Source organism: Rutilus rutilus, assembly GCF_951802725.1.
Source record: "Rutilus rutilus genome assembly, chromosome: 20".
NCBI lineage: Eukaryota > Metazoa > Chordata > Actinopteri > Cypriniformes > Leuciscidae > Rutilus > Rutilus rutilus.
In genome coordinates this window covers 30,632,062-30,685,778 of record NC_140225.1, presented here as the reverse complement: position 1 = coordinate 30,685,778, position 53,717 = coordinate 30,632,062, and the positions used below count along the sequence as shown (strand labels likewise).

The 53,717-nt window shown below is 39.0% G+C and overlaps 3 protein-coding genes and 1 long non-coding RNA gene across 11 annotated transcripts; 3 read left to right on the top strand and 1 right to left on the bottom strand.

The window, feature by feature from the left end:
- Nucleotides 1-6,056: 6,056 nt before the first annotated feature.
- On the top strand, nucleotides 6,057-10,822 carry LOC311280113 (uncharacterized protein). The gene is made up of 11 exons (XM_084392032.1): nucleotides 6,057-6,664; nucleotides 6,771-6,890; nucleotides 6,985-7,320; nucleotides 7,736-7,921; nucleotides 8,104-8,196; nucleotides 8,374-8,424; nucleotides 8,645-9,304; nucleotides 9,495-9,572; nucleotides 9,682-9,778; nucleotides 9,961-10,110; nucleotides 10,556-10,822. The coding sequence occupies exons 1-4, from the start codon at nucleotides 6,499-6,501 to the stop codon at nucleotides 7,873-7,875; spliced, it is 762 nt and encodes a 253-aa protein (XP_084248158.1). The 5' UTR covers nucleotides 6,057-6,498; the 3' UTR covers nucleotides 7,876-7,921; nucleotides 8,104-8,196; nucleotides 8,374-8,424; nucleotides 8,645-9,304; nucleotides 9,495-9,572; nucleotides 9,682-9,778; nucleotides 9,961-10,110; nucleotides 10,556-10,822.
- Nucleotides 10,823-19,231: 8,409 nt separating this feature from the next.
- On the bottom strand, nucleotides 19,232-20,485 carry LOC311279966. The gene is made up of 2 exons (XR_014625602.1): nucleotides 20,194-20,485; nucleotides 19,232-19,699 (listed from the first exon to the last, which is right to left on the bottom strand). It is a non-coding gene; the product is annotated as an uncharacterized lncRNA (long non-coding RNA).
- A 2,123-nt stretch (nucleotides 20,486-22,608) lies between these two features.
- On the top strand, nucleotides 22,609-29,281 carry LOC311280036 (serine/threonine-protein kinase pim-2-like). Of its 3 annotated transcripts, XM_084391917.1 has the most exons (13): nucleotides 22,609-22,980; nucleotides 23,085-23,204; nucleotides 23,299-23,634; nucleotides 24,058-24,243; nucleotides 24,426-24,518; nucleotides 24,692-24,742; nucleotides 24,927-25,308; nucleotides 25,410-25,581; nucleotides 27,280-27,424; nucleotides 27,615-27,690; nucleotides 27,800-27,896; nucleotides 28,075-28,224; nucleotides 28,658-29,281. In XM_084391917.1, the coding sequence occupies exons 1-5, from the start codon at nucleotides 22,815-22,817 to the stop codon at nucleotides 24,443-24,445; spliced, it is 828 nt and encodes a 275-aa protein (XP_084248043.1). In that variant the 5' UTR covers nucleotides 22,609-22,814; the 3' UTR covers nucleotides 24,446-24,518; nucleotides 24,692-24,742; nucleotides 24,927-25,308; nucleotides 25,410-25,581; nucleotides 27,280-27,424; nucleotides 27,615-27,690; nucleotides 27,800-27,896; nucleotides 28,075-28,224; nucleotides 28,658-29,281. The 3 variants fall into 3 exon arrangements, with proteins under 3 accessions (XP_084248043.1, XP_084248044.1, XP_084248045.1); XM_084391918.1 differs by having other exon boundaries at nucleotides 22,695-22,980; nucleotides 27,800-28,224; nucleotides 28,658-29,273; XM_084391919.1 differs by lacking the exons at nucleotides 22,609-22,980; nucleotides 23,085-23,204; nucleotides 23,299-23,634 and having other exon boundaries at nucleotides 24,080-24,243.
- An 11,748-nt stretch (nucleotides 29,282-41,029) lies between these two features.
- LOC311279880 (serine/threonine-protein kinase pim-2-like) lies at nucleotides 41,030-46,371 on the top strand. Of its 6 annotated transcripts, XM_084391664.1 has the most exons (10): nucleotides 42,157-42,471; nucleotides 42,654-42,746; nucleotides 42,920-42,970; nucleotides 43,155-43,536; nucleotides 43,639-43,810; nucleotides 44,359-44,503; nucleotides 44,695-44,772; nucleotides 44,882-44,978; nucleotides 45,160-45,309; nucleotides 45,747-46,367. In XM_084391664.1, the coding sequence occupies exons 1-6, from the start codon at nucleotides 42,469-42,471 to the stop codon at nucleotides 44,366-44,368; spliced, it is 711 nt and encodes a 236-aa protein (XP_084247790.1). In that variant the 5' UTR covers nucleotides 42,157-42,468; the 3' UTR covers nucleotides 44,369-44,503; nucleotides 44,695-44,772; nucleotides 44,882-44,978; nucleotides 45,160-45,309; nucleotides 45,747-46,367. The 6 variants fall into 6 exon arrangements, 5 of the variants coding, with proteins under 5 accessions (XP_084247787.1, XP_084247790.1, XP_084247791.1 ...); XM_084391665.1 differs by having other exon boundaries at nucleotides 44,882-45,237; nucleotides 45,747-46,371; XM_084391662.1 differs by having other exon boundaries at nucleotides 44,882-45,309; nucleotides 45,747-46,368.
- The last annotated feature ends 7,346 nt before the right edge of the window (nucleotides 46,372-53,717 follow it).

The following is a 53,717-nucleotide window of genomic DNA, read 5'->3' as shown; positions in this document are numbered from 1 at the left end:
CAGACAGTGTGACAGGTATAACACCAAAATGTAGAAAATTCACTATTTTCAATTTAATAAATTATTCAAATGTAAAATAACACTGCATTAATTACTAAATTAAACAGATTAATCTTCATTAAAGTTACAAAAGTTATTCAGTCAAGAGCAGTGAGTGATTTTTTTTTTTTTTTTTTTTTGTGGTCCTTTGTTGTTTGAGGATTATTAGGCTGCTGTCACTTTAAGACCTAATGCACTGATCCAATATAGCCTACTTATACTGTACATGTGTGTTTTCTTTCTCAGCTGTTTAACTGACTATGATGACCTGACCTGATGTACTCGTAACATCATGAGAAGAATGGCATCTACGCTAATGTTAGTCTTTCTGTTTATTCCGAGGTTTACTGCAGTCAGCCAGATCCGGGCCGTATCCAGATCAGATGGTGGACCTGCGCCTAGACATGACCACAACGCCTTCCTCAAGGGTCAGCCTCATCAGCCCTGTGAAGGCCTCATCGACACGACAGCCATCGGCACCGATCCTCAACAAACTCGTCTCCATATTGGCGTGACTCCGATCTTCAACCAGATGGAACTGGAAAATATTCCCAATGTTCTGATCCAATCTGACTTCTGACCAGTAATGCTGCCTGAATCATAATCATACACTGTTTGTTCATTGGCCAGAGAAGAACAGTATTCGCGCGCTGTCTGAGTCACAGCTTTCTGGGCACGCGCTTTTGCGCACAGAAACTTCCCACACCACTTGCGAATAACAAATTGAGGTCAAACTTTTGCTTCTTGCGCTTGCATGTTTAAATTGGCACGCCTTAAACTTTCGATGCAGCGCTGGTCCATCAATCCGAGCGTCGGTCATGTTTGCTCTCATGTTCTCACAACATTGCATTGTTAGAAATCATAAAAATATTACTGGCCAACTGGTGATTGACACCGTTTCATATACTTGCCAACGTTGATTTTTACTTGTGTTAATTTAGTGTTAATTTTAGGCTGTATTAATCATTCAGCTTAATTTTTTTTTTTTAAATGTCTTGAACATTATAAGTGGATCTTAGTGGGCTTATAAAAAATGATGACATGGTCCCTTTAAATAAATGTTTGTGGTTATGTAAAAAAAAAAAAAAAAAAAAAAAACGTGCATGCAGAGTCAGTCTCTTTTCTCATTTCCTTTCTTGTATTATTGCAAAGATTCAGGGAAATCTTGAAACTTGAAGGAACAGTTACCCAAAAACAAATTCAATAATCAAAAAAATTCTGTCATCATTATTTACTCACCCTCAAGTTGGGTATTGGGGTATTTAAAAATACGATGTGACCCCTTTAAATAAATGCTTTCAAAGAATAGAAAAGAATAAATGCTTTTAAACATTCCTGATCTATGACAAAACTTAGAAGTGAAAATGCAAGGGCCTACTTGTAAAGTTAAAGGAAGACGAGGATGAAGGTATACAAGGTTTATTAGATAAATATTTCAAGGATAATAGCCAACTTGCCATACATAACAATACAGGAGCAAGAACTGAACTCAAGCACGAACTTAAATACACAAAGATAATTAACTAAAAGAGAACAAAGGAACACATGTGACGAGAGAAAACCAAAACAAACTGAACATGACGGTGACACTATGTCAGGGACCAAGCAGTTAAGCAAGAGGAGTCACAAGGGAAGTTCAAAAGTAAGGATTTTTATTTCCCAACAATCATGGCAACAAAATAAAGCTAAAGTTTTGGGCCCCAAAAAAAGGTCAAATAAACAGACGGTAACTAAAGCTCTGAACATAAAAGACTCAAAAATACATCTGACTTCCTACAAAAGAAACAACGGGTACTTATATATTGGCTGATCAGACCAATTTTGACACACAGGGGAAGACTAACAACAACACTACTACATAAGCTACAAATAACAGCAACCATTAATGCCTGTGTTGTAAATTATCTGTTTTATATGCTGATTTTGTACATTTTACATTCCTGGACATATGTATTGTGATGATTTATGTGGTGTATATGTAATATTGTATGTTATTTTATTTGTTTACCTGCCCAGGGACAGCAGATGAAAACTAGCTATTAGCTAACTCTGGTGCAATTACTTTTAATTGTGCATTGTCCCTGTAAAAATAAACAATAAAATGAAATGAAAATGAAAAAAACTTATTCCAAAAGGAATGTACTTTTACTTAACCTTAACTCAACAAAAGTACTCAATATAATATAAATCTAAACCCCAAAATATCTAAGGAGAGAATGAGCTCCACAGGATGTCGTTCCTCCTTAGGTCCCTGTAGAAGCACCGCCCCCACACCCCTCTCAGAGGCATCAGTCTGTAATATAAACAGTTTCTCAAAGTAAGATGAGTTTTGGTCGATCGGATCACAAGTGGACGACGCTAAATACAGGTGTAAACGGAGTCTAAAATTTTTGAGCTTGTCCACTTTTAAAGCAACACTAAGGAACTTTTCCTCTTCGGTCGCCCTACAGGTTGGAAGGGGAATTGTCCATTACCGCTGTCGTAAGTAATTTCGCCGTCCGCAGCCTACTGTCGCACGCACACTCGCTGTTTATCTAGCACCGGCTTTGGAATGAACAATGTCCAAGGACAAGGTAGAGTATGATGCATGATTTCATGAAAGTATGATGTATTGCGACATCAGAAACGGAGAAAAACGGAATAATGACTATTGTAACGCTTGACGTAAAGCAAGTCAAACTTGTAGTTTTCCTATGTCTCATTCGGACTACAGAAACACGACCCGGTTTGGCAAACTTGCATAGTGTGGTTATAGCAGATATAGGGCTGCAAAGCGAATCCAGAAGTGCCTTTCACCCTGTTACGACTTGATGAGCCACTGATACGATTTTGGAAACATTATTTTAAGGTAAAAAATTTTCCCTAGTGTTGCTTTAACCACTTCCAGAGGAAGAAAACACATTCAACCAGATTGTTTTCGTAGTGTAAACGCTCGTGTGATCAAATGTGTTCAAACAGCCACAAAAGACCGTCTACTCTGCGCCTACTGACCTAATGCGTGAACATTATGGGAAGCGCACTAGCCAGACGGGATTCAAACTTTGTCGGCTGAAGACCCAAGTTTGGTTTGAAGATGAAAAATGTATCAAGCACAATGTTCTCTCACCATCATCGTTATTTGTTCATAAATATATGGGAATATACAGCAAATTATAATGCGCTATATTACATAACGTTATGAATTCTCTTGAATAAAGACCCTGACCTTGGTCCAAATCTTTCAGCAGATCAGCCTGATATGTTGCAACACAGCCATTGAGCGCAAGGCATCACCAGCCAGACCATCAACATAAGCGTAGTTTGCTCAAACAAACAAAACAGTCCCTGAAGACGAAAAGAGGATCACATGTTCTCTAGGCGCCCCTTTTATACTTCCGGGTTGGACTAGTAGTGACGTCATAGGCTGTCGCCGGTCAATAACGATTGCCGTGATTGGATAAGCTTTCAGACACCGGTTCACGTGGAGGAGGGTGTTCCCCATAGCGTCATCGACACAGTGCGAGTTCCCTTTTGAAAGGGAACTACAGGGTTCAACATTAACGCTCGTCTAGGACAAGTGGAATTTTACTCGGCCGACCGGATAAGTAGCCTGATTAAAACTTCAGTGACAAATCATAACTAGGGAGGCATCGAAACGCGAGAATGATTCTGATTTTATTACATTCAGTGTAAACAAAGATTGATAATGGATCGTGTAGGCTATCTCCGGTAACAAGGTGGCGCTGTTGAGGCTCGCTGAGACACTGCTTTCCAATAATGTATAACAAACATGCATATAATTTGCGGCCGTCAGAGAGCCTCTATCAATATGCAGGAGACTCCCGGACCTGAAAGATGTCCTGAAACCTCTCGTTGTAGTCCCTGGTTGAGTCCGAAATCGCTCCCTATACCCTCAAATAGGGCGTTATTTGAGAGGACAGACATTTGTAGTGTCCGAAACCATAGTGGACATTATTGAGTGCACTTATTCAATCCCACATTGCACTGCAACAACGAGTGTAAAACCGATGTACTATCAATGGCTGTCCAATATACTCCGTTATGAGCTTTGATCGACAGTTTGACCCTGTCCCAAATGGCGCACTTCATGTGGACTTTCGGTCTCGTGGACTTAAATTGCGCGTGCTCGCTGAGGCTACGAGTCCGTAGGCCGTCCCATTCAGCATTTTAACGCTCTGAAGTGTGCTCAGCAGCGCCCCCTTTGTACCCTTGAAGCGGTCTTCCGCGAAGCCCGCATAGATGCAGGCTCCGCACACTTTAACTACCCAGGAATCCTTGCGAAAGGCCAATCAGACAACGGATGGGAGGAGATTTCACTCACGGACAATTGTTGACATGGCTGAGAAGAAAATATTATGTTTTTTATGACCTAGATGAACATTTTACCAGTTGTTACCTACAGTTTATACAAACATTATGGTCATCGACCAGTGGTTGATGTCTCAAACATAATAATAGTGCGTTGAATAATACGATCGCATTATGATTCATTAAATAAATAGAAATGAATGGCAGGGCTTTACTGAGTCATATCATATGTAAACATAGTATGAATATTGAAACCTGTAAATTCATCTGAAACTCATGCACATTTTCATTATGTGTTAAAATTGTAATCTTAGTTCAAATCTTTACCTCTCTCTTATTTTTGTGGCTTATTTTATCTGTAAAAGAAAACTTGCCTAATAATTATGCACACCTGAATACAAGGCGTTTTTTATTTCCAGCTTTCATGAAAAATTATATATCACTTATAAATTATTCAATACAAAATGAATAGTAGTTATTGAGATTAATGTGGTTTGGAACTGGTCAAATGTGCCTGAAAAAAAAAAATATATGATCAGAAAATCAACGTGCCTAATTATTCTTAAGCTGTAATTGGTTTGTTTCAGATTGGCCTTGTGCCAGACCCTCCCACTTTTGATTTCAGCGAATCAAAGTTGTTGTTTTTATATTTTGGCCTTGTGTGATTGGACCGTTCTCGACTTTCAAGGTAAAGCCAGCCGCAATATCTCTTTCAAGATGAATTTAAAATCGGTTTTATCTTTACAAAATCCTTTCTCATGGCGTTCAAACGAAGAAAAAATAAGGATGATGGAGTTTGGACTGAGCTGGCTAGCTGGATGCGATGTAAGTCATCATGCCTTTTATTGTTTTAGCTGTTTCAAGTCCTGTCACGTAAGCGTTGTGGGCAATGACACAGAAGGTAAATGAAACAATGCAGTTTAACTTGAGGCGATCGTCGGTGTTCAAGCACAATGGCTTGTGTTGATGATATTTAGTTATACAATGGACATGTCTCTTTTCAAATAAAATATGAGTTTTTAAGTGTCTCTTTATGGAAGTATTAATATATGTACTATATAAAAGTAGACAGTTAATATAGTGCCTCTTCTTCAATTGGACATCAATTCTGTCATGTCTGCAACTTGACAAATATGTTGTCAATATCATAAAATAAAATAAAAAAATCATGGTCTGTAAGTTTTTGCAAACTCATTATTGGGCTTTATTCAACTTTATGAAACTATAATGAATTGATATGCTATTTTAACTACAAGTTAATGAACAATTTTCATAGTTTTTTAACTTGCTATTCTGTGGTTCCCTCTGGTGGACAACATTAGTATTCGTCTCTGAATCGCATTGACATAAATGTCATACTACTTTTTTGAACGATTACAATTTTTATATATATATATATATATATATATATATATATATATATATATATTAGGCCTACTGATATATATTACTTTATATTACTGATATATTATATATTACTACTATATATATTTATTACTGATAATATACACTAATCAGACTCAAATTCACTGATTCATGGTATCTTATTTCATGCTTTAAGTTAACATATTACATTTTTAGCTAAGCAGTTATGATACATTATTATATCACTTGTTAAATGGTTATTTAACAATAACATTCAGTCCTGATTCAGTTTGTTTCCAGATGCGATGTGCGCTCACGCGCTCTGCTCACGCGCGACTTCAGCCATTTCGAATAATGCTGTAACTGTAATGCTTCGAATTTTTGTTGCTAAAGCACATTATTGTTATGTTATGAATTCGTTCGTGTTATGAATTCTGTCTGCAAATATCAACAGGCTAAATCGCTTTCTGCTTGTTGAGACGAGGCGATTCAGAGACTTGCTGAATATTTTCTGTGCTGATCTTGCGCTTTTGAAGCTGTTTGGAGGATTTCAGAGAGACTTTTATTCTAGAAGGAGATCGGAGGATATAATCATTTACATAGTTTATTTATAGTTTTATCATATTATTTCTGTGGACACTTCTACTCGATTGTTCTTTTCTCATTTTAGAGGGAGTTTGGAGTTTTATTTAATTATTTGTTTTATTTTATTGGGAGGGGGTTTTCTGAGGAGAATTTTATTGTATTTTATTGTATTGTATTGTTTTTATTACAGTTTGAAGGAGGATGCCAGGCCCGAGCCAGGCACAGAGCCAGGAGCTTATTCCTGGATATTTAACACCTCTGTCTTGTGAGTTTGTTTCTGTGTCCACAGGTCCGGCTCAGAGGAAGAGAGAGTTGCAGAGGCCAGATGATGGACGTCCGTCCACTTCATCCAAACACTCTCGCAGAGGTCAGAATAGGCTTTTATTAAAGTTCATAAATTATTTGTCATTGAATATAGAAAGTTGCATTTTTTTTTGGGTGTGACCACTGACATTGATTATTAATATTATTAGAAATGTTCCAAGACTGGACGTGTCCTCCACTGCCAGGTCAAGTTCCCGTCGAGCCAATGAAGACTTCAAACGTCCCGACTGCGCCAGGTGCCATGGAGGATGTGAACAAGAGCTCCACAGGTGAGACTGAAATAAGGCAGAATGATGACTGCTAAAAATAGAAAGTTGCATTTTTTGATTATTAATATTATTAAAAATGTCTGGAATATTCCAGCCTCAGGCAGATCCAGTGGAGCTGCTTCCACAGATTCTCCACCGGGCATCATGTCCACACCATCTTTGTCCCACTGTGTGAGGGATGTGGTGCGGCGGTTTTGTGGGTCGTCGTCGAGCTTGAGCAGCACAGGCTCGTACATCGTCGAGAAGAGGAGCAGTAACAACAGATCTGAGAGCCAACATGAACAGGGCAGTGGCGGAAACAGAAGTTTGTCCAGATCCGACAGCTTCCAAGAGAGGACGTGTCCTCCACTGCCTGGTCAAGTTCCCGTCGAGACTTCAGATGTCCCGACTGCTCCGGGTGCCATGGAGGATGTGAACAAGAGCTCCACAGGTGAGACTGAAACAAGGCAGAATGGTGACTGCTTAAAATGTTTGACAAGTTAAGGTCTGGTCACATTTACTGTTTCTTAGCGAAATTTTTCTGAAATATTTTAGTTGGACAAAACGTTCTTTAAATATATTTTTGTTAAGCCAATTAGCCATGAAATCACTTGCGCTGTCTGACACACACCCGAAAACAAATAAAATGAAATGATTATTACTTAATATTGTGAAAAAATGTTAAGGGACATTTATGCAGGTATTAAGCAGAAACAGGGCGTCGTCAGGCGGATAGCTTGGAAATATTTGCATTACTTTGGATTTGTGACATTAAAGATAAGAATTTAACAGTAAAATGGAAGTTATATCATTGTTAAATGTGAGGTCAGAGATGTTTCTAATTATTTTTTTTTATTTTTTTTCAGAGAAACCTACAAAACATAAGAGGATGGAAAGAATGTGTCGGTTCATCAGGAACTTGTGGACGAGTCTGTCCCGCTGCTGTTCTGGCAGTAAAGCTGTGGATGTTGTGGAGCCTTTCGTTCCTCCACTAGATCTGGACTGAGAGCCAGATTCTGATCCAGATCACTCCGGCGTCGAGCCAGATCATGGTAAATCTGCAGTCATTATTGTTTTAAACAGTATTATCGTCTTGTTTTCCACTAAAGATATCTTGAGGCTTGTTTTCAGAGAATATTAATATTATTTTTTTGATCTGCACTGATATTTTTACTATAAAACAAAGGATCTAGCAAGCTCATATATTTCTCATATTTTCCTGTTTGTTTTTCAGACTCCTTTGAGTCTCTATAACGCGGGAGAGATGATTGGATCTGGAGGATTCGGAAGAGTGTTCGAGGGAACACGCAAATTTGATGGCAAAAAGGTAAAGCAGTCTTGTTGAATTGTATAAACATTTTGCTCTTGCACGCATCAAAACATATTTAATACAGATGATTTAATACTTAGATGCCATACTTAGATGTAAATGTTATGTGTAAGGTCAGGCGCTTGAATGCTGTTACTGTTATTGAATAGTGTGTTTCTTTTTTCATTTTTGCAGGTTGCCATCAAGCGGATGCGCAAGACTTGCAACGATGTTTATCTTGCTATTGTAAGTTGGCCAAAAGCTGAATGTGTATTTAGTTGTTTAAGTGCTGATTACTGTAGTCAATACAGCTGTAGGAAGCATTAGGTGTAAATGTAATGGACAAATAAGCCTGGAAAGGCTCTGTTGATCGGATCTACAAAGATCACAGAAAAGTACCTTTAAAAATGAAGTTTTCTTCAGATTTTTACCCAGCTAATCTTCTGTCTTCTTTTCTTTTCTCTAGCCTGGGCGTCCCGAACCTCTCATTACAGAAGTGGCTCTGCTGCTAATGATGAGGCAAGAACCCATAAGCCCCTACGTCATCGATCTACACGATTGGTTTGAGCACCCTCGAAAATTCACCCTGGTGATGGAGTATCCCGAACCCTGCGAGAGCGTGCTGGACTTTATCATTCGTAATCCTCAACTGGACGAAACGACCGCACGGGTCATCATGCGACAGGCTGTGCTGGCAGTGCAACACTGCATTGATCATGACGTTTTTCACAATGATGTTCATGCACACAATTTCCTGTTGAAGAAAGACACGTTAGAGCTCAAGCTGATAGACTTTGGCTGTGGTCAGCTGCTTAGTAGTGATGGCTACGACAGCCACATTTACATACTTCACCTTTAAATCAAAGATAAAGAACACTTTACCTTATATTAATCATGTTTCAGATGCTGTTTTCATAGATGCCAACATTAGTGTCACATGGTCATGACTAACCAGCTCTCTCCTTGATAAAATGTGTACAGAATGCAGTGATCTGATTAGCCAGTGCCTAACCCTGGATCCAACTAAACGCCCGACGTTACAGCAGATCTTACAACATAAGTGGATTAGAAATGATCTACTGTAGGATGGAGAACTTCAGGAGATTCACTCGATCAGAGATTTCAGGTGTGAGGAAGAGGAACAGACAGAGTGGATTATTAGCATTTGTCTTCAATTCTGGATTATTTGTAGTGAGGTTTTCACATTTTTGTTCATTGTAATGTTCTTTTTATAGTCAAGTCAAGTTTATATATATATTAGTATATTTTTTTCACCAATTGTGTCACTTGATGTTTTTTTTTTTTTAATTCAGTAGTTTCTGACTCTAAACACGCTGAAGAAGAGAAGGCTGAGTTCAGAAGGAAGCTCCAGACCTGGTTTCCTGGCATTGAAGGTAAGAAATTCAGCCAGCGCCACAACAACAAAAGATACTGTTTTCTTTTAGATTATTAATATATTATTTCCACCAATTGTATCTTAATTATTATTTTTCATTTCACCAGTATCTGAATCTAAACCAAGTGGAGAAGAGAAGGCTGCCGTTTTATAATACTCGAAGGCGAGAGGCTTTCTGAGCGAAACCCCATTCGTCGTCACAGCGTAACGTCTCCTACTCAGGGAACGAGGGTTACATACATAACCCAGACGATTTCTCTTAAACATTTAGGATACTCGTTAATTTGTTTTTTTTCCCCCAGAAATAAATTCTTGAACATAAAAATTTGTTCTCTAATATTGATTATTTCCATCAATTGTTTCTTAATGATTTTTTATTCCTCCAGTATCTGACTCTAAACCAAGTGAAGAAGAGAAAGCTGAATTGAAGAGAAAACACAAGACTTGGTTTCCTGACCTCCAAGGTGAAAACTTCAGCTAAGGCTGCAACCACCATAGACATTGAGAGGGACCCACATTTCCCCCAGATATTCAGGGTAATTGTCGAAAATCATCTCTTATGATAAATTATTTTCAGATTTATTAAAAACAAACAAGCACGGTCTTCAACTAAGCTACTTTGTTTGTTATCCTCAACTTAGAATACTTTGTATATTTCAGTAAAATTCATAGACCCCTCATGGTGAAACAAGTTAAGTGATATGTCTTTTTTACCTCCTTCCAGCTTATTAAACCTGATTATGTCTATTTCCTGTCACGGTTGGTAGATCCGCTGTCTCATTCTGGTCTTGTGTGTGTGTGTGTGTGTGTGTGTGTGTGTGTGTGTGTGTGTGTGGGTCTCGTTTGCGCTGATTGTTTCTTGTGGGCGTTACCGCTTATTATCATCATCAGCGAGAGCTGCAGACTATCTATCCATCTTACTTAATAACAATATTTAATACTTAATACTTAATGCCCTGTCTTTCGTCTTGTGTTTGTCAGATCGTTGTTGAAGCTTCCCGTGTTCGTGCCTGTTTCCTGTATTCCTCGTGTTTCCCGTCTCACTGGATACCGGATTGCTTCACTCCCGTTCTCACCTCTGGATTATCTTCTCTGCTTCACTCACCCCTGGATCGCCCATCTCAGTCCCTGCGTCACCGCTCTCCTGCAGTCTGTGTTCCTGGTCTGACTTTCGGCATCAAGCGATCATCTGCCTGTTCTGAGTTTTCCTGTGTGAACATCTGTTCAATAAATCATCATTTTACTTGCTATTGCTTCCGTCTTACTTATCATTACATTTCCTCAAAAGGAAAATGTAGGTGCAAGTCGTCCATGTAAAAAGCGGAGCGTGCCTAAGGATACCAGCGAATGAACAAGGGAACGAAGCATCACCAACATTTGTACTTTGTAAAATGAACTGAATAAAAAAATGAAACTTTATTTATTAGGACGATACACATGAATTAACAATGGTGTTTACATTTAAAGCCAAAATAGCTCATTTTCATGTATAAATATACTATATTCTCTGTATTATAAATATACATTGAAGATAAACAGAGAATGCATGTATTTCCTGATTTGGTTTTATTTGATTTATATCATATTTTGTTTAATTATAAATATGCATAAAGTGAAGATAATCATAGTATGCACGTGTTGCCTGAACAACATATTAAAGTCACCATGAAATGGACAATTGGACAATTCTTGTTTTTATTGAATATTGCAATAAAGAAATAATTTATTAGAAATGATTTATCCATGCACATCATATATATATATACATAAACAGAGAAAACTGCATTGTATATGCACACATAGGACCACTCCCACCATCACAATGCAATGGACATTGTGCAGGGATGATTTTTGTCCAAATTAATCAAGGCTAGAAATTATGAGAAAAAAGTCAGAATTGCAGGATATAAGGAGTTTAGAAATGTGAATTGTGAGATAAAAAGGCGCAATTACCTTTTATTCTGTGGCGGAAACAAGCTTCTATACATCACTGAATTAAAACAGCTGAAGAAACTAAGAGGTGGATCCTGTAAAATCTTTTATTAGCTTTATTATAATATTATCATCAACATCATATTCTGAGAGTAGAAAACCAGCTACAATCTCAGAGTCTTGCTCACATGAGGCTTTCTTAAAAATCAATTAGTGGTAAAAAAAACATTCAAATCAAACAATCTCAAAATCTGTCTCTTAAATCGCAATGTCCCTCAACCTGTGACAGACCGGCTTATTGTTTTATAAATGAGCTACCATGCAAAACATTTGGCCTATTTCTAAACACAGCTGACTGTTTTATTGCATCCTAATACAAATGGAAAGAAATACAGTTCACTGTTTATCAAACTAAACTTAAAAGTGGAGCACCGGTGTATATGTATATGTATGAAGAGTTCAGATGCAAAAGCCTCTAAGTGCCATCTGAAATTTTCTTCTAGAATGATTTTTATCAAGCTTGCATATTTAAGTTCAAAAATATAAATTTATTAGAAATGTTTATTTAAAACAGTACTACTCTTCTTTTTAATATTTTAATTCAATGTAATCTTTTTGCGTTGTGATCATATAGTGAGTACAATTTTGCAGATTGACAATTATAATTCATTTTCAGTGAATTAAATCACAAATCAACTCAATGAAATGCTGAACAACTCAATTAAACTAAATGTGAAGGGAAACATCCCCACCTAGTGGTGAATATGCACAATACTACATGAATAAAACAATTAATCCATTAAACACATTAAATAACAACATATTTTATACATATTACATGCACAATGGAGATATAAAACGTGGAAATAGGGGTTTCACTTCATAGAGAATGAATCAGCTCTACATAAAACACAAGACAATGCACAAATTAATCACGGTTGTGCCTGGTAATACAAAGTCAAAATAACTCGATATAAAATAACACACTCGACGCCAAACACATGTCAAAAGTTGCCTAACAAGTTCACTGCAGGATAAATCCACAATAGAGCAGTTATTTATGTGTTTTAGACACTTGTTTTAACTGATAATTCTCCGACTGCTCAAAACGTATAACTATAGCTACTTCATGTCTCGTTATCTCTGCTGTGGGCGGGGCCTATTCCAGACACTAAATGCCATCACGCATTAGACAGATGGTGCTGTCCCCATTAATGCAGTAATTTAACATTTTACACTCCGTTACCATTATATTTTTGTTAGCAAGGAAGTGCAATAAGCCATGAACTCACTCGCACTGTCTGACACACACCTGAAACACACGCGCACAGAAAGCTCAGACTGTATACGATCCTGAATAGAGTTCAGTTTCAAGACTTATTGCTTGAATAGTCAAATACACACAAAATTATGTCAAAATGGCTGTTGTGGCCAGAGTTCATTTTAATGTTCTTGTTATAGTCGAGTCACCTTCATATAGTGCTTTATACAATACTTGTTTCAAAGCAGCTTCACAGACAGTAATAAACGGGAAAATAACAGAATAATTAAGTAAAACAGAATTCATTTCGGCTAAAAAAGCTCTAAAAGAGACAATTATGAGTTCACATGTTCATAAAATCTTTGTATTGGATATGAAATCACAGATTTGGCTTGCTGAAGTCCAGCCCAAAGCCTGGGATGTAATAGACTGTCAGAGTTAAGAATTCTTTTGCTTTTCTTCTCCAGGGTTGGACACACACCATCCAGTCTACAAAAAACACACTGGATTAAACACAGGATTGGATGGATATCATCCTGACGGGAAACTCAAACCTGTCCACGTCTGAGCAAGAACATGAGAGACTGAAAACTGGAAAGAAGTCCTCAAGTCATCACAGTCACAGTTTTTTTTGTTTTCAAAGTCAAGTCAAGTTATTTCTATAGCGCTTTATACAATTCAGAATGTTCAAAGCAGCTTTACAGTGATAAACAGGAGGATAATGATCAATGACTCAAACAGAATTCAGTCGTGCTGTAAAGCAGCTCTAAGACAGTAGTGCCATTATTCAACTGAAGACAGTTTAATGTTGATTCAGTCCAGTTCAAAAACTGTGTAAAGTTCATCATATGATTATGAAATGACCTGCCAATGGCCATTTTTTTAAGCCATAATGACCTGCCAATGGCCAAAAATTTACCTGCCATAAAAAAGTTTTACCGGCCATGAAACTTTTTTTGCAAAAACAGACAGTTTGACAGGCATGACACCAAAATTTAGATACTTGTGAAAATTCATAATTTTCAATTTAATAAATTAATCAAATGTAAAATAACACTGCATTATTTACTAAATTAAACAGATTAATCTTCATTAAAGTTACAAAAGTTATTCAGTGTGTGAGTGATTTTTTTTTTCTTTTTCTTTTCGTGGTCCTTTGTTGTTTGAGGATTATTAGGCTGCTGTCACTTTAAGACCTAATGCACTGATCCAATATAGCCTACTTATACTGTACATGTGTGTTTTCTTTCTCAGCTGTTTAACTGACTATGATGACCTGACCTGATGTACTCGTAACATCATGAGAAGAATGGCATCTCTGCTAATGTTAGTCTGTTTATTCTGAGTCAGCCAGATCCGGGCCGTATCCAGATCAGATGGTGGACCTGCGCCTAGACACGACCACAACGCCTTCCTCAAGGGTCAGCCTCATCAGCCCTGTGAAGGCCTCATCGACACGACAGCCATCGGCACCGATCCTCAACAAACTCGTCTCCACATTGGCGTGACTCCGATCTTCAACCAGATGGAACTGGAAAATATTCCCAATGTTCTGATCCAATCTGACTTCTGACCAGTAATGCTGCCTGAATCATAATCATACACTGTTCGTTCATTGGCCAGAGAAGAACAGTATTCGCGCGCTGTCTGAGTCACAGCTTTCAGGGCATGCGCTTTTGCGCACAGAAACTTCCCACACCACTTGCGAATAACAAATTGAGGTCAAACTTTTGCTTCTTGCGCTTGCATGTTTAAATTGGCACGCCTTAAACTTTCGATGCAGCGCTGGTCCATCAATCCGAGCGTCGGTCATGTTTGCTCTCATGTTCTCACAACATTGCATTGTTAGAAATCATAAAAATATTACTGGCCAACTGGTGATTGACACCGTTTCATATACTTGCCAACGTTGATTTTTACTTGTGTTAATTTAGTGTTAATTTTAGGCTGTATTAATCATTCAGCTTAATAAAAAAAAATAAAAAAATGTCTTGAACATTATAAGTGGATCTTAGTGGGCTTATAAAAAATTATGACATGGTCCCTTTAAATAAATGCTTATTTAATATAATCTTTGTGGTTATGTAAAAAAAAAAACCCTGCATGCAGAGTCAGTCTCTTTTCTTGTTTCCATTCTTGTATTATTGCAAAGATTCAGGGAAATCTTGAAACTTGAAGGAACAGTTACCCAAAAACAAATTCAATAATCTAAAACATTCTGTCATCATTATTTACTCACTCTCAAGTTGGGTATTGGGGTATTTAAAAATACGATGTGACCCCTTTAAATAAATGCTTTCAAAGAATAGAAAAGAATAAACGCTTTTAAACATTCCTGATCTATGACAAAACTTAGAAGTGAAAATGCAAGGGCCTACTTGTAAAGTTCAAGGAAGACGAGGATGAAGGTATACAAGGTTTATTAGATAAATATTTCAAGGATAATAGCCAACTTGCCATACATAACAATACAGGAGCAAGAACTGAACTCAAGCACGAACTTAAATACACAAAGATAATTAACTAAAAGAGAACAAAGGAACACATGTGACGAGAGAAAACCAAAACAAACTGAACATGACGGTGACACTATGTCAGGGACCAAGCAGTTAAGCAAGAGGAGTCACAAGGGAAGTTCAAAAGTAAGGATTTTTATTTCCCAACAATCATGGCAACAAAATAAAGCTAAAGTTTTGGGCCCCAAAAAAAGGTCAAATAAACAGACGGTAACTAAAGCTCTGAACATAAAAGACTCAAAAATACAACTGACTTCCTACAAAAGAAACAACGGGTACTTATATATTGGCTGATCAGACCAATTTTGACACACAGGGGAAGACTAACAACAACACTACTACATAAGCTACAAATAACAGCAACCATTAATGACTGTGTTGTAAATGATCTATATGTAATATTGTATGTTATTTTATTTGTTTACCTGCCCAGGGACAGCAGATGAAAACTAGCTATTAGCTAACTCTGGTGCAATTACTTTTAATTGTGCATTGTCCCTGTAAAAATAAACAATAAAATGAAATGAAAATGAAAAAAACTTATTCCAAAAGGAATGTACTTTTACTTAACCTTAACTCAACAAAAGTACTCAATATAATATAAATCTAAACCCCAAAATATCTAAGGAGAGAATGAGCTCCACAGGATGTCGTTCCTCCTTAGGTCCCTGTAGAAGCACCGCCCCCACACCCCTCTCAGAGGCATCAGTCTGTAATATAAACAGTTTCTCAAAGTAAGATGAGTTTTGGTGGATCGGATCACAAGTGGACGACGCTAAATACAGGTGTAAACGGGGTCTAAACTTTTTGAGCTTGTCCACTTTTAAAGCAACACTAAGGAACTTTTCCTCTTCGGTCGCCCTACAGGTTGGAAGCGGAATTGTCCATTACCGCTGTCGTAAGTAATTTCGCCGTCCGCAGCCTACTGTCGCACGCACGCTCGTTGTTTATCTAGCACCGGCTTTGGAATGAACAATGTCCACAGACAAGGTAGAGTATGATGCATGATTTCATGAAAGTATGATGTATTGCGACATCAGAAACGAAGAAAAACGGAATAATGACTATTGTAACGCTTGACGTAAAGCAAGTCAAACTTGTAGTTTTCCTATGTCTCATTCGGACTACAGAAACGCGACCCGGTTTGGCAAACTTGCATAGTGTGGTTATAGCAGATATAGGGCTGCAAAGCGAATCCAGAAGTGCCTTTCACCCTTTTACGACTTGATGAGCCACTGATACGATTTTGGAAACATTATTTTAAGGTAAAAAATGTTCCTTAGTGTTGCTTTAACCACTTCCAGAGGAAGAAAACACATTCAACCAGATTGTTTTCGTAGTGTAAACGCTCATGTGATCAAATGTGTTCAAACAGCCACAAAAGACCGTCTACTCTGCGCCTACTGACCTAATGCGTGATTATTATGGGAAGCGCACTAGCCAGACGGGATTCAAACTTTGTCGGCTGAAGACCCAAGTTTGGTTTGAAGATGAAAAATTTATTAAGCACAATGTTCTCTCACCATCATCGTTATTTGTTCATAAATATATGGGAATATACGGCAAATTATAATGCACTATATTACATAACGTTATGAATTCTCTTGAATAAAGACCCTGACCGTGGTCCAAATCTTTCAGCAGATCAGCCTGGTATGTTGCAACACAGCCATTGAGCGCAAGGCATCACCAGCCAGACCATCAACATAAGCGTAGTTTGCTCAAACAAACAAAACAGTCCCTGAAGACGAAAAGAGGATCACATGTTCTCTAGGCGGGCGCCCCTTTTATACTTCCGGGTTGGACTAGTAGTGACGTCATAGGCTGTCGCCGGTCAATAACGATTGCCGTGATTGGATAAGCTTTCAGACACCGGTTCACGTGGAGGAGGGTGTTCCCCATAGCGTCATCGACACAGTGCGAGCACAGAATAACAAAATACGTCCATAAGACCCCGTTTGTTATTTAACGTACGTAATTACGCGCATGCGTGAAACGGATCGTGCAGGTGGAACGGATCGTGTACCGACAGGAACTACAGGGTTCAACATTAACGCCCGTCTAGGACAAGTGGAATTTTACCCGGCCGACCGGATAAGTAGCCTGATTAAAACTTCAGTGACAAATCATAGGGAGGCATCGAAACGCGAGAATGATTCTGATTTTATTACATTCAGTGTAAACAAAGATTGATAATGGATCGTGTAGGCTATCTCCAGTAACAAGGTGGCGCTGTTGAGGCTCGCTGAGACACTGCTTTCCAATAATGTATAACAAACATGCATATAATTTGCGGCCGTCAGAGAGCCTCTATCAATATGCAGGAGACTCCCGGACCTGAAAGATGTCCTGAAACCTCTCGCTGTAGTCCCTGGCTGAATCCGAAATCGCTCCCTATACCCTCAAATAGGGCGTTATTTGAGAGGACAGACATTTGTAGTGTCCGAAACCATAGTGGACATTATTGAGTGCACTTATTCAATATCACATTGCACTGCAACAACGAGTGTAAAACCGATGTACTATCAATGGCTGTCCAATATACTCCGTTATGAGCTTTGATCGACAGTTTGACCCTGTCCCAAATGGCGCACTTCATGTGGACTTTCGGTCTCGTGGACTTTAATTGCGCGTGCTCGCTGAGGCTACGGGTCCGTAGGCCGTCCCATTCAGCATTTTAACGCTCTGAAGTGTGCTCAGCAGCGCCCCCTTTGTACCCTTGAAGCGGTCTTCCGCGAAGCCCGCATAGATGCAGGCTCCGCACACTATGGCTGCGTTCGAAACCGCATACTCAATGAGTAGGTACTTAATTTCAATGAGTACTTACTTAACGAGCGCTAAAAGAGTAGATACTTTATAGCCAGATCTCGTTGAGTATGAATGAGAACCGGACATCTGCCATGTTGACGTTATCATGTGACCTACGACGCGTTATCACAAGCGCAACAACTTAAAAGATTTGAACGACACGCTTAATTAATCTGTCTGTAAATATCATGATATTGATTAAACTTGCTCATTTTGTGGTCTTTTTGAAAAAACTGCTTCCCATTTATTTTGTGAGTACATTTAGGGTTGATTTAAGTTCTTATATTTAACCCTACTAATGTGACCCACCGTTTTATCCTTAACGATATTTATTTTTATTACGAAATCCCAAAATTGTCATCTCTTGAATATGTTGTTAATTTCTTTATTTTATATCCAAACATTTTCATCCATAAGCAAAAGTGGCTTACTGCTTTGTTTTCCTCTTTTTCTTGTTAAATTTAACTCTCGTTTCATCCCTCAGGCCTATAAATAACAGAAAATGCTTTTTTTTTTAAATGTATTATATAATTAATTATTTAAGAAAATAAAAATTGATATTCAACCTTATAGGTTTTTTCCTGTGTATAAAATATCATAATATGTTTGCAAACCCATGATTGATATATATATATATATATATACATACATAGCCTACATGATATACCTCATAACATCAGTAACTCGACAGCCCTACCTAGAACGGTTTTCCTCAGCGTTTGTAATGTCTGCACAAAGGGAGATTCACCTTTGGAGAAAACTGTTGATTTTATACTCGAAAAATTTAAGTATCATTATTAAAAATTAATATTACCCCAGAATGAATTGCATTGCTATTCCAGCCCCAAAACATACAATAATAACAACGATAAATGCTGATCAATTAATTATATTACTTTTTACTGTAAATTATATAATTCAATAAAACAAACAAAATGTAATGTATGTCATTTGAAATAGCTATGCATGAATACACTCTAGATGTGTATATAGTGAACATCTACATTTTCATTCAAACAATAAATAAAGCATTAATTAATTGTATTTTATTTACTGACAACAATGAGAAATATTAATAAATTAGTAAAAGAATGAATCAAAGTCACCATCACACAATAAACAAATGCATATACAAGTCAACACATGAAACAAAGCTTTATTAAAACTACAGTCAATCATGTATGTATGTAGGCTACAGGCGCTGAACCACATCCTTCTGCCATCTCAACACAGCGGTTCCCATTCTGCGGCTCTGATGAATCAGCTGACCGCCAGAGGTGAGCCGTGCCTTCGTGCCGGAGGTTGTTGCGTGATGTGTTGTGCTTCACAATCTGAGGCAATAGAGCTTTTTTTCCACAAATGCCGCCACATCATCTTTCCTTGCAGGTCCTGCTCCACCACAAAAGCTGTGCAGCAAATGCACAGAAATCAAGAATCAGAAAAGTGCTGTAATAGCTCTGTTTGAAACTACAATAATTAAAATAAACTACAACTTAATATTTAAATAGTTGTTGTATTCATTTCTGTAATGTCACAGAGCCTTTGATTGTAGCATTCAGCTTCATGAGCCACTCTCCACCGGATAAACACACATCTGTTCATCTGTCCCTGTAACATCCAGACCAGACTCACATTACCTCTGTGATTTATGAGCTCAACACTACATTTACATGTTGAGGTTGTTTTAACTTTTTATCCTACATAAATGTTCCTTAATTTATCAACAGTACTAATGGACAAATAAAATAGATAACTTATGTTTAGTTACTTTATAGATTTGTTCTACATAATAGCACACATACATCACTCAGATGCCTATTTCATATCTATATTAGACGTAGTAATCTGCAATTCTTATAGAAGATTTTCTTGCCAGATATTAAATAGACATTTAGTAATTGTATTTAAGATGTATACGGTTTAAAATGTATGCAAATCCACTTTGGAGACGTATGTGTCCTTACTGGAGCTTCTCTGTTAGCTACATAATAAAATGTGATTTACAGCAAAATCACAAATATAGCGTCTTTACATCTTCAACAATTCAACAGTTTATTGTACAGTAGTTCAACACATGCGATCATTTGATTTGTAATACTCACATTTGAAAACAGTCTCGTCCGTCATCCTTTCCGTCACGTTCGAGTATGACCTATCCTTCTTCTTCTTTTTTATGACGTATCCTCTCGCGTGGCCTCCTGGGATAGAAGAGTATCCATCGTTGAGCACTCAAAAATCTGGGCGGAAGCGAGTAAGCCATCCGGGAACTTCTCGCCTACTCTTTTATGAATACTGATGTTTCGAACGTACTGCTTCCTTCACGTACTGTTTTCGCCTACTATATAGTAGGAAAGTAGGCATATTCGAACGCACTTAAGTCCGAATCTCGCGATAATTAGTACGTCACCCAGGTAATTCTCGCCTACTCTTTTGGATTCATACATACTTTTTCGCTCGCCTACTCTTTTTCCCATACTAAATAGTAGGGAAGTATGCGGTTTCGAACGCAGCCTTTAACTACCCAGGAATCCTTGCGAAAGGCCAATCAGACAACGGATGGGAGGAGATTTCACTCACGGACAATTGTTGACATGGCTGAGAAGAAAATATTATGTTTTTTATGACCTAGATGAACATTTTACCAGTTGTTACCTACAGTTTATACAAACATTATGGTCATCGACCAGTGGTTGATGTCTCAAACATAATAATAGTGCGTTGAATAATACGATCGCATTATGATTCATTAAATAAATAGAAATGAATGGCAGGGCTTTACTGAGTCATATGTAAACATAGTATGAATATTGAAACCTGTAAATTCATCTGAAACTCATGCACATTTTCATTATGTGTTAAAATTGTAATCTTAGTTCAAATCTTTACCTCTCTCTTATTTTTGTGGCTTATTTTATCTGTAAAAGACAACTTGCCTAATAATTATGCACACCTGAATACAAGGCGTTTTTTATTTCCAGCTTTCATGAAAAATTATATATCACTTATAAATGATTCAATACAAAATGAATAGTAGTTATTGAGATTAATGTGGTTTGGAACTGGTCAAATGTGCCTGAAAAAAATATATATATGATCAGAAAATCAACGTGCCTAATTATTCTTAAACTCTAATTGGTTTGTTTCAGATTGGCCTTGTGCCAGACCCTCCCGCTTTTGATTTCAGCGAATCAAAGTTGTTTTTTAATATTTTTGCCTTGTGTGATTGGACCGTTCTCGACTTTCAAGGTAAAGCCAGCCGCAATATCTCTTTCAAGATGAATTTAAAATCGGTTTTATCTTTACAAAATCCTTTCTCATGGCGTTCAAACGAAGAAAAAATAAGGATGATGGAGTTTGGACTGAGCTGGCTAGCTGGATGCGATGTAAGTCATCATGCTTTTTATTGTTTTAGCTGTTTCAAGTCCTGTCACGTAAGCGTTGTGGGCAATGACACAGAAGGTAAATGAAACAATGCAGTTTAACTTGAGGCGATCGTCGGTGTTCAAGCACAATGGCTTGTGTTGATGATATTTAGTTATACAATGGACATGTCTCTTTTCAAATAAAATATGAGTTTTTAAGTGTCTCTTTATGGAAGTATTAATATATGTACTATATAAAAGTAGACAGTTAATATAGTGCCTCTTCTTCAATTGGACATCAATTCTGTCATGTCTGCAACTTGACAAATATGTTGTCAATATCATAAAAAAAAAAAAAAAAATCATGGTCTGTAAGTTTTTGCAAACTCATTATTGGGCTTTATTCAACTTTATGAAACTATAATGAATTGATATGCTATTTTAACTACAAGTTAATGAACAATTTTCATAGTTTTTTAACTTGCTATTCTGTGGTTCCCTCTGGTGGACAACATTAGTATTCGTCTCTGAATCGCATTGACATAAATGTCATACTACTTTTTTGAACGATTACAATTTATATATATATATATATATATATATATATATATATATATTAGGCCTACTGATATATATTACTTTATATTACTGATATATTATATATTACTACTATATATATTTATTACTGATAATATACACTAATCAGACTCAAATTCACTGATTCGTGGTATCTTATTTCATGCTTTAAGTTAACATATTACATTTTTAGGTAAGCAGTTATGATACATTATTATATCACTTGTTAAATGGTTATTTAACAATAACATTCAGTCCTGATTCAGTTTGTTTCCAGATGCGATGTGCGCTCACGCGCTCTGCTCACGCGCGACTTCAGCCATTTCGAATAATGCTCTAACTGTAATGCTTCGAATTTTTGTTGCTAAAGCACATTATTGTTATCTTATGAATTCGTTATAGCGACGCGTGTTATGAATTCGTGTTATGAATTCTGTCTGCAAATATCAACAGGCTAAATCGCTTTCTGCTTGTTGAGACGAGGCGATTCAGAGACTTGCTGAATATTTTCTGTGCTGATCTTGCGCTTTTGAAGCTGTTTGGAGGATTTCAGAGAGACTTTTATTCTAGAAGGAGATCGGAGGATATAATCATTTACATAGTTTATTTATAGTTTTATCATATTATTTCTGTGGACACTTCTACTCGATTGTTCTTTTCTCATTTTAGAGGGAGTTTGGAGTTTTATTTAATTATTTGTTTTATTTTATTGGGAGGGGGTTTTCTGAGGAGAATTTTATTGTATTTTATTGTATTGTATTGTTTTTATTACAGTTTGAAGGAGGATGCCAGGCCCGAGCCAGGCACAGAGCCAGGAGCTTATTCCTGGATATTTAACACCTCTGTCTTGTGAGTTTGTTTCTGTGTCCACAGGTCCGGCTCAGAGGAAGAGAGAGTTGCAGAGGCCAGATGATGGACGTCCGTCCACTTCATCCAAACACTCTCGCAGAGGTCAGAATAGGCTTTTATTAAAGTTCATAAATTATTTGTCATTGAATATAGAAAGTTGCATTTTTTGGGGTGTAACCACTGACATTGATTATTAATATTATTAGAAATGTTCCAAGACTGGACGTGTCCTCCACTGCCAGGTCAAGTTCCCGTCGAGCCAATGAAGACTTCAAACGTCCCGACTGCGCCAGGTGCCATGGAGGATGTGAACAAGAGCTCCACAGGTGAGACTGAAATAAGGCAGAATGATGACTGCTAAAAATAGAAAGTTGCATTTTTTGATTATTAATATTATTAAAAATGTCTGGAATATTCCAGCCTCAGGCAGATCCAGTGGAGCTGCTTCCACAGATTCTCCACCGGGCATCATGTCCACACCATCTTTGTCCCACTGTGTGAGGGATGTGGTGCGGCGGTTTTGTGGGTCGTCGTCGAGCTTGAGCAGCACAGGCTCGTACATCGTCGAGAAGAGGAGCAGTAACAACAGATCTGAGAGCCAACATGAACAGGGCAGTGGCGGAAACAGAAGTTTGTCCAGATCCGACAGCTTCCAAGAGAGGACGTGTCCTCCACTGCCTGGTCAAGTTCCCGTCGAGACTTCAGATGTCCCGACTGCTCCGGGTGCCATGGAGGATGTGAACAAGAGCTCCACAGGTGAGACTGAAACAAGGCAGAATGGTGACTGCTTAAAATGTTTGACAAGTTAAGATCTGGTCACATTTACTGTTTCTTAGTGAAATATTTCTGAAATATTTTAGTTGGACAAAACGTTCTTTAAATATATTTTTGTTAAGCCAATTAGCCATGAACTCACTTGCGCTGTCTGACACACACCCGAAAACAAATAAAATGAAATGATTATTACTTAATATTGTGAAAAAATGTTGGTCACCGCTAAGGGACATTTATGCAGGTATTAAGCAGAAACAGAGCGTCGTCAGGCGGATAGCTTGCAAATATTTGCATTACTTTGGATTTGTGACATTAAAGATAAGAATTTAACAGTAAAATGGAAGTTATATCATTGTTAAATGTGAGGTCAGAGATGTTTCTAATTATTTTTTTTATTTTTTTCAGAGAAACCTACAAAACATAAGAAGATGGAAAGAATGTGTCGGTTCATCAGGAACTTGTGGACGAGTCTGTCCTGCTGCTGTTCTGGCAGTAAAGCTGTGGATGTTGTGGAGCCTTTCGTTCCTCCACTAGATCTGGACTCAGAGCCAGATTCTGATCCAGATCACTCCGGCGTCGAGCCAGATCATGGTAAATCTGCAGTCATTATTGTTTTAAACAGTATTATCGTCTTGTTTTCCACTAAAGATATCTTGAGGCTTGTTTTCAGAGAATATTAATATTATTTTTTCGACCTGCACTGATATTTTTACTATAAAACAAAGGATCTAGCAAGCTCATATATTTCTCATATTTTCCTGTTTGTTTTTCAGACTCCTTTGAGTCTCTATAACGCGGGAGAGATGATTGGATCCGGAGGATTTGGAAGAGTGTTCGAGGGAACACGCAAATTTGATGGCAAAAAGGTAAAGCAGTCTTGTTGAATTGTATAAACATTTTGCTCTTGCACGCATCAAAACATATTTAATACAGATGATTTAATACTTAGATGCTCAAATCGTAAATGTTATGTGTAAGGTCAGGCGCTTGAATGCTGTTACTGTTATTGAATAGTGTGTTTCTTTTTTCATTTTTGCAGGTTGTCATCAAGCGGATGCGGAAGACTTGCAACGATCTTTATCTTTCTATTGTAAGTTGGCCAAAAGCTGAATGTGTATTTAGTTGTTTAAGTGCTGATTACTGTAGTCAATACACCTGTAGGAAGCATTAGGTGTAAATGTAATGGACAAATAAGCCTGGAAAGGCTCTGTTGATCGGATCTACAAAGATCACAGAAAAGTACCTTTAAAAATACCTTCTTTTCTTTTCTCTAGCCTGGGCGTCCCGAACCTCTCATTACAGAAGTGGCTCTGCTGCTAATGATGAGGCAAGAACCCATAAGCCCCTACGTCATAGAACTACACGATTGGTTTGAGCACCCTCGAAAATTCACCCTGGTGATGGAGTATCCCGAACCCTGCGAGAGCGTGCTGGACTTTATCATTCGTAATCCTCAACTGGACGAAACGACCGCACGGGTCATCATGCGACAGGCTGTGCTGGCAGTGCAACACTGCATTGATCATGACGTTTTTCACAATGATGTTCATGCACACAATTTCCTGTTGAAGAAAGACACGTTAGAGCTCAAGCTGATAGACTTTGGCTGTGGTCAGCTGCTTAGTAGTGATGGCTACGACAGCCACATTTACATTGGTGAGCATTTTGGGAGTGTGTGGAAACCTGGATGTAATGACTTGCTGATTATTTGACACTTTGAAAAATTGCTCAACAATGCACAAATGTCTTGCTTACAGGAGTACTGGATTACTGCCCTCCTGAAGTCTTCACAGGACCTCGATTTCACGCCGTCCCAGCAAATGTCTGGGCTCTAGGAGTGTTGCTGTACGAGATGGTGAACGCATGTCCTCCTTTTCACAATCCAGCGGAAACCAAAGAAGCCATTTCAGAACACCAGCTTATCCAACGGTGAGGGAATGATATTAATAACATTGATGAACACACACATAAAGCAAAAGGCTCAGTACAGACCAGGGCTTAAAAACGAAAAAAAAAATCAATCGGTTCACTCCGAGCAGAATCGATATTTTAACGTTTCCGTTTTTGCGTTCCTCGTTAAACATTACCGTTCCGAAACCGGTTTGATTAGATAAAATACCGGTTAATAACGTTATTTTAATTTAGCCTATACTTTAAACAAATATGTATAAATAAGACTAATTTTCACTCAAAAATAAGATAACACATGATAATTAAACTTGAACATTTATTTCATAACATTGTTAAAACCACAACAGAAATACCTGTATTAATTACAAAGCATAAACAGCTGGAAAAATATTGACCTGTTTTACTGGACCGTTAGACAATCGAAATTGGCACTCTTATGGCTAATTCTTTTCTGAAGAGTGATACAATTATTTGTACCTATTATTATTATTATTATTTTTTTTTTTGCAACACGAATTGTTTTAGAAATTACATGATATAAAAATTATATAAACTGGACAATCATTGCTCTTTTAATGCACCGTCAACTGCTAATTTCAAAGCAAACACTGCGCAACACTGCATCACATAAACAATTTCATTCTGCGAAGCACGATCACTTAATGCAATAACATTGTAAAACTACAACAAATTTTCTACTATTTTTAATACAAAGCATTAAAAGTCTATAAAGAAAACATTTACCTGTCCTGTTTTTGGCTACCTGAAAGACTATAGAAAAAAATGTGCGATAGTTGCTAGCACTTATACGAAATCCATAAACTTTTTGAGCTTAAAGTCCGTACTGCTTGTTTAAACGTACGAAAAGAATGTCCTCCAATACCTGTGCATTCATTGAAGACCTCAGTGGGGAAAGAATGTACTTGAGGCATGAAAATGCGCGCTCTACGCTGACTTGCGTTACCGGTAGTGCAATTGCAAGTTTGTACAAATCGTCAACGTCACAATTCTGAACTACTAAATTTATGATTGGTCAATGGCAAATTAAAATATTAAAGAGAACGATAAAATAACGTTATTAACCGGTTTATAGTCATTTTAAATAAACGTTTCTGTTCAGAACGATTAAAATTGATTTTGTTTTCGGTTTCGTTTTTGTTCCTGTTCAAATTTCGTTCGTTTCCGGTTTTCGTTTTCGTTCCTTGAACCGGTTCAGAGCCCTGGTACAGACACAGTTAAAGCTGAAGTGTGTAAAATTTTTGATATATAGTTAAATACTATAAGAAATGTAGCTTTAGTCACAGAAGTGAAAGCCAAAATTCACTGCATTTCTACTTTCGGAGATTAAACAGGTCATGAACTCGTCAAAGTGAACAGATCAAAAGACAAATGTTCATAAAGACAAATGCAACACAGCTAAAAGTATTCCTAATATGTTGGACCTGAAACATGCCTTCACAAGTACCAGTAAGAGCTGCGTTTGTGATGTTTGAGTTGGGGACGACGTGATGACGTAGGTTTTTTAAAATATGCTTTATTTTGTCATTTCGCAACGTGCCACTAGTGCAGAAGACAATACATACTTCACCTTTAAAGTAAAGATAAAGAACACTTTACCTTATATTAATCATGTTTCAGATGCTGTTTTCATAGATGCCAACATTAGTGTCACATGGTCATGACTAACCAGCTCTCTCCTTGATAAAATGTGTACAGAATGCAGTGATCTGATTAGCCAGTGCCTAACCCTGGATCCAACTAAACGCCCGACGTTACAGCAGATCTTACAACATAAGTGGATTAGAAATGATCTACTGTAGGATGGAGAACTTCAGGAGATTCACTCGATCAGAGATTTCAGGTGTGAGGAAGAGGAACAGACAGAGTAGATTATTAGCATTTGTCTTCAATTCTGGATTATTTGTAGTGAGGTTTTCAAATTTTTGTTCATTGTAATGTTCTTTTTATAGTCAAGTCAAGTTTATATATATATTAGTATATTATTTTCACCAATTGTGTCACTTAATGATGTTTTTTTTTTTTTTTTGTAGTTTCTGACTAAACACGCTGAAGAAGAGAAGGCTGAGTTCAGAAGGAAGCTCCAGACCTGGTTTCCTGGCATTGAAGGTAAGAAATTCAGCCAGCGCCACAACAACAAAAGATACTGTTTTCTTTTAGATTATTAATATATTATTTCCACCAATTGTATCTTAATTATTATTTTTCATTCCTCCAGTATCTGAATCTAAACCAAGTGGAGAAGAGAAGGCTGCCGTTTTATAATACTCGAAGGCGAGAGGCTTTCTAAGCGAAACCCCATTCGTCGTCACAGCGTAACGTCTCCTACTCAGGGAACGAGGGTTACATACATAACCCAGACGATTTCTCTTGAACATTTAGGATACTCGTTAATTTGTTTTTTCCCCAGAAATAAATTCTTGAACATAAAAGTTGTTCTCTAATATTGATTATTTCCATCAATTGTGTCTTAATGATTTTTTATTCCTCCAGTATCTGACTCTAAACCAAGTGAAGAAGAGAAAGCTGAATTGAAGAGAAAACACAAGACTTGGTTTCCTGACCTCCAAGGTGAAAACTTCAGCTAAGGCTGCAACCACCATAGACATTGAGAGGGACCCACATTTCCCCCAGATATTCAGGGTAATTGTCGAAAATCATCTCTTATTATGATAAATTATTTTCAGATTTATTAAAAACAAACAAACACGGTCTTCAACTAAGCTACTTTGTTTGTTATCCTCAACTTAGAATACTTTGTATATTTCAGTAAAATTCATAGACCCCTCATGGTAAAACAAGTTATATGTCTTTTTTACCTCCTTCCAGCTTATTAAACCTGATTATGTCTATTTCCTGTCACAGTTGGTAGATCCGCTGTCTCATTCTGGTCTTGTGTGTGTGTGTGTGTGTTTGTGTGTGTGTGTGTGGGTCTCCTTTGCGCTGATTGTTTCTTGTGGGCGTTACCGCTTATTATCATCATCAGCGGCAGCTGCAGACTATCTAGCCAGCTTACTTAATAACAATATTTAATACTTAATACTTAATGCCTTGTCTTTCGTCTTGTGTTTGTCAGATCGTTGTTGAAGCTTCCTGTGTTCGTGCCTGTTTCCTGTATTCCTCGTGTTTCCCGTCTCACTGGATACCGGATTGCTTCACTCCCGTTCTCACCTCTGGATTATCTTCTCTGCTTCACTCACCCCTGGATCGCCCATCTCAGTCCCTGCGTCACCGCTCTCCTGCAGTCTGTGTTCCTGGTCTGACTTTCGGCATCAAGCGATCATCTGCCTGTTCTGAGTTTTCCTGTGTAAACATCTGTTCAATAAATCATCATTTTACTTGCTATTGCTTCCGTCTTACTTATCATTACATTTCCTCAAAAGGAAAATGTAGGTGCAAGTCAGCGAAGTCCATGTAAAAAGCGGAGCGTGCCTAAGGATACCAGCGAATGAACAAGGGAACGAAGCATCACCAACATCTGTACTTTGTAAAATGAACTGAATAAAAAAATTAAACTTTATTTATTAGGACGATACACATGAATTAACAATGGTGTTTACATTTAAAGCCAAAATAGCTCATTTTCATGTATAAATATACTATATTCTCTGTATTATAAATATGCATAAAGTGAAGATAATCATAGTATGCACATGTGGCCTGAACAACATATTAAAGTCACCATGAAATGGACAATTGGACAATTCTTGTTTTTATTGAATATTGCAATAAAGAAATAATTTATTATAAATGATTTATCCATGCACATCATATATATATATACATATACAGAGAAAACTGCATTGTATATGCACACATAGGACCACTCCCACCATCACAATGCAATGGACATTGTGCAGGGATGATTTTTGTCCAAATTAATCAAGGCTAGAAATTATGAGAAAAAAGTCAGAATTGCGGGATATAAGGAGTTTAGAAATGTGAATTGTGAGATAAAAAGGCGCAATTACCTTTTATTCTGTGGCGGAAACAAGCTTCTATACATCACTGAATTAAAACAGCTGAAGAAACTAAGAGGTGGATCCTGTAAAATCTTTTATTAGCTTTATTATAATATCATCATCAACAACATCATATTCTGAGAGTATAAAACCAGCTACAATCTCAGAGTCTTGCTCACATGAGGCTTTCTTAAAAATCAATTAGTGGTAAAAACATTAAAATCAGACAATCTCAAAATCTGTCTCTTAAATCGCAATGTCCTTCAACCTGTGACAGACCGGCTTATTGTTTTATAAATGAGCTACCATGCAATGCATTTGGCCTATTTCTAAACACAGCTGACTGTTTTATTGCATCCTAATACAAATGGAAAAAAACACAGTTCACTATGTTTATCAAACTAAACTTAAAAGTGGAGCACCGGTGAATATGTATATGTATGAAGAGTTCAGATGCAAAAGCCTCTAAGTGCCATCTGAAATTTTCTTCTAGAATGATTTTTATCAAGCTTGCGTATTTAAGTTCAAAAATATAAATTTATTAGAAATGTTTATTTAAAACAGTACTACTCTTCTTTTTAATATTTTAATTCAATGTAATCTTTTTGCGTTGTGATCATATAGTGAGTACAATTTTGCAGATTGACAATTATAATTCATTTTCAGTGAATTAAATCACAAATCAACTCAATTAAAATGCTGAACAACTCAATTAAACTATATGTGAAGGGAAACATCCCCACCTAGTGGTGAATATGCACAATACTACATGAATAAAACAATCAATCCATTAAACACATTAAGTAACAACATATTTTATACATATTACATGCACAATGGAGATATAAAACGTGGAAATAGGGGTTTCACTTCATTGAGAATGAATCAGATCTACATAAAACACAAGACAATGCACAAATTAATCACGGTTGTGCCTGGTAATACAAAGTCAAAATAACTCGATATAAAATAACACACTCGACGCCAAACACATGTCAAAAGTAGCCTAACAAGTTCATTGCAGAATAAATCCACAATAGAGCAGTTATTTATGTGTTTTAGACACTTGTTTTAACTGATAATTCTCCGACTGCTCAAAACGTATAACTATAGCTACTTCATGTCTCGTTATCTCTGCTGTGGGCGGGGCCTATTCCAGACACTAAATGCCATCACGCATTAGACAGATGGCACATTTTACACTCCGTTACCATTATATTTTTGTTAGCAAGGAAGTGCAATAAGCCATGAACTTATGGGGTGAGATTTCGGTCACAATTCTGCGCGCGCAAGATCACATTTTGAGCAGGGAGTCTTGTGATTGGTTTTCAAGCCAGCCAATCAGAATTTAGCAGTCTCATCTCTGATTGGCTGGAATTATGGCATATTGTAACGCTGGGTTGTGTTGAGCAAGCGAGCCGTCTGCGCTTAGAGAGCGCTCACGGCTGGTATGAAAGGAGCAAGAAAGTGAAACTTTGCACACGCGAAAGAGAACGTCCGCGCACATCCAAATACTTATTTTAAATGCAAAATTGATTTTCGTTCGCTCGCAATATTTTCTTATCTGCGAGACGAACATTTCTCCGCAAAACTCAGTTCACGCGCGTGCGAAATGCCCTTTTCCACGCTCAAAATGTGATCTCGCGCGCAGAATTGTGACCGAAATCTCACCCCATATGAACTCAGGACACTCGCACTGTCTGACACACACCTGAAACCAGGGTTCTCAAGTCTCACGCATTGGCCGTGAGACACACGCAATTCAACCAGTTCACACGCTCACACGCCACACCATGTATTTCTCACGCTGAAAAGGCAATGCCAACCAAGTTGTCCTGCAAGCTTTATATATAACGTTGTGTACGAGGCGCACGCACACGCACCATACGTTCGTTAGTAGGTAACCAACAACATCGCGCGAACGCGCTGGGTTTGTGCTGGTGTAATGCATTGGTCAAAAAAAGTCAGCGTTAGTTTTTTTTCTTTCTGACAGACCAGCCCATGAAACACGTAGATCAGCGGCCCATTGGCTCTTTTCTTGATTGACACTGGGCTGGCCCAATCACAACTTTAAACGAGTGAGCGAGCGTGCAGCAGTGTCAGTGTGTATCTGTCAAAATAGTCAGCGAGATGGAGAAGAAACGCAAGGAATGTGCAGAGAAATATCGCGAAACAATAGAAACAGGCCCTTAAAGCAGACGCTGTAAACTGTGTCAGAATATACAGTATGTTTTCTGCCCTTCATCAGCTCCTGTGATGATGATGATAGTGAGGAGGATCTGGATCAGGAGAGAGATGAGAAAGTGTAGAGTCCGCGGTAAGCAGAACTACTTTCAAAACACTTAGGATATGTCATGAGTGTAGGAACCCATAACCCAGTTACAGATTATTTCCACATCTGCATAGTTGACGATTACTGCAATTCACTAGAAATTTAATGAGAGGCGTTTGTAAACCATGTTTTCAGCCAAAATAAAAGCTTGATGCAGTTTCCGTCAAAATAAAAGATCATGTGCTTATCTCTTTCAAGTATAGAAATAGGTACAAATCTAATTATGAAAGTTTCCTTTATTTTTTAGTGCATTTGTTTTTACAAAATATGGCTATTACTGTCATTGGATTAATATTATAACATTATTATGTAGTGTAATGTAAATAGACACTGGAACTAAAAGAGTTTTACATTTTTCCTTGTTTAATTGGCACACTGAATATGGTTTGGAGCTTTTAATTTTGAACTCTCAGAAGGACAGAGGTCCACCCACCACAATTTTACCAAAAATCCTGTAAGAAACACGGGTATTGCTATGCCAATGCAGCTTATAGCTTGTTTTAGGATTCATCACTGTGGAGTATAGTTCAACTGTATTAATAAATGTCAAATTTTTACTTATTTCATCTGTTAACTCTCACTCGTTCCTATACTCACTCATTACATGGCATTAGTGGTTTTAAGGAATAGGAGATGGTATGCAATTAAGGGCGTGCAAAGATGGGTGGTGTTTATATAGTGGGCCAGTCTGGGCCAAAATGCCAGGGCCGATTTTTTTGTCCCAGTCCAGCCCTGCTCTTGTGTACACACACACACAAACACAAACACACACCTTAATACTCTAATATGTCATTTGTTCACAATGTCCCACCACACAATAAATCATTATACCATTACGACTAGACACATTCAAAATGCAAAAAGATTTGTTTTTCCAAACTGTTTGGAGCAATTTGTTATATTTTTGTATATTTGTAATTTGAAATATAACATTAAATAGTATATTTGATGTGATGAATTGCTCTGTCATTTATCAGATTTACCAATTGTTATAATTTCAATTTGTGCTGGTTAATGATGAACAATGGGTTAAATTGGGGGGCGGGGACAGGCAGGGGCGGGGCCCCATCAAGGTTTTTTGATTGTAGTGTCTGAACAATTATAGACAAGTTTGAAAACATTTCACACATGTTTTAGAGCTTTAGTAGTCTACACAATGAGTCTATACAGTTAGCATGATGTTAGCTCTTAACTGCTGGATCATGCTAGTTTTTCAAACTTGTGGGTCTGGGGTGATTTGTGCCAAAGGGCCTGGGTTAAGTTGTGCCAGATCCAGACCACCTAGACCTACATACTCACAGGGGATAATCTTGAGAAGTGAGGAGATGGGCATGCCTCATCATTGTTTAACTTAGACCTGCCTGCTATTTGTTTAATTTAGCTAACACTGATTTCAGTTTTGAGTTTGCACTATGTTATTAAAGAGAAGTTTTATTCCGTTTTTAAGTGGCCTATGTCACAATAGGATGTTTAGAAATTAGCCTAGTCACTTTATTCTTATATGTTACATAATTGACAGCGCTATGTCAACAGGCATCTATTGCCAAAGCCTTTTTGCCTGAAATGATTTACAAATATCATATGTGTTGCTATGGTGCTCTAAATGGTTGCTAGGGCATAGCTTGATAGCTTCACAATGATCCTGAGAGACTGATTGGTCGTCTGAGTAAAATGAGCCCGCCCCCTTGTCTCTATGACACTGTGATCCAGAGTTATGTTCAATACAAAATCCCTATGCAATTGACCATAGTAGGAAAAACGCATGCTATGGTATTCCAGGGTGACAATATCTAAATAAACCTTAAATGAGTAATTGTGTATTGAATTTATCTTGCTTTTCATATAGCATTACGGTTCATAACATTGAAATGACCACTTTCTTCCCAAGAGCTATATTTCTGAAACAATTTATTTCAGATCCAAAGTTATTGTTCTCAGGGATGCACCGCATCCTGAAATATATGTACATCCTTAAGTTGAAGGCATTACTGCCATGGCCTCACTTTAAAGTCACTTTGAGTAAAAACTGGCACAACTCACCCCACTCTCCCCATAAACAGGAAAATAACTAACAGAATTCAGTTCGGCTAAAGAAGCTCTAAAAGAGACAATTATGAGTTCACATGTTCATAAAATCTTTGTATTGGATATGAAATAACATATTTGGCTTGCTGGAGTCCAGCCCAAAGCTTGGGATGTAATAGACTGTCAGAGTTAAGAATTATTTTGCTTTTCTTCTCCAGGGTTGGACACACACCATCCAGTCTACAAAAAAACACACTGGATTAAACACAGGATTGGATGGATATCATCCTGACGGGAAACTCAAACCTGTCCACGTCTGAGCAAGAACATGAGAGACTGAAAACTGGAAAGAAGTCCTCAAGTCATCACAGACACAGTTGCTTTGTTTTCAAAGTCAAGTCAAGTTATTTCTATAGCGCTTTATACAATTCAGAATGTTCAAAGCAGCTTTACAGTGATAAACAGGAGGATAATGATCAATGACTCAAACAGAATTCAGTCGTGCTGTAAAGCAGCTCTAAGACAGTAGTGCCATTATTCAGCTGAAGACCAGTTCAAAAACTGTGTAAAGTTCATCATATGATTATGAAATGACCTGCCAATGGCCATTTTTTTAAGCCATAATGACCTGCCAATGGCCAAAAATTTACCTGCCATAAAAAAGTTTTACCGGCCATGAAACTTTTTTTGCAAAAACAGACAGTTTGACAGGCATGACACCAAAATTTAGATACTTGTGAAAATTCATAATTTTCAATTTAATAAATTAATCAAATGTAAAATAACACTGCATTATTTACTAAATTAAACAGATTAATCTTCATTAAAGTTACAAAAGTTATTCAGTGTGTGAGTGATTTTTTTTTCTTTTTCTTTTCGTGGTCCTTTGTTGTTTGAGGATTATTAGGCTGCTGTCACTTTAAGACCTAATGCACTGATCCAATATAGCCTACTTATACTGTACATGTGTGTTTTCTTTCTCAGCTGTTTAACTGACTATGATGACCTGACCTGATGTACTCGTAACATCATGAGAAGAATGGCATCTATGCTAATGTTAGTCTGTTTATTCTGAGGTTTACTGCAGTCAGCCAGATCCGGGCCGTATCCAGATCAGATGGTGGACCTGCGCCTAGACATGACCACAACGCCTTCCTCAAGGGTCAGCCTCATCAGCCCTGTGAAGGCCTCATCGACACGACAGCCATCGGCACCGATCCTCAACAAACTCGTCTCCATATTGGCGTGACTCCGATCTTCAACCAGATGGAACTGGAAAATATTCCCAATGTTCTGATCCAATCTGACTTCTGACCAGTAATGCTGCCTGAATCATAATCATACACTGTTCGTTCATTGGCCAGAGAAGAACAGTATTCGCGCGCTGTCTGAGTCACAGCTTTCTGGGCACGCGCTTTTGCGCACAGAAACTTCCCACACCACTTGCGAATAACAAATTGAGGTCAAACTTTTGCTTCTTGCGCTTGCATGTTTAAATTGGCACGCCTTAAACTTTCGATGCAGCGCTGGTCCATCAATCCGAGCGTCGGTCATGTTGGCTCTCATGTTCTCACAACATTGCATTGTTAGAAATCATAAAAATATTACTGGCCAACTGGTGATTGACACCGTTTCATATACTTGCCAACGCTGATTTTTACTTGTGTTAATTTAGTGTTAATTTTAGGCTGTATTAATCATTCAGCTTAATAAAACTTGAACATTATAAGTGGATCTTAGTGGGCTTATAAAAAATTATGACATGGTCCCTTTAAATAAATGCTTATTTAATATAATCTTTGTGGTTATGTAAAAAAAAAAACCCTGCATGCAGAGTCAGTCTCTTTTCTTGTTTCCATTCTTGTATTATTGCAAAGATTCAGGGAAATCTTGAAACTTGAAGGAACAGTTACCCAAAAACAAATTCAATAATCTAAAACATTCTGTCATCATTATTTACTCACCCTCAAGTTGGGTATTGGGGTATTTAAAAATACGATGTGACCCCTTTAAATAAATGCTTTCAAAGAATAGAAAAGAATAAATGCTTTTAAACATTCCTGATCTATGACAAAACTTAGAAGTGAAAATGCAAGGGTCTACTTGTAAAGTTCAAGGAAGACGAGGATGAAGGTATACAAGGTTTATTAGATAAATATTTCAAGGATAATAGCCAACTTGCCATACATAACAATACAGGAGCAAGAACTGAACTCAAGCACGAACTTAAATACACAAAGATAATTAACTAAAAGAGAACAAAGGAACACATGTGACGAGAGAAAACCAAAACAAACTGAACATTACGTTGACACTATGTCAGGGACCAAGCAGTTAAGCAAGAGGAGTCACAAGGGAAGTTCAAAAGTAAGGATTTTTATTTCCCAACAATCATGGCAACAAAATAAAGCTAAAGTTTTGGGCCCCAAAAAAAGGTCAAATAAACAGACGGTAACTAAAGCTCTGAACATAAAAGACTCAAAAATACATCTGACTTCCTACAAAAGAAACAACGGGTACTTATATATTGGCTGATCAGACCAATTTTGACACACAGGGGAAGACTAACAACAACACTACTACATAAGCTACAAATAACAGCAACCATTAATGACTGTGTTGTAAATGATCTGTTTTATATGCTGATTTTGTACATTTTACATTCCTGGACATATGTATTGTGATGATTTATGTGGTGTATATGTAATATTGTATGTTATTTTATTTGTTTACCTGCCCAGGGACAGCAGATGAAAACTAGCTATTAGCTAACTCTGGTGCAATTACTTTTAATTGTGCATTGTCCCTGTAAAAATAAACAATAAAATGAAATGAAAATGAAAAAAACTTATTCCAAAAGGAATGTACTTTTACTTAACCTTAACTCAACAAAAGTACTCAATATAATATAAATCTAAACCCCAAAATATCTAAGGAGAGAATGAGCTCCACAGGATGTCGTTCCTCCTTAGGTCCCTGTAGAAGCTCCGCCCCCACACCCCTCTCAGAGGCATCAGTCTGTAATATAAACAGTTTCTCAAAGTAAGATGAGTTTTGGTCGATCAGATCACAAGTGGACGACGCTAAATACAGGTGTAAACGGGGTCTAAACTTTTTGAGCTTGTCCACTTTTAAAGCAACACTAAGGAACTTTTCCTCTTCGGTCGCCCTACAGGTTGGAAGCGGAATTGTCCATTACCGCTGTCGTAAGTAAGTTCGCCGTCCGCAGCCTACTGTCGCACGCACGCTCGTTGTTTATCTAGCACCGGCTTTGGAATGAACAATGTCCAAGGACAAGGTAGAGTATGATGCATGATTTCATGAAAGTATGATGTATTGCGACATCAGAAACGAAGAAAAACGGAATAATGACTATTGTAACGCTTGACGTAAAGCAAGTCAAACTTGTAGTTTTCCTATGTCTCATTCGGACTACAGAAACGCGACCCGGTTTGGCAAACTTGCATAGTGTGGTTATAGCAGATATAGGACTGCAAAGCGAATCCAGAAGTGCCTTTCACCCTGTTACGACTTGATGAGCCACTGATACGATTTTGGAAACATTATTTTAAGGTAAATAATTTTCCCTAGTGTTGCTTTAACCACTTCCAGAGGAAGAAAACACATTCAACCAGATTGTTTTCGTAGTGTAAACGCTCGTGTGATCAAATGTGTTCAAACAGCCACAAAAGACCGTCTACTCTGCGCCTACTGACCTAATGCGTGAACATTATGGGAAGCGCACTAGCCAGACGGGATTCAAACTTTGTCGGCTGAAGACCCAAGTTTGGTTTGAAGATGAAAAATTTATTAAGCACAATGTTCTCTCACCATCATCGTTATTTGTTCATAAATATATGGGAATATACGGCAAATTATAATGCGCTATATTACATAACGTTATGAATTCTCTTGAATAAAGACCCTGACCGTGGTCCAAATCTTTCAGCAGATCAGCCTGCTATGTTGCAACACAGCCATTGAGCGCAAGGCATCACCAGCCAGACCATCAACATAAGCGTAGTTTGCTCGAACAAACAAAACAGTCCCTGAAGACGAAAAGAGGATCACATGTTCTCTAGGCGCCCCTTTTATACTTCCGGGTTGGACTAGTAGTGACGTCATAGGCTGTCGCCGGTCAATAACGATTGCCGTGATTGGATAAGCTTTCAGACACCGGTTCACGTGGAGGAGGGTGTTCCCCATAGCGTCATCGACACAGTGCGAGTTCCCTTTTGAAAGGGAACTACAGGGTTCAACATTAACGCTCGTCTAGGACAAGTGGAATTTTACTCGGCCGACCGGATAAGTAGCCTGATTAAAACTTCAGTGACAAATCATAACTAGGGAGGCATCGAAACGTGAGAATGATTCTGATTTTATTACATTCAGTGTAAACAAAGATTGATAATGGATCGTGTAGGCTATCTCCGGTAACAAGGTGGCGCTGTTGAGGCTCGCTGAGACACTGCTTTCCAATATGCATATAACAAACATGCATATAATTTGCGGCCGTCAGAGAGCCTCTATCAATATGCAGGAGACTCCCGGACCTGAAAGATGTCCTGAAACCTCTCGCTGTAGTCCCTGGTTGAGTCCGAAATCGCTCCCTATACCCTCAAATAGGGCGTTATTTGAGAGGACAGACATTTGTAGTGTCCGAAACCATAGTGGACATTATTGAGTGCACTTATTCAATCCCACATTGCACTGCAACAACGAGTGTAAAACCGATGTACTATCAATGGCTGTCCAATATACTCCGTTATGAGCTTTGATCGACAGTTTGACCCTGTCCCAAATGGCGCACTTCATGTGGACTTTCGGTCTCGTGGACTTAAATTGCGCGTGCTCGCTGAGGCTACGAGTCCGTAGGCCGTCCCATTCAGCATTTTAACGCTCTGAAGTGTGCTCAGCAGCGCCCCCTTTGTACCCTTGAAGCGGTCTTCCGCGAAGCCCGCATAGATGCAGGCTCCGCACACTTTAACTACCCAGGAATCCTTGCGAAAGGCCAATCAGACAACGGATGGGAGGAGATTTCACTCACGGACAATTGTTGACATGGCTGAGAAGAAAATATTATGTTTTTTATGACCTAGATGAACATTTTACCAGTTGTTACCTACAGTTTATACAAACATTATGGTCATCGACCAGTGGTTGATGTCTCAAACATAATAATAGTGCGTTGAATAATACGATCGCATTATGATTCATTAAATAAATAGAAATGAATGGCAGGGCTTTACTGAGTCATATGTAAACATAGTATGAATATTGAAACCTGTAAATTCATCTGAAACTCATGCACATTTTCATTATGTGTTAAAATTGTAATCTTAGTTCAAATCTTTACCTCTCTCTTATTTTTGTGGCTTATTTTATCTGTAAAAGAAAACTTGCCTAATAATTATGCACACCTGAATACAAGGCGTTTTTTATTTCCAGCTTTCATGAAAAATTATATATCACTTATAAATTATTCAATACAAAATGAATAGTAGTTATTGAGATTAATGTGGTTTGGAACTGGTCAAATGTGCCTGAAAAAAAAATATATATATGATCAGAAAATCAACGTGCCTAATTATTCTTAAGCTGTAATTGGTTTGTTTCAGATTGGCCTTGTGCCAGACCCTCCCACTTTTGATTTCAGCGAATCAAAGTTGTTTTTTTTTATATTTTGGCCTTGTGTGATTGGACCGTTCTCGACTTTCAAGGTAAAGCCAGCCGCAATATCTCTTTCAAGATGAATTTAAAATCGGTTTTATCTTTACAAAATCCTTTCTCATGGCGTTCAAACGAAGAAAAAATAAGGATGATGGAGTTTGGACTGAGCTGGCTAGCTGGATGCGATGTAAGTCATCATGCCTTTTATTGTTTTAGCTGTTTCAAGTCCTGTCACGTAAGCGTTGTGGGCAATGACACAGAAGGTAAATGAAACAATGCAGTTTAACTTGAGGCGATCGTCGGTGTTCAAGCACAATGGCTTGTGTTGATGATATTTAGTTATACAATGGACATGTCTCTTTTCAAATAAAATATGAGTTTTTAAGTGTCTCTTTATGGAAGTATTAATATATGTACTATATAAAAGTAGACAGTTAATATAGTGCCTCTTCTTCAATTGGACATCAATTCTGTCATGTCTGCAACTTGACAAATATGTTGTCAATATCATAAAATAAAATAAAAAAATCATGGTCTGTAAGTTTTTGCAAACTCATTATTGGGCTTTATTCAACTTTATGAAACTATAATGAATTGATATGCTATTTTAACTACAAGTTAATGAACAATTTTCATAGTTTTTTAACTTGCTATTCTGTGGTTCCCTCTGGTGGACAACATTAGTATTCGTCTCTGAATCGCATTGACATAAATGTCATACTACTTTTTTGAACGATTACAATTTTTATATATATATATATATATATTACTTTATATTACTGATATATTATATATTACTACTATATATATTTATTACTGATAATATACACTAATCAGACTCAAATTCACTGATTCGTGGTATCTTATTTCATGCTTTAAGTTAACATATTACATTTTTAGCTAAGCAGTTATGATACATTATTATATCACTTGTTAAATGGTTATTTAACAATAACATTCAGTCCTGATTCAGTTTGTTTCCAGATGCGATGTGCGCTCACGCGCTCTGCTCACGCGCGACTTCAGGCATTTCGAATAATGCTGTAACTGTAATGCTTCGAATTTTTGTTGCTAAAGCACATTATTGTTATGTTATGAATTCGTTCGTGTTATGAATTCTGTCTGCAAATATCAACAGGCTAAATCGCTTTCTGCTTGTTGAGACGAGGCGATTCAGAGACTTGCTGAATATTTTCTGTGCTGATCTTGCGCTTTTGAAGCTGTTTGGAGGATTTCAGAGAGACTTTTATTCTAGAAGGAGATCGGAGGATATAATCATTTACATAGTTTATTTATAGTTTTATCATATTATTTCTGTGGACACTTCTACTCGATTGTTCTTTTCTCATTTTAGAGGGAGTTTGGAGTTTTATTTAATTATTTGTTTTATTTTATTGGGAGGGGGTTTTCTGAGGAGAATTTTATTGTATTTTATTGTATTGTATTGTATTGTTTTTATTACAGTTTGAAGGAGGATGCCAGGCCCGAGCCAGGCACAGAGCCAGGAGCTTATTCCTGGATATTTAACACCTCTGTCTTGTGAGTTTGTTTCTGTGTCCACAGGTCCGGCTCAGAGGAAGAGAGAGTTGCAGAGGCCAGATGATGGACGTCCGTCCACTTCATCCAAACACTCTCGCAGAGGTCAGAATAGGCTTTTATTAAAGTTCATAAATTATTTGTCATTGAATATAGAAAGTTGCATTTTTTGGGGTGTAACCACTGACATTGATTATTAATATTATTAGAAATGTTCCAAGACTGGACGTGTCCTCCACTGCCAGGTCAAGTTCCCGTCGAGCCAATGAAGACTTCAAACGTCCCGACTGCGCCAGGTGCCATGGAGGATGTGGACAAGAGCTCCACAGGTGAGACTGAAATAAGGCAGAATGATGACTGCTAAAAATAGAAAGTTGCATTTTTTGATTATTAATATTATTAAAAATGTCTGGAATATTCCAGCCTCAGGCAGATCCAGTGGAGCTGCTTCCACAGATTCTCCACCGGGCATCATGTCCACACCATCTTTGTCCCACTGTGTGAGGGATGTGGTGCGGCGGTTTTGTGGGTCGTCGTCGAGCTTGAGCAGCACAGGCTCGTACATCGTCAGGAAGAGGAGCAGTAACAGATCTGAGAGCCAACATGAACAGGGCAGTGGCGGAAACAGAAGTTTGTCCAGATCCGACAGCTTCCAAGACTGGACGTGTCCTCCACTGCCTGGTCAAGTTCCCGTCGAGACTTCAGATGTCCCGACTGCTCCGGGTGCCATGGAGGATGTGAACAAGAGCTCCACAGGTGAGACTGAAACAAGGCAGAATGGTGACTGCTTAAAATGTTTGACAAGTTAAGGTCTGGTCACATTTACTGTTTCTTAGCGAAATTTTTCTGAAATATTTTAGTTGGACAAAACGTTCTTTAAATATATTTTTGTTAAGCCAATTAGCCATGAACTCACTTGCGCTGTCTGACACACACCCGAAAACAAATAAAATGAAATGATTATTACTTAATATTGTGAAAAAATGTTGGTCACCGCTAAGGGACATTTATGCAGGTATTAAGCAGAAACAGAGCGTCGTCAGGCGGATAGCTTGGAAATATTTGCATTACTTTGGATTTGTGACATTAAAGATAAGAATTTAACAGTAAAATGGAAGTTATATCATTGTTAAATGTGAGGTCAGAGATGTTTCTAATTATTTTTTTTATTTTTTTCAGAGAAACCTACAAAACATAAGAAGATGGAAAGAATGTGTCGGTTCATCAGGAACTTGTGGACGAGTCTGTCCTGCTGCTGTTCTGGCAGTAAAGCTGTGGATGTTGTGGAGCCTTTCGTTCCTCCACTAGATCTGGACTCAGAGCCAGATTCTGATCCAGATCACTCCGGCGTCGAGCCAGATCATGGTAAATCTGCAGTCATTATTGTTTTAAACAGTATTATCGTCTTGTTTTCCACTAAAGATATCTTGAGGCTTGTTTTCAGAGAATATTAATATTATTTTTTCGACCTGCACTGATATTTTTACTATAAAACAAAGGATCTAGCAAGCTCATATATTTCTCATATTTTCCTGTTTGTTTTTCAGACTCCTTTGAGTCTCTATAACGCGGGAGAGATGATTGGATCCGGAGGATTTGGAAGAGTGTTCGAGGGAACACGCAAATTTGATGGCAAAAAGGTAAAGCAGTCTTGTTGAATTGTATAAACATTTTGCTCTTGCACGCATCAAAACATATTTAATACAGATGATTTAATACTTAGATGCTCAAATCGTAAATGTTATGTGTAAGGTCAGGCGCTTGAATGCTGTTACTGTTATTGAATAGTGTGTTTCTTTTTTCATTTTTGCAGGTTGCCATCAAGCGGATGCGCAAGACTTGCAACGATCTTTATCTTTCTATTGTAAGTTGGCCAAAAGCTGAATGTGTATTTAGTTGTTTAAGTGCTGATTACTGTAGTCAATACACCTGTAGGAAGCATTAGGTGTAAATGTAATGGACAAATAAGCCTGGAAAGGCTCTGTTGATCGGATCTACAAAGATCACAGAAAAGTACCTTTAAAAATACCTTCTTTTCTTTTCTCTAGCCTGGGCGTCCCGAACCTCTCATTACAGAAGTGGCTCTGCTGCTAATGATGAGGCAAGAACCCATAAGCCCCTACGTCATAGAACTACACGATTGGTTTGAGCACCCTCGAAAATTCACCCTGGTGATGGAGTATCCCGAACCCTGCGAGAGCGTGCTGGACTTTATCATTCGTAATCCTCAACTGGACGAAACGACCGCACGGGTCATCATGCGACAGGCTGTGCTGGCAGTGCAACACTGCATTGATCATGACGTTTTTCACAATGATGTTCATGCACACAATTTCCTGTTGAAGAAAGACACGTTAGAGCTCAAGCTGATAGACTTTGGCTGTGGTCAGCTGCTTAGTAGTGATGGCTACGACAGCCACATTTACATTGGTGAGCATTTTGGGAGTGTGTGGAAACCTGGATGTAATGACTTGCTGATTATTTGACACTTTGAAAAAATTGCTCAACAATGCACAAATGTCTTGCTTACAGGAGTACTGGATTACTGCCCACCTGAAGTCTTCACAGGACCTCGATTTCACGCCGTCCCAGCAAATGTCTGGGCTCTAGGAGTGTTGCTGTACGAGATGGTGAACGCATGTCCTCCTTTTCACAATCCAACGGAAACCAAAGAAGCCATTTCAGAACACCAGCTTATCCAACGGTGAGGGAATGATATTAATAACATTGATGAACACACACATAAAGCAAAAGGCTCAGTACAGACACAGTTAAAGGTGAAGTGTGTAAAATTTTTGATATATAGTTAAATACTATAAGAAATGTAGCTTTAGTCACAGAAGTGAAAGCCAAAATTCACTGCATTTCTACTTTCGGAGATTAAACAGGTCATGAACTCGTCAAAGTGAACAGATCAAAAGACAAATGTTCATAAAGACAAATGCAACACAGCTAAAAGTATTCCTAATATGTTGGACCTGAAACATGCCTTCACAAGTACCAGTAAGAGCTGCGTTTGTGATGTTTGAGTTGGGGATGACGTGATGACGTAGGTTTTTTAAAACATGCTTTATTTTGTAATTTCGCAACGTGCCACTAGTGCAGAAGACAATACATACTTCACCTTTAAAGCAAAGATAAAGAACACTTTACCTTATATTAATCATGTTTCAGATGCTGTTTTCATAGATGCCAACATTAGTGTCACATGGTCATGACTAACCAGCTCTCTCCTTGATAAAATGTGTACAGAATGCAGTGATCTGATTAGCCAGTGCCTAACCCTGGATCCAACTAAACGCCTGACGTTAGAGCAGATCTTACAACATAAGTGGATTAGAAATGATCTACTGTAGGATGGAGAACTTCAGGAGATTCACTCGATCAGAGATTTCAGGTGTGAGGAAGAGTAACAGACAGAGTAGATTATTAGCATTTGTCTTCAATTCTGGATTATTTGTAGTGAGGTTTTCAAATTTTTGTTCATTGTAATGTTCTTTTTATAGTCAAGTCAAGTTTATATATATATTAGTATATTATTTTCACCAATTGTGTCACTTGATGTTTTTTTTTTTTTTAATTCAGTAGTTTCTGACTCTAAACACGCTGAAGAAGAGAAGGCTGAGTTCAGAAGGAAGCTCCAGACCTGGTTTCCTGGCATTGAAGGTAAGAAATTCAGCCAGCGCCACAACAACAAAAGATACTGTTTTCTTTTAGATTATTAATATATTATTTCCACCAATTGTATCTTAATTATTATTTTTCATTCCTCCAGTATCTGAATCTAAACCAAGTGGAGAAGAGAAGGCTGCCGTTTTATAATACTCGAAGGCGAGAGGCTTTCTAAGCGAAACCCCATTCGTCGTCTCAGCGTAACGTCTCCTACTCAGGGAACGAGGGTTACATACATAACCCAGACGATTTCTCTTGAACATTTAGGATACTCGTTAATTTGTTTTTTTCCCCCAGAAATAAATTCTTGAACATAAAAATTTGTTCTCTAATATTGATTATTTCCATCAATTGTGTCTTAATGATTTTTTATTCCTCCAGTATCTGACTCTAAACCAAGTGAAGAAGAGAAAGCTGAATTCAAGAGAAAACACAAGACTCGGTTTCCTGACCTCCAAGGTGAAAACTTCAGCTAAGGCTGCAACCACCATAGACATTGAGAGGGACCCACATTTCCCCCAGATATTCAGGGTAATTGTGAAAATGATCTCTTATTATGATAAATTATTTTCAGATTTATTAAAAACAAACAAGCACGGTCTTCAACTAAGCTACTTTGTTTGTTATCCTCAACTTAGAATACTTTGTATATTTCAGTAAAATTCATAGACCCCTCATGGTAAAACAAGTTAAGTGATATGTCTTTTTTACCTCCTTCCAGCTTATTAAACCTGATTATGTCTATTTCCTGTCACGGTTGGTAGATCCGCTGTCTCATTCTGGTCTTGTGTGTGTGTGTGTGTGTGTGTGTGTGTGTGTGTGGGTCTCCTTTGCGCTGATTGTTTCTTGTGGGCGTTACCGCTTATTATCATCATCAGCGGCAGCTGCAGACTATCTAGCCAGCTTACTTAATAACAATATTTAATACTTAATACTTAATGCCTTGTCTTTCGTCTTGTGTTTGTCAGATCGTTGTTGAAGCTTCCCGTGTTCGTGCCTGTTTCCTGTATTCCTCGTGTTTCCCGTCTCACTGGATACCGGATTGCTTCACTCCCGTTCTCACCTCTGGATTATCTTCTCTGCTTCACTCACCCCTGGATCGCCCATCTCAGTCCCTGCGTCACCGCTCTCCTGCAGTCTGTGTTCCTGGTCTGACTTTCGGCATCAAGCGATCATCTGCCTGTTCTGAGTTTTCCTGTGTGAACATCTGTTCAATAAATCATCATTTTACTTGCTATTGCTTCCGTCTTACTTATCATTACATTTCCTCAAAAGGAAAATGTAGGTGCAAGTCGTCCATGTAAAAAGCGGAGCGTGCCTAAGGATACCAGCGAATGAACAAGGGAACGAAGCATCACCAACATTTGTACTTTGTAAAATGAACTGAATAAAAAAATGAAACTTTATTTATTAGGACGATACACATGAATTAACAATGGTGTTTACATTTAAAGCCAAAATAGCTCATTTTCATGTATAAATATACTATATTCTCTGTATTATAAATATACATTAAAGATAAAAAGAGTATGCATGTATTTCCTGATTTGGTTTTATTTGATTTATATCATATTTTGTTTAATTATAAATATGCATAAAGTGAAGATAATCATATTATGCACGTGTTGCCTGAACAACATATTAAAGTCACCATGAAATGGACAATTGGACAATTCTTGTTTTTATTGAATATTGCAATAAAGAAATAATTTATTAGAAATGATTTATCCATGCACATCATATATATATATACATATACAGAGAAAACTGCATTGTATATGCACACATAGGACCACTCCCACCATCACAATGCAATGGACATTGTGCAGGGATGATTTTTGTCCAAATTAATCAAGGCTAGAAATTATGAGAAAAAAGTCAGAATTGCAGGATATAAGGAGATTAGAAATGTGAATTGTGAGATAAAAAGGCGTAATTACCTTTTATTCTGTGGCGGAAACAAGCTTCTATACATCACTGAATTAAAACAGCTGAAGAAACTAAGAGGTGGATCCTGTTAAATCTTTTATTAGCTTTATTATAATATCATCATCAACATCATATTCTGAGAGTAGAAAACCAGCTACAATTAATCTCAGAGTCTTGCTCACATGAGGCTTTCTTAAATCTTAAATCTTAAGTCTTAAATCAGACAATCTCAAAATCTGTCTCTTAAATCGCTTCATAAATGTAAATTCGTCTGTCCATCTAATTTTCAAACGATTTATGAATGACTGGAAAATTACCATAGACAGTAGGCTATATAAAGAAAATTACCGCTCCACTTCACATTGTCCAATGAAATTTGAATTTGTTGTGCCAGATAATGATTGATCGGTGAATTATACATGACAACAGGCTTCATTGAATTATGTAATATTTTAAAATATGTGATATGTGGATTTTTAATTGAATCGACACTTTTGGAAAAAAACGTTTAAAAATTGTTTGGTTATTCCTTCCCGCCGTCGATCGAGCCACATAGGCCACTGAAATAACTATATTTGTCTCGAGAGCATCGGTTCCCGGGCAGAATGTGAAATGCCTACGTTTACACTAGTGCATTTTCATTTTAAAACGCATAACTTTTGCTACGGTTACGCCTGCCGTCTACACACTACTCTGTGACCCTCGATCATCCGAAGAAAGACACACGCAACTTGACGCAACCAATAGCAACGCGTTGTGGCAACGACACCGACCGTACTCGGTTACCTAACGTAACCTCGGTTCTCTCTAGAAGAGGGAACGAGTATTGCGTAAGTTGCTTACGCTACGGGTAAAGTTGTCTTTTCTCGAGATCTGAAGCCAAAAAATTATCCTTAATTTTGTATTTATTGTCAATGCAGTGCGGCAGCCAGCAGACCATAGCAGGCTGTATAAGCGTGCTCATTGGCTGCCCTGCGGCAACTGCAGCAGCCTACCAGTGAGCCCTGCGTGACATCACGCTCCATGCGCCTCAGCCCGCCAGAAAGGGTGTGGCTAGCGTGTATAAAAGAGGGGCTCACAGGCTGCAATTCTGGTTTTCATAGACTGAAGTGAATAAGCTCGTGGCGCGACACGGCAGGTTACGCAATACTCGTTCCCTCTTCTAGAGAGAACCGAGGTTACGTTAGGTAACCGAGTACGTTCTCTTACGAGAGGTTCTCTCGTATTGCGTAAGTTGCTTACGCTACGGGAACCCCTTGTAAACGCCGTGCGCGCCGAGCATCCACTGCATGAGTCCCAGGGGAGCCGGGGAACACAACAGGCGGCCAGCAACGGGGGCCAGCACATGTCATAAGCACTTCATAGGAATACAGGGCGGCTCTGCAGGTCTATGTATAAGCATGGAGAATGCGGCCAGCAGCGCGGGGCAGCACAGTACATAAGCACATCATAGGGAAAATATAGAGCGGCTTCGCTGGTCTATGTATAGAGAGTATAACCCCTAGCCCAGCTGAGTGGAGAATAGGCGGCCAGCAACGCGGGCCAGCACCAGTGCACAAGCGCGTGATGGGGGAAATACAGAGCGGCTCCGCCGGTCTGTATATAGAGAATCTCATCCCTTAGTGCAGCTCACCAGAAAAGCTAGTAGTCTGCACATGAACGACTGGGCAGAACATACAAATCGCTTAAACTGATAACAGTTTAGCCTGCAAGGCGGGAACTTCCAGATTATAAAATCTCACGAATGTAGAGGGGGAGGCCCAGCCTGCCGCCATACAAATGTCGTGAATAGAAATTCCGCTGGACCAAGCCCACGATGAGGCCATGCCTCTAGTGGAATGGGCTCTGATGCCCAAAGGGCACTGCAGGTGTTTGGACGCATAAGCTGCTGCAATAGCGTCCACTATCCATCTGGACAGGCTCTGTTTCGAGGCGGCGAGACCCTTGGTGCGCCCACCAAACGAAACAAAGAGCTGCTCAGAACGCCTAAAGGCGGCGGAGCGTGTGATGTAAACTCTCAGCGCCCTGACGGGGCATAAGAGGTTATCACTGTCCTCGCTATCGGATGCTGGCAGAGCCGACAGGGAGATGATCTGCGCCCTAAAGGGAGTGCCAATCGCTTTGGGGACGTAACCGTGTCTCGGTTTGAGGATGACCTTGGAGTCATTTGGTCCGAACTCGAGACATGCGGGGCTAACAGACAGAGCATGTAGATCCCCCACGCGTTTTACTGACAACAGAGCTGTCAGAAAAACGGTTTTGAGCGAGAGATATCTTAGATCCACAGATTCTAACGGTTCGAAGGGAAACGCTTTCAGGGCCTCTAGGACCAGAGAAAGATCCCAAATAGGAACCGAGGGGGGCCGCGGGGGGTTCATCCTCCTGGCTCCTCTAAGGAAGCGGATGATAAGCTCGTTCCTTCCTATTGCACGGCTGCGCATCGTCTCCGCGAACGCTGCAATAGCCGCAACGTACACTTTGAGCGTGGAGGGGGACCTGCCCTTGTCCAACAGCTCTCTTAGTAGCGCACCATTTAGAGAACACTGACCATTTAGACGCATAGAGCCTTCTCGTGGAAGGAGCTCTAGACTGCGTGATCGTGTTTACGACCCCTTCTGGCAAATCAGCGGGTATCCGTTGATTATCCACGCATGCAGAGACCAACGCTCTGGATGGGGATGCCAGATTGATCCACCGGCTTGAGAGAGGAGATCTTTCCTCACCGGGATCGGCCATGGGGCTGAGTGCGACAGCCTCACTAGCTCTGGGTACCAGATTTGGTTCTCCCATCGCGGGGCTATGAGGAGCACTGAGTGGCGTGTTTCCCTGATCCTCTTGATCACCTGTGGTAACAGCGAGATCGGAGGGAAAGCATACAGCGGGCGGTTGGGCCAGGTTTGGGCCAGCGCGTCCTCGCTCTTTGAGAAAAACGTCAGGCAGTGAGTGTTGTCTTTCGACGCAAAAAGGCCGGACGCCCAGGCTCGGTGAGGCACTCGAGCGTTCAACCAGCGTTGTAGCGGGCGCATACGCAGTAGACCCAGCTGAAGCACTGCTGCAGCTGATGCCATACAACCCAGCATCCTCTGAAATGTTTTTAGAGGTGCGGCGCTGCCCAACTGGAAAGACGCGGCCAGGTGTCGGATACGGCACGCGCGCTGTGTCGACAGCCGGGCCGTCATTGCCACAGAGTCCAGTTCCAAACCCAGAAAAGAGGTTGACTGACTGGGCAGTAATGAGCTCTTGGTCCAGTTGACCGTGAGACCCAGGCTTTCCAGGTGGCTGAGAAGCACTGTACTGTGAGAGATAAGTTCTTCCTCTGACTGTGCTAGAATCAGCCAATCGTCCACATAGTTCAAAACCCGCATGCCCTGGCCTGAGCTCTCAGGGGAGCGAGAGCCGTGTCCATGCACTTGAATGTGCGGGGTGCTAAAGACAGGCCGAACGGCAGGACGGTGTACTGATATACCCGACCGTCGAAGGCGAATCTCAAGAATGGCCTGTGTGAATGAATTTTAATTAATCAACTTTAATTAATCAACTAACATTTGTTTTTCTTGCAGGAATAACATTCATATGCTTTTAATGTGTCAAAACTCTTTGGGGAAAAACTTGTGACTTTGAGTGTATGTCTATGTGTATTAATAACAGAAAGGGGAACTGAAACTAGACATGACTAGTTCGCAAAAACCTTGTGATAAGTAATCAGAGTTTGCTTATGCCAGTGACAGAGGGAAAAGGTTGGGGCTTTTGAACCAATTGAACCAATCATATTGAAGGTGACATGTTAGTCTTATTTGTTTTCTTGATTCTATAAAAACTGTTATATTATGTGTTTTTCGGTGGGATTCTCAATGGAATTTGTCTGAGATCCTCCGGCCTTGCTTCTTGGGAGAGATTCCCTGAGAACTGCTCAGGAAGATCTCCTGGCCGTGATTAAAGCATTTAAAGGACATTTGCAGATCTGTTTGTCGATTTATTCCTGCGCAGGAAGCTAGTTTAGGGAAGCAAGTTAGTTAGAAACTCGGCCAGTTGTCGACTGAAGACGCAAAAGCCAGAGAGTTAAGGTATTGGTGTCGAGAGCAGACGCCAGAGAGAGTTTAAGGTATTGGTGTCGAGTGTAGACGCCAGAGATATTAAGATCAGGTGGGTGTCGGGTGCAGACGGCCCAGGTAGTTAGGTTTAGGGAAAAATATCTACGACACCTGTGACGGGGTATTATCTGGATCTGAAAGTAAGCGTCTTTCAGATCGAGGGAAATAAACCAGTCCCTTGGGCGAATCTGCGCGAGGATCTGTCTGGTTGTGAGCATTTTGAACGGTCTTTTCATAAGAGCTTCGTTCAAATATCTCAGATCGGTCTGAGAGCTCCGTCCTTCTTGGGCACGAGGAAATAACGGCCGTAAAAGCCTGACTCGACCTAACTTTTATCTGCCGCGAGACCCGGATTCGAACTCGGGTCTCTGACACGAAAGCCTAACGTTCCGCCACTGAGCCACAGGGGGAGAACACATAAGCTTTCGGTAGCGCGAGCTTATAAGCGAGCGTCATGTTATGTGTCTGCGTTCGTTTGCAGGCGTGCGTGTATTATAACTCGTTTACTGCAATATTAGTATTTCCAGCCGCCTGAACTTAGAGGGGACTGAAAAATGTGTGAGAATTGGAGGTTGGTCCGCGGCGGGACTAAAACACTCTCTCTTCCTCCTTTCGCCGGTGAGTGAGGCACGCGGTACTGAACATTGCTCGTGACCGTCCGCTCTGACATCCCTTGAGAACGGCGCAGCTTGCGCGGCTCAGACAAAGGGAGAGAGAGCGGGAAGATGTTGTAATAGGCGAATAGCCAGAGAGCGTCATCATGTCTTGTGACGGCGTTTATTTGCAGGCATGCATGTATCATAACAGGCTCGTTTACTGCAATATAGATGTTACCAGTCGTCTGAACTTAGGAGGGGACTGAGAAATGTGTGAGAAATGGAGGTTGGTCCGGCCTTGGCGGGACCAAACACCTCTTTTCTCCTTTCGCCGGTGAGTGACGCGCGCGAACGGGGCGGGGTAGCTTTCTTGTAGCGTAAAGGAAGCTAGCCCGCGACCGTCCGTTTCTGACATCCCTTGTGAGCGGCGCCGTTTGCGCGGCTCAAACAGAGGGGGAGAGCGCGTGTTTTGCGTCAGCGTTAGTTTGCAGGCGTGCGTGTATTATAACAGGCTCGTTTACTGCAATAATGGTATTTCCAGTCGCCTGAGCTAAAGAGGGGACTGAGAAATATGTGAGAACTGGAGGTTAGTCCGGTCTTGACGGGACTAAACACTCTTTTCTCCTTTCGCCAGCGGGGTAGCTTTCTTGTAACGTAAAGGCAGCTAGCCCGTGACCGTGCGCTTTCTGACATCCCTTGTGAGCGGCGCAGCTGCGCGGCTCGAACAGAGGGCGAGAACGCGAGGAAGCTAGCCCCGTGACCATCCGCTTCTAACGTCCCTAGTGAGCGGCGCAGTTTGCGCGGCTCGAACAGAAGGAGAGAGAGAGCGGGGAGAGAGGTGCGAGGCATTTGAAACAACGCCTCGTAGGAAATTTCTCTTTTAGACAGAATGTGTGTCGCAGCGGCGGACACACACAGCAGAAAAAGGATATGACGCCGGATAGCGTAGCAGGCACGGCAGGCTGAAGGCGGCGAAGACGACCGGCTTCTCCAGGCGCTGTCCTAAGCTTGCTGGTCGCTGAATTCAACGCTGGCGGCTTCTCTCAGAGTCCAGCGATGCGTAGAGCTTCGCTGAAGACATGAAAATCAGAATTTCAGCCTGTGAGCCCCTCTTTTATACACGCTAGCCACACCCATTCTGGCGGGCTGAGGCGCGTGGAGGGCGCAAAGCTCACTGGTAGGCTGCTGCAGTTGCCGCAGGGCAGCCAATGAGCACGCTTATATAGCCTGCTATGGTCTGCTGGCTGCCGCACTGCGTTGACAATAAATACAAAATTATGGATAATTTTTTGGCTTCAGATCTCGAGAAAAGACAACTTTACCCGTAGCGTAAGCAACTTACGCAATACGAGAGAACCTCTCGTAAGAGAACTCAGATTGACAGAAACGTAAAAATAAACGTGAATTTAGGCTACTTTAGTTTTGTACACATTGTCATGTTAATTATAATCAAATGCATTTTGTTTTATTGACCAAGGGATCGAGCTTTTTATTTTTTATTTTATTTTTTATATTTTTTGTATCATCTGTTAACTGTTATGGGCCTATCTGATCTAATGTTGACAAATTATATATCATTCGAAAGCTTACAAACTCAAGATTCAGCCTGTGAAAACGGTGGGTACTTTAACCCCTTAACTCTCTCTCACCCCCCTTTTTGAGAATGGACATTAAAATGCACTATTCAAACTTAAATGGTTGTAATTCAAGAATGCTTTTGGTTATAGACCTAAGTTTCGTCTTGTTTAAAAAATAAATAAAAAAACACTCAGCAGATTATTGCTGAAGTGAAAGTTATGGAAGTTTAAATTTACAGTAAATCAAATATACATTCCCTTTCTAAAAGAAACCTCCTCACCTTCACAGCTACACCAAACCACCCACCTGATCTTCATTTATATTCGTCTCAAATTAGGGTGTGGCTCTTAATGAACCCTACCTGAGATAATGCTAACAAGGTCATTCCCAGCAAACACATTTACGTGGCAAAGTCTGTGGCACGTTGCATTTCTGCTATGGTAATGTCGCTATCTACGTGCTCGCAACATTTAACAACGTAGTAGCCTATACTTTACGTATATATTTTTTAAATGCTAGATAGGCCTATAGATATCCCCCATTTAGCATTTTATGTTTTGAGGTTAATTTTTAATTAATTAGATATTAGATAATTGTATGCTTTTTAGATATTGTTTATCCTTATTTAATGGGGCTATCTGTAGGCTAAATCATTATCATAATTATAATAAAATATAAATAGAATAATAAAATATATATATATATATATATATGTATATATATATATATGTATATATATATATAA

Coding starts and splice junctions, on each gene's coding strand:
- LOC311280113 (XM_084392032.1), top strand. CDS start 6,499: ATGCCAGGCCCGAGCCAGGCACAGAGCCAGGAGCTTATTCCTGGATAT. Junction 6,665..6,770: donor ATCCAAACACTCTCGCAGAG/GTCAGAATAGGC, acceptor TAATATTATTAG/AAATGTTCCAAGACTGGACG. Junction 7,321..7,735: donor TGTGAACAAGAGCTCCACAG/GTGAGACTGAAA, acceptor ATTTTTTTTCAG/AGAAACCTACAAAACATAAG.
- LOC311280036 (XM_084391917.1), top strand. CDS start 22,815: ATGCCAGGCCCGAGCCAGGCACAGAGCCAGGAGCTTATTCCTGGATAT. Junction 23,205..23,298: donor TGTGAACAAGAGCTCCACAG/GTGAGACTGAAA, acceptor GGAATATTCCAG/CCTCAGGCAGATCCAGTGGA. Junction 24,244..24,425: donor CGGCGTCGAGCCAGATCATG/GTAAATCTGCAG, acceptor TTTGTTTTTCAG/ACTCCTTTGAGTCTCTATAA.
- LOC311279880 (XM_084391661.1), top strand. CDS start 41,046: ATGCCAGGCCCGAGCCAGGCACAGAGCCAGGAGCTTATTCCTGGATAT. Junction 41,863..42,285: donor TGTGAACAAGAGCTCCACAG/GTGAGACTGAAA, acceptor TATTTTTTTCAG/AGAAACCTACAAAACATAAG. Junction 42,472..42,653: donor CGGCGTCGAGCCAGATCATG/GTAAATCTGCAG, acceptor TTTGTTTTTCAG/ACTCCTTTGAGTCTCTATAA.